General features: G+C 56.4%; 1 long non-coding RNA gene across 1 annotated transcript; it reads left to right on the top strand.

The window, feature by feature from the left end:
* Positions 1-15,068: 15,068 nt before the first annotated feature.
* Positions 15,069-47,784, top strand: LOC121820226 (uncharacterized). The gene is made up of 2 exons (XR_006060712.2): positions 15,069-15,413; positions 30,877-47,784. It is a non-coding gene; the product is annotated as an uncharacterized LOC121820226 (long non-coding RNA).
* The last annotated feature ends 22,612 nt before the right edge of the window (positions 47,785-70,396 follow it).

The raw sequence follows: 70,396 nt of genomic DNA, 5'->3' as shown, positions 1-70,396 counted from the left end.
GTGGTCATTGGAAAGAAGAGAAACTTTAGATCAATGGAAGAAGGAGAGTGAGAAGCAAGCAGCCTCCATAGTGTTACGTACATTTTCATCAAAACTGGGGTTGTCCACTTTTGCAGCCAATTTTTTTAAAGAATTGTGGCAAGAAACCAGCATAATGTGAACTCCCAATAATGTCCAAGTTGTGCCACCCTACACCCTGCAAAACAATGAGCTTTCAAGTTAGCGTAAGCACATCTTATGTCATTAACTCTTTTCTAAAGTAGGATTTTACAAAGTCTACAGAGTATTCTTTTATACAGATGTTTTAAAATTTTTATCTAAGCCCCTTTTGTTGGTTATTGATGTCCTGTTTATTAATATCACTAAATAAATCGTAAAGAATGCCCTGGTATAAACATTGTTGTGAACACTTAACTGTTTCTTTGAGATACACTTTAGGAAGCGGGATTAATGGTTTAAAGCAGGGTTGCGTTATTTTATTGTCCTCCAAAACGTGAGCATGAGCATTCTTCCTAGAAGCGTTTGACAATGTGTATGTCCTACCTTCTTGCTAATAATAAATATAGATACTTTAAATTTTTCCAAATTTGATACACATTCATTTCTATTTATAATTCTTACTTACTTTCAAGTAGGACTATGAGAATGTGTGTCCATCATTCACTCCTATTTCCCACTGTGAGCTGCTGTATCAGAACACGCCTGAGACTCTGAATCCCCATGGCAACACGGCTACTCAGAAGTGTGGCCTGTCGTGCTCGGAGGTGGGTGTGGAAGTCGCGGGGCGTGGGCTCTGCCTGGTTGTGCCTCAGAGAAGCCTGTACTCCTCCCACGGGGTCTGGTACTTCGTCCCCGGACTCCGAGGGTGCCCATGCATCCAGAGTGGCCATTCCTGTTCTCTTCTCTTGCTGGGAGAACCTGAGAATCTGGTGGGGAATTTTCAGGGAGGAGGGCTGGGGCCACCAGCTCCTTCTTCCTCCCTAGTCCTGGGGCCAGAATCTCTGGGACGGACAATTCCTCACTCTGAGGCTCGGGGTCTGGTGGCACCAGGGTTCTGGGTCTACTTGTGTTGGGATCGACAGCATGGGGGGTGAAGACGTCCGTGGTCTGAGAGGACCAGATGCTACTGACTGACGCTGGCAATGTCCCCAAGGAACCCAGAGGCCACAGGGTCTCCAGGCTCGAGTTTCCCTGCTGCTGTGAACTCTCAAAACCGGGGTCAAAATAGCAGGAGCTTGCAAGCTTCTCTGGGGAGATGACCAGTTTCTTTCCACACTTGTCAAAGTGATCATGTCTCTCAGAAAATTAAAGTCTTTGGCCTAAAGGGGAGAACAGTCCAAGAAGGCAGAGATGGTCCAGGCCCTTGGCCAGGCCAGGCACGAGGCTGGCTGGCTGCTGCTGCTGGCTTGGAATTCCCTTCAGGCAGAGTTGGCTATCACACAGAGGTTCTGTTTCTTTATCCCACCCACTTTAGTTGGACATTTCTGTTCTAGGTCTCTTTTGTTGTTATAAGTATATTTATTATGACGGAGTTATCTTTATAACACCTGGAATTTTGTGCTTTTCCTGTAGGGAGTTCCTTCCGACCTTGCATATCAGTGTCCCCCAGGGGCTCCTGGACGCCTCCCGCACCAGCTGCTCCTGCTGCTTCAGAGGCCGAGGCTGCTGCAGGCGCTGGGCCGGTTGGGGGGCGCGGGGCTCAGTCAGCTCTGACCTCTGTCTTTCCCATTCCTGCTTTAGAGGCCGAGGCTGCTGCAGGCGCTGGGCCGGTTCGGGGTGGGGGGCTCAGTCAGCTCCGACCTCTGTCTTTCCCGCTCCCGCTGCCCTGCTGTTTCCTGGAGGACACTGCCCGGGGCCTCTTCCGAGGGACTTGCATCACCCATTTACAAAGAATTTTCTCTCTGTTCTCTTTGATGGTTCAAACATCCTGATGGAGTGCAGACACCTTGGAGCGGGCGGGCCGGCAGAGGGAGGCATATGGGAGCTCATCCTGCAGCCGCAGGGGCAGAGCTGAGGCCTCCCCCTCTCCTGGAGCAGGGCTCTCACGCTGGGAAGGCCAGACTGTGGCCAGGAGCCTGGTCTGAGGATGGCAGTGGTGGTGGGAAGGACCCTGAGAGGAAGACCCAGCCTAGGCCAGAAGTGCAGAGCGGCCTCCTGCGATCTCCCTCAGGCCGAGGTCTGTCTGAGCAGCTCCAATCCCGTCTGCAGTCAGGGCCTTGCCCGCCCCTCAGCTGTTGCTGCAGGACGAGATCCTTTCCTGGCAGCTCCAGCCCTTCTCTGGGAGGGAGGCCCCGGGCTGCCTGTCGGGTGGCTCTGAGCAGTCCCTGACCGAGAAACCCAAGACCCAGCACACGCGGTGCAGCATGAACTCACCCAGGCCTGGCCCCTGTGCTGATCCTCTGCCCCGGGTGAGGTCTTGAGCCTGAGAACGTGCAGCGGGGTCCCCATCAGCACCCCCTGGAGGTCCAGCCCATCGGAAGCGGCGAGACCCCTCCTGCGGCTCTCACTGAGCTGAGGCGGCAGCTGTCCCCCAGGCTCCGGCCACTCTGCTCAGGCTCGCAGACGCCGCTCTCAGCAGGACTGGAGTCCCCGCGGCCCTTTCCGCCTTAGACAGGCTCTGCTGTCAGCGGCCCACACCTGGCGGAGCCGTGAGCGGGGTCCCCCCACACTTCTCTCACTGGGCTGAACTAGGTTCACTCACCGTGTCCCTTCAGTCACTGCACGTCCCCTTCGGTCACCGCGCATCCCCTTCGGTCACTGACGACGCTGGACGTTGGGGGAGGGGCACAACACACACTGGTTTCAGCCGTCATCTCCTCTCCAGGTTAGCGAGAAGGGAAAGATTCAAATTATTTAATTCAATTGATTAATTTAATTGCTTAAACTCCCGAACATGTACTGTACACTTCATTTAATTTTGGCAGGACCGACGCTCCGTGTTAAGAGCCGGTCTCCACTTGGTGAGGGCGGGGGTAGATTTCCGGGCGGGCCTTTGAGGCTCTGGACTCGGTCGCGCCTCACGATGCTCAGTAAGCGCGCTCGGGACGACGTTTGAGAGCCAGGCTTGGTCTGTCCGGCTGCTTGCTGGGTAGGGTGCGGAGCGGCTCCGGCGCACACTGGGGGCCCAGGGCTCCGGACAGCAGGTGGGAGCTGCTCCAGCCGTCCTCCTGCAGCCCCGTCGTCTTTGGGGAGCCGCCCCCGCTCCTGCTTCTGCCGCCCGCAGAGCCTGCCTGTGTCTCCCTGGGGTGCTGGGAGCTGGGAAGGTCTCCACCGGCAGCGCCAAGGCCCTGCCTGGGGCGCGCCGGCGCTTTGGTTTTGTGGTGAGGCGGTTCTTCCAGCAAGTCTGGCTGGTGGTGTGGACAGGGTGAGGGTCAGAGGAGGGGCGGGGGTGAGCGCTGAGCCCTGGCCTGCGTGGACGGCAGGAGCGGAGCCTGGATTCCGGCTGGGAGCCTCCCTCCAGCTGGTCCCGGGCTCCTCAGTGCTCTTGGTCTCCTGTCCACACAGACACGCCCCTCCTTGGGGGCAGGGGTCGTGTGCAGATGCCTGGTGGGCTCGGGGTTGCTTTTCCACGTGAGGGTCCCCGAGAAGCTGCGGCAGTGGCAACGTGTCTGTTTGTCCAAGGCCCTTAACCGACAGAAGCGACGGCCGTGCAGTGATTACCTATGTAAATAGTCAGATTCAGTCCTTGGCATCCAGTAGGAAGCTTCTTTGTTTTACTTTCCCTGTTGAGGGACCAATTAATCCGGACCCGGCCGCAGGTCCAGCTGTCGCAGGCCTCGCTGAAAGGGCCCTGTGAATGGGAGATTAGCCAGCAGCATCAGAGAGCACACCGCCGGGAGCAGGCCCTTTCTTCCTGCCCCCTGATTGTGGCTTCACACCTTTCTGTAAAGCAGCTTCAGAGCCTTCACCTATTTGAGGAATTTTTCAATTAACATTTCTTTTCCTCCAGAGAGACCAGAGCCTTTGGTTCTCCACAAAAGGGCGGCTTTGGGTCTCCTGCAACTAATGTGCTCCGTGAGGCTGCAGCCCATTATCTGGCGATGGTTTAGGTCAGCAACCCTCCCCTAATCAATAGCTGATCAGGCACAGCAGGGAGGAGTTTCTGCCTTCAATTCGCTCCTCTTCAAACTAAAACGGTCTCCTTTGAATAAAAAAAATGCCTTGTTGAATTTTAAACCCATCTAATTGGCAGTGTTTAAAAAAAAAAGGAAAGAAAATATATATATGGAAAAGACAACAAAAATGTGTGCTGAAGCTTCTCCTTTTGGCAGAATCTTATTTTTCTTCAAAATATACTTATTTTTGGTCACATTTTTTTCTTGAAAGTTTTATTAATTGTTTGAATATTTTAATAGGGTTGTCATCTCTTCAGATAAAATCCCATTATCTGACATCTTTTCTAGACTTTAAATCTTCTATCAGAGTCCAGTAAAAACGAAGATTTAATAACACAAGTATCTAACTGGATGAATGAAGTTCAGTGGTGAAGTCAACTAATTTCACTGACATTTTCATGTTTGGTTCTAAGGATCCTTTTGGCCAGCCGTGTGATCTTTAAAACCACAGTTGGCGGTGGCAGACAGTGAAGCGAGAGGACAACCTGGAGGTGAACGACCCGGCCAGCAGGGGTCGGGCGGCCGGGGCCCGGGGACGCCATAGCAGACGCGGCCTGGGAGGCTTGTGGGGCCGGATTGGAGCACCCCGCGGGGGGACAGCGAGCTTGAATTTTAATACAGTGTGTAGGGGATCTGCGCACCCCACGTGGGGACAGTGAGCTTGAATTTTAATACAGTATGTAGTGAATCCGCACACCCCACGTGGGGACCGTGAGCTTGAATTTTAATACAGTATGTAGGGGATCCGAGCACCCTACGTGGGAACAGTGAGCTCCACGTGGGGACAGTAAGCTTGAATTTTAATATAGTATGTAGGGGATCCGCGCACCCCACGTGGGGACAGTGAGCTTGAATTTTAATACAGTATGTAGGGGATCCGAGCACCCCACGTGGGGACAGTGAGCTCCACGTGGGGACAGTAAGCTTGAATTTTAATATAGTATGTAGGGGATCCGCGCACCCACGTGGGGACAGTGAGCTTGAATTTTAATACAGTGTGTATAGGATCTGCGCACCCCACGTGGGGACAGTGAGCTTGAATTTTAATACAGTATGTAAGGAATCCGCGCACCCCACGTGGGGACAGTGAGCTCCACGTGGGGACAGTGAGCTTGAATTTTAATACAGTTTGGTTTTTTTTTTCACTCATGGCTTGGTCTTTCTTCTCCAGAGGCCGACTTTATTCAGAATAATCTAATGGACAATAAGCTCCCTGCTCTCAGCACTTCGACCAGCCTTAGTGGCTCTCCTGTGAGAGGTGCCTCCTGCGTCTGGACTGGCTGTGCTGTGTGTCTGCGGCTTGTTGGAGGGCCTGTGTGCTCAGCCGCCTTGGCGGTCACCTGCTGGGCCGTGTGACTGCTCTGCACAGCCCTCTGACTTCCCTGTGCCATTTCTGCGTGCTCGCTGCTATGACACTTACTTGCTTTTGTAAAGCTGCTGTTTCATCAGGACACAATAAAAATGAGGGCAAAGGATATTCCTTTTGACAAAAGAAAATGCACAGAAAACCCAAAGTGGCTGAAATAAAGGACTTTAATTCACAGACTTGGTGGTGCTTCCGGAGCCTGACAGACGCCTGGGAACCTTCCGGCTGCATCGCGCGTGCCCCACGTGGCACTAGGCCCTCTTTCCTGTCGGGAAACAGGCTCGGAGAAGAAATGGGGGCCGAGCGCCCAGCCGGCCTGCCACTCCAGACATCAGACTGGTGAACGCGTTTCCCTGGGGCCCGGGATCCAACTCGGAACCCACAGATGGTGTTTTGAGAGAAACCAGGGGCTTTCACGCTGGTCTAAAGCCTGCACCCCATGTAGCTGCTCCCCACGCTGCCCGGCGAGTCCCGGATAGGAAGCCCACACAGGAGCCGAAGGCCAGCTGGGAAGAGGGGGTCAGGGCCTCTGGACTGAGAAGACGCCAGAGGTGTCTGGAAACAAGAGCTGGCTCACACACACGGGGTGTCAGAAGAGCACGTTTCGGTCAGAACTCTAGAGAAGCAGTGAGTTAGCGAGAAGGCACAGCCGCTTTGTTGGACGCAGGCTGTGCCTGCGTGACGCTGACACAGCACCGGCCGTGGGGCCTCCAGCCGCCCGCGACGGCGCAGAAGCCAGGGCCTGCCTGGGTGAGGGTGCTCCTTGGGGTGGAGGGCCAGCACCTGACCGACTGTTTTCTTCTCAGACCTTTCTTTTGGGACAGTGGCTTCGTCCTGAGGACCTGAAGAATGCCCCTCCCTTGAACTAACCAGTTCACGATGCCTGCGGGTTCCTCCTGGCTGTGGAGGTGCCTCGGCTGACCGACTGGGCCAGCATGGCCTCCAGCCTCAACACGCCCTTGTTGGGCATCAGGGAAGCCCCTGTGGCCGCAGCTCCACAAGCCTTTCTGTTGAGGTGGGACCCCACGGCCTGATCTCCGTTCCAGGGCTGCCAAGGACCTGCTGAGGGGCCAGGCGACCTCAGTGTCCGAGCCTTGTGACAAGCTGGTGGCCGGCCCCCCTCCCGGGGGAAGTGGTTCCGAGCTGTCCTCAGAGTCCTCAGGACCAGCCTGTGTCCAGGGCGCAGGGACGCTATGTGGGGGGCAGCCCCTGGGCCTCCCGGCCTTTGGGCTCGGGAGAGCCTGTGCCTCTGGCTGAGCGCAGGGGGCTCTGGGGTCGGTGGTCAGCGGGAGCGGTCAGCCCAGCACGAGGCCACTGCAGAGGAGTCGGCGTGCTGCGTCTCGAGCCCTGAGGGGCGTCTCTGCATCGGGGGAGCCAGCTGAGTGGGCCCGAGTGCCCGGCGGGACGAGCTCAGGCAGGGCCCCAGGGCTGCTTTACGTCCAGCCCATCCTCCAGGAGGGCGCTCAGGGCTGGGCCCCGAGTGTGAGTCTCCGGAGTGCCTGAGCGCCCGCTCCTGCCTGTCGCACCTCAGGTGGGCGGGCAGCGGGGCTCGTGGCTGGCACCCCAGGTTCAGACGACAGGGGCGCGGCTGGCCTGCAGACCCCGGGGCCCAGGGGTTTGCTCAGGAGGTCTCTCAGATCAGGCAGTTGGCTCGGTCTGTGTCTCCCGCAGCCTCTGCTTTCTGACCCCCAGCAAGTGTGGGGCTGCGGAGCCCTTGGCCAGGCGCAGGAACGCTTTCCCTTCTTGGCTCATCTCGGGCTCTGGCTGTGGGAAAGCGCGCCTGCGGCAGGCGCGTGGAGCTGAGGAGCACCCACCACAGGCAAACGTGCAGCGTGATGACCCGCAGGGAAGCGGCGTGTGACTCGGGTGTGACGCGGCCACTGTCTGTCGCTCTGGTCTCCCCCATCTCACATTAGCTCCTTGAATATCAGGGCTTTATTTTAGAGACCATCAAAAGTAAAGTCCGGGTACCTGGGCTGATCGTCCATCTCGGCTCACGTGGCCCCTTGGCTGCGGCCTAAGGGGGGCCCTGTCTCCACACCCCGCCTGCAGGACTTTGTTATGGGGAGCTGGCTGACCTGCTGGGGATGAGCGTCTGTGGGGCTGCGGGGCCAGGTCTGAAGCCTGGAGCCAGCAGAACATCTCTGTGGTTAATCGGCTCCCCAGACGTGGTGACACAGGCCGAGGTCCAGAGAGAGATGGGACTGAGCTCAACAGGCCAGCTCTGCCTCCTCTGAACGGGAAGAGAGCAGCCTCAGAGTTACTCAGGGCATCTCGTAGCATCAGGAAAAAAAATAAAAAGGATTTAAATCAACAGGCGTAAGTATCCATTCCCCAGCACTGTAAGCTCCTATGTTCATAGGGAGCTTCTATTCCCAGATGCATGTGGCTGGACTTGCCTCTGGAAAGGCTCTGTGCAGCGGTGGCCCGTGCTGTGGCGGGCTCCTTTGCAGGGGCCTCTGCCCTCATGCGATGCTTGGACACATGCGTCCGTCACGCTCCACTCTTCTGTGAGGTCAAGGCTCTGCCAGGCGCTGGCTGAGGAGAAGCCTGAGTTTCTGCAAAGAGAACAGACTCACTATTCCCCCCCACCCACAACAACATCCAGGTGCTCCAGAGGTTCCCACTTCCCCAGCTTGGCTGTGTGCTGGCGTCTCTGCTCCTCAGAGATGCTCACGTTGTCACTCAGAACTCAAGGCTCCGCTGGAAAAAGGAGTCTGCAAACTGTGTGTCAACAGTTCATCCCAGACGCACCATCTGACTGCTGGCAAGAGTTTCGACTCCTCAGTCCATTTGCAGGCTGATCAGCAGTGGGGTGCCCAGGCTGGCCTGCCACTGCCCTGACCTAGGATTTCAACATCGAGGAGGGCTTGCCTGAGGCCAGTCTGTGGAAGCCTGTGCAGGACCACAAGGAGCCGTGAAGAAGCCGATTTAGAGAGCAGGCTTTTCAGAAGTGCTCCATCCACGTGCAGAGCGGCCGGCCCGCCCCTGTAGCCCTGAGGCCCACACGGCAGGTGCAGGGGCCCATCCCGAGCTGAGAGGATCTGGGCGCAGGAGGGCCTCTCCTCCCAGGACCCGCAGACGCACACGTGAGCTCATGTTCGCACAGCGCCCCGCACAAAGCAGGGCCTCCACACGCCCGCCCATTGTTCTTGCCGCCGCCGGGGACCACCAGCTGCAGGGCTCGAGTTACGGCCTTGTGTGGGGCTGCCTTTGCCTCAGATGTCACCTGACCCCTGAGATCACGTGCCTTACTGCTGGGCCCCGCGGCCCCTGTGCCTCGGTCAGCCGAGCCCACGGGTGGGGCCTCCCTCCCTGACCCTCTGCTGCCCAGGGAGGGAGGTGGGCCTCAGCACAGCTCAGCTGCCATCGCAGCAGCGCCCTGAGCCTCGACGGGTTTGCCGTGCTGTCTTGAGCTCTGAGAGCTTCTGGGACACACTTGGCCCAAGAGTGGGACCCACTTACTAAGGAGCTGCAGCTAGGTAATTGGCTCCTGAACAGAAATCGTCGGAAGGTGAGCAACAGAACTGGAACCTCTGTGTCCCATTTCAAACCTCCTCCCGTTGTGAGAGGACTGGTTGGTGCCGTGCACGGCGGGAGAGAGTGGCGGACTGTGAGACGTGGGGGCCTGGCGCCCACGTGTCTGCAGGGTGCAGAGGAGACTCAGGAGACGACGAACACGGGCTTGTCCTGCTTTGGTCGTCCAGTTCCCTCTGGACCAGAAGTCCTGAAAAGCCTTCTCTTGCAGGATTTCCAGTTTCTCCCTGCCTGTGGGAAATCTTCCTGATTTGAGATTATTCGTGAGATTTTGAAACCACGTCAGAACTGTCTGGCCAAGTCTGGCTCCCACGGCTCCGGTCACTTCTCCATCCGCAGCCAGGAGGAGGCGAGAAGCCCCAGATGAGCAAGCAGCCCGAAGAGAATGACGTGCTACACACACACACACACAGGTACACACACGCACACGGGTACACACACGCACACAGGTACACACACGCACACATCGACACACGCACACAGGTACACACATGCAGAGATAATACACACAGACACACACACACAGATAAGCACACACGCATGCACACACAGATACGCACATACAGATACACACACACGCATACAATTATACATGCACACACACAGATACACACATGCACATAGACATGCATGCACAGACACCCCCTCACATGCGATAAACATACACATAGGCGCACGCACAGATATGCACACGTATGTACACAATGCTCACACACACACGCGCGATACACACACAGACATGCACACACATACATAGACATGCACGACGTACACACACAGATACACACACGCGTATACAGACGTGCACTCACACACACACGTACAGATACATACACACACACGCACACATGCACACACACATGCGCACAGGAACATATACACATGCAAACAGACACATGCGCACACACACGCACACACACACATCCCCCAACACTTATAAAAAGGAGCAATTTCCAAAGCGTTCACCTAACGAGCAAACTCCCTCACCCCGACCAGCCTTCCTTTCAAGTGAGTCATCAGACGCCCAGGGAAGCACGTGGCCTCCTCAGGTCTCAGTGGTGGACGCGAAGGGCCTTCTTGCCGGAGCTCACTGCCCTCCTCTGCTCTTTGTGTTGTGGCATCATAGCTGTGGGGGCGGCACCGGATGAGAACCCAGGCACCAGGAGGAGGGAGTCGCTGCAGCCTCTGCCCTGCCTCAGCGCTCCTTGACTAGGCATTTTACTTACTTCCCCCCAGAAAAGCCTGGCAATCAGTGCGTGTGTGTTAAGAGCTCCGTTGTGCCCCTTGGGTGGAGGCATTTTCCCCACAGGGAGGGGTGGCCTCATGACATTTCTGTCTGTGCCGCATAGCTGGCTCACCATCAGATTCTGCGGCAAGGTGGTGGCGCCGAGGTGTGCAGGGAGGCAGCGCTCAAGGCCAACGTGCTCCTGGCAGGGGCCCTTGGGGACCGGGAGACAGCTCAGCCCCAAGCGCGAGGTCTCCTGGGCAGGGAAGAGGGTGGTCAGGAAAGGACAGGTGTGCTCCTGCGGGAGCCTGACCAGCTCAGGCCCTGTGGTTCCCTCAGCAGCTTAGCTCTTCCCACTCACACGTGTGGCGACGTTGGCCCTGAGCTCTTGGCCAATGCATGACTTCAGTGTGCTGGGAACAAATAAGAGAACACCCGGGAGAAGAGGGAGCCTCACGGTGGGCCCCCCGGGCTGAGCGTCAGGGCAGTGTTGCTGCGAGCCTGCCCCTCCCGCCCGTGGTCTGCCTGGCCGCCTCCTCAGATGTCTGTCCTCCTTCTCCCCTCTTGGCACAGGTTTCTGGCTCTGGGCCTCCCTGGGCAACGCTGTTCGGTGGCCCTGAACTCACCTGCCTGTCTGCATGCCTCTTGGGACGATTGACACTGCGCGTGAGGGCAGCGCACGTGTGCGCCTGTGTGCTCAAGGACGTGTTTCTACGCGCCTTTCCGTGTCCCCTCTGTCCAAGGCCAGGGCAGACGCAGGAATGAATCTGTGACCCACTCTCCCTGGGAGCTCTGCCCCAGGCCCGGCTCCTGACCTGAGCAGAAGCAGCTCACCCACCAGCCCCGTGGCCAGGCTCCCTTGTGTGGCCCCAGGCATGGCTGAGGTACCAGGAGCCCCCTCCAGGGACCAGGCTGGCATGGAAGCCACATGGCACCCTTGGCATCTCCCACCCCATGTGCTGCTGCCGGACTGTGGGTCCTGCCAGGGGCCTGGGGTGCAGGCCAGCCCCAGGAAGGGCTGAGAAGAGGCAGACCCTGTGCCACCTTGCAGGGCTCTCCCCCGCAGGAGAGTGGGCCAGACCCAGTGGCCACAGCCCTGGAGGAGAGCCTTGGGTAACAAAGAGGCAGTTAGCGGTGATGTTTATGCATGAGCAGGCGGCCTGGCCCGTGACCTGCTGCTCAGCTGTGAAAGCCCACATGATTCCCCTGCTTGTCACACCAGAGGAATCTGAGAAGGAAAACCTGTTGGATCCTGGGCTTTCTCTCCCTGGTGAATATAAGCCACACTGAATGTCAGCAAAAATGACAGCCCTTCCTGAGGAAGAGGGGGGAGCTGCAGAGCTTCTGCAGGGAAGCGTCTCGATTCTGGCCCTCCTGCCATCTCCTCACCAAACGTCCAGAGCACATCCCCAGCTCCTCCCACCACCCCATCACTAAAAGTTCCACTTGAATTTTCAGAAAAGGTTTTGGTGCAAAAATCTGCCTGACTTAAGACATGGGGGCCTTGATCTTAGATAGTCAGAGGGAGACCAGATCCTGGTTTTGGGGGGCCGAGGCTCCTCCTGGGACACTGGACTTTAGTGCTAAACCCAGGACCGTCCTGGAGTTGAGGACCGTTGGTGACTGCAGATCGGGACCTGTTCCTGTCACACCTGAGCCATGCGTGGGACCACCAGGCAGGAGGCAGCGAAGGGTCTGTGGCCGTGAGGCTGGGCCTGGGCTGAGGCCCTGTGGAGAGGGGCCCCTTACAAGCTGAGAGAGAATGAGGCCCGCTTTGGGCATATTCTTAAAGAGCGAACTGTACGCTGACCTATGAAAGCAGTGGAAGGCCGAGCGCTCGGCCCCGTGGTCAGCACTAAGACACAGGAATCAGGCCCCGGAAATCCCAGGGCTCAGGCGATGGACACGGCAACTTCATCTTCCATGACTGTACCAAACATGCCTCGGACTCATCAGCATTTTTATCTGCACTGACTAAAGACTTCAGACACGCTCTGTGTCGTGACGAGTTGTGGGAAGTGCGGGTGTCCCTTGGAGACGCTCTTTCAAGCCCTGGGCTGCTGCCCCACACGGAGGGCTGCCTGCAACGCCAGATGCCTGCGGGGTCAGGGCCGTGCGGGGCCCTGCGCAGGGCAGGTGTGAGCTTGCTCCGGGTTTGGAAGGAAGGCTCATGAGACCGAGTGGAATCTGATCTCCCCGATCCTGACTCACCCTGCCGGCATTAGGCGTCCACGGGAGCTGGCTGCTGCTCTGACAACACCCCGGGGGTGCTGGGTAGGGGTGGGGCGAGGTGGGGGGAAGCAAGAGATGGGGCCTGGTCGGGGGGCTTGAGGTGGCCCAGCTGCAACTGGGAAGGCCCGCAACGCGTGTTTCGTCACATGCTGGGCCTGCTGGTCCTAAAAATCCTGCATTTCTAATAGGGGTTTGATGAGAGCCACCCTGGGGTATTGATGATGCGGTGGGACCTGGGCCTGACTTTCTGGGAAATGGTGACTGGTTGGGTGAAATCGGACCTGGGACAGCTCTAGAGACCCACCTTCTATCTGTAAAAAAATTGGTAAGAGACTGTAAACAAAAACTGTTTATGAAGTCCATTCATTAAGGAGACGAAAGGATGGGTGCAAGACCCATTTAACCTCGGTGGCGCCTTCCGTGGGCGAGCGCAGCGTGCGGGGAGGGGAGGGCACGGTCGGCCCCCACCCCACCCGTCCTGGTTCCGGGGGCCTTGGCCTCCCACCAAGAGCGAGTGCCTCGTGAACCGGGCGAGCACGGCCGTGCGCCTGGAGGGCAGGTGTGGCCCGTGTCTGAGGGCCTGCTCACCATACCTCCCCTTTCCAGCTGCTGCTTCTTTCCGGATGTGTTGATTTTGGAGGCTGTAACTTTGCTTGGCTTGGTTGCTTCATGGAATCTTGAGCCCCTCCCAGCAGATAACATTCCTGTGGCCGCTGGCATTCCTCAGGCTCTGGGCTCAAACACCTGGAGGAGAAGAGTTCCAGACACCCAAAAAACCCCCCACCACCCGAATAACGTCTGTGTCTCTCCAAGCACCAGGGGCCACCTGCCCTCGGGAGCCTGATGTGCAGGAACCTTGTTGCCCCTTGTCTGACATCCAAAGAGGGCTGCCCTTGGCCTCCCGCGTGTGGGGTGTGCCGTCCAGGAACCCCCCTGCACTGAGTTGCCGCCTCCTCTGGGAGCAGACGCGACTTGTGTGAGCCCTGAGGGCTGAGGGCTCAGGCCGCGACAGGCCGGGTGAGAGGGTGAATTCCTGAGCTGTGTACCTTTGGGGGAACATCCTGCCTCCAGCGCGGCAGGAATTTGGGGCTGCAGGTGAGGCCAGGAATGCAGGGCAGAGGGCAGCAGGCAGGCTCTGAGGCAGGCTGGACCTGGCCCAGAGGCAGGGGCGGCTGGTGCCAACCCCCGCCCAGCACCCAGAGGGCAGGGTGGCCAGCATGGCGACCCGTCCTCGAGCCGGGTGGCTGTTGGGGCCCCGGGGCTTGGACACCCTTCCCGAGTGGGGGCAGCTGGCAGGCAGCATGGAGCTGGGGCCCGGAGGCTCTGCGCTGCCTGCAGACGCGGCCCTCCCAAGGCGTGGAGGGGGTGCCAGGTGCCGCAGCGTCAGCAAAGGCTCGTGGCTGAGACCATGCGCAGTGCTTTCCTCTCTTGAAGCCCACCTGACCCTCTTGCCCGGGTCCCTCCACGGGCTGTGGGGTCTAGGCTCTGCCCTGGCCTTGAGGAGCGCGTGGCAGGTGGGGAGCCTGACCCCGCAGAGTCTGCAGCCCTTCCCCCCGAGGCCTCGCCTGGAGATGCGGGCAGCAGCACCTGAGTGCCAGCCCGAGCCTGGGGCAGGCTGTGAGCCCGCCTGGGACGGGGCCTGCACCCGCTTTGTCCACTTTGTCCAGGTGGGTCACCCCCTGTGGGCACAGGGCGGGCTGAGATGGCGACGGTGTGACAAGTGTCCTCTGGCATTACCTGGTAAGGGCCACCTCTGTGAAGGGCAGGCAAGGACGCAGGCAGACAGCCGGGCCCTGGAGGACCCAGCACGGTGCCGTCAGGCACTGTCTCTGCCCCAGGACATCGCTCTGTTTCAGTCAGGGGTCCACAGTCAGGAGGGATTCCACAGGGAGGTCTGGCCAGGTGGGCTGCAGGCTGGTGGCTGGGCTGGGCAGGGGGACAGCGTGGCCCCAGAACGAAGCCCCCCAGGTTCCAGGCCTCCCGCACTGGCAGCACCAGCCCCTGGGGGTCCCGAACCCAGGGCCCAGAGCCCACGGCAGCCCCTCCCACGTGAGTCTGTGCTGAGGTGCAGACAGGGGAGGCTCCCAGAGCCTCTGCCCCTCTCCTGGGCCAAGGGCCCCTGCCTGCCAAGCTCAGAGCTAGAGGGGTGCAGAGCGTTTGGGGGATGTTTCAGAGGTACCCCAGGCATTGCTTCCACGCGCCCCCCCCCCGCCCCTGCTCTAACACATGTCCCGGCTGCTGGTCAGGGGCCTCTGTCCACAGGGCCTGGGCTGGGCGGCCCCATGAGCCCACACACTGAACCTGCCTGGCCGCTCCTGGGGAGAATGCCTACGAGTGAGGAGCAGGTTATTGCCCAGAGTATTACACGTGAGGGCTCTATTTCTGAAACAAATAACCGCAGCCTGGAGCGCCGCCCCGGCTCCTCCCGGCCTGGGGTCCTGGGGTTTCCGGATGCTGAACGGCCTGGCCGTCTCCTGCCTCCACGACGCTCCTTTGGTCTCCCTGGGCTCAGTCGTTCAACCTGCTGGGCTGGGCTGCTGCGTCACCCTAAATGGAGGCACAGCCTGTCCATACCTGCCAGCCCCTCCCTCTCACACCATGTCACCAGCCTCCCCCTTGGGAGGCCACGGAGGCCTCCGTGGTGACACTCCAGGGGCGCCTCAGCTGCTCCTCTTTCTTGAGCTTGTGCTGCGTCGAGGGCATCTCACCCACCCTGCTGCAGACCCAACCACCTAAAGCCAAGAGCAGCTTCCTCCCTCCGCAGAGCCAGCGCTCCCTGCACCCCAGGACTGCAGGCCTTTACCGGCAAGTGTTTGTTAAGCACCTGAGCCCTTGTGCTGCCGGCTGCTGCCTCAGCAAACCCAGACGCGGCCCCCCCGAAGGTCGCATCATTGGCAGCGGCAGACGTCTGTCAAACAACCACTCGAGAACATGCAGGGTAAGTGTGGGCAACGCCCCAGAAGAGAAGCTCATGGCACGGTGACTTGCCAGGGGGCCAGCGCATGCTTTCCCACGCAAGTGAGGCTGGCGCTAGGGAAGAGGAGGCCTGGCCAGGCAGGAGGGGCTGAGCACAGCCGGGCAGGGAGGACGCCCGCAGGGACTGAGGAGGTGGCGTGTGGACGGGCTGGGGTAGGAGCAGGGACGCGCATCCTGAGTGCCACGTGTGAGGTTTGGTCCTCACTCGGAGGGTGAAGGACAGGAAGGAGCGCTTTGCGGTGCCGGTGGGGGCAGCGAGGAGCTGGGACCGGACCGATGCTTGACCGTCTGGTACAGAGAGGATCCTGCGCAGGCGTGGCAGGGGTGGGCTGCCAGGCCGGGGCACTGGGCAGGGGCTCACCTCGGCCTTCAGCATGAGCGCTGATGCACCAAGCTCACCACTCCTTCAGCCAAGAGCCCTTGGTCAGGCCCTTCCCCAGCATGGAGCCGAGCCATCAGAGGTACCAAGCACAGGCCTCAGCAGCAGCAGCAGCGCTGATGACGCTGACCTGTTTGAGGCCGGATGTCCTGGCTAACACGGGCTGGGGACAGAGGTAAACTGTGACCTAGAGAGGTGGGGTCTATGTGCTGAGCCTTGTAAAGTAGCTTTCACACCGATTTTAAAATGGTAGCCCCGTCAGAAGCCCCACAGCCTGACACCGTCGTCTGGAGGGGGAGGCACCCCCGTCTGTGAGCCCTGTCCCCAGCACCTCATTGAGCGCCCTCCGCCCGGGCTGCGCTGCCTGTCTCCAGGACGCGCCGTCGGGTGTCCAGGGCTGGCCATCCCAGCAACCCGGGGGCCGCTGTTGCTCTGCTTCAGGAACCTCTAGTTTCGTGCCTGCAGAATGTGCTGTTTCCAGCTTGCTCTGTCTGAGAGGGAAGCGGAAAACCCATGCTGCCAGTCACCACCCCCGGCCGGAGCAGCAGCTGGCACGACACTGCCCGACACTCATCCTCGAGCTGCATGCCCGTTGGGGTCGCCGAACCCCGGCAGTCCCACCACAAAGCTCTGGAGCTGAAACAACAGGGCTGGGCTCACAGGTGTGTTAGAGGACGCTGCTCCGGGGCAAGAGGGCGCCGTGAGGAGGCACCCCGTGGGCCGCCTGCCCCGAGCCTCCCTCAGCCCAGGCGTCCCCCACACACACATACTCCCAAGGCAGCTCTGAGAGGCAGGGCCACGCAGCGTCTCACTTCGGGGAACGGGAATTCTGTGGGAGCCCGGCGGGACTGCACTGCTGCCCCAGTCCGTGCAGATAGCGCTCGCGGCATCTTCACAGTGACCCCACGCACAGGAGCTGCCAGCCCACCCGTCCCAAGGGGCAGCCAAGGTGCGACTGTCTGAGCAAATCTCTCAGGCACCCAGCTGGCCTGCAGCGGGCCAGGGACTGGAACCCAGACGGTCAACTCTAGAACCTGAGTGTGGTCCTCAGGGACGCAGAGGCCAAGCCAGCATCACACCATGAACTCCCTCCGTAAATCAGGCTGCAGGGTTTCGCCAGAGTGAGGATGTCCCAGTTAAAATCACTTTCTCTAGCCCTGAGCCTCCTGGTAGAGTGAAGATAATTATAAATCTGAAGCAAAGGGAACGCAGGGCGGGGACCGAGGCAGAGACTGGGAGGATGCAGCCCTGCTCCCCACACTGGGTGCCCCAGTCCCCTCAGTGGCCTCGGCGAGCAGATGGCACATTTTCCTGCTCAGGTGCCCATCTGCCCTTAGGCGCTAATGCAGACCGGCTGGGTGGTGAAACCCACAGTCAGGACGCTGCAGGTTTTGGCGTGGGGGCTGGCTCTCAGGCAGGGTTCCCCAGCTGACTGACTGGCATCTCCATGGGCACTTGGTCAAGACTCTCCCCCAGAGTCCAGGCTGTCCACACTCGCAACCCCGCTGGTGTGCCAGGGCCCAGCCTCCTCCCCACTGTCCCAGGGACCAGCCTTGCCTGCTCCTGGGGTTCGGAGGCTGTGAGCGGTGCTGGCCCCTAGTGCTGGCACCATTCTCAGTCTCAAAATTTCCCAAACATTAATAAAACCTCCTGTCTCTAGGGGAGAGATCGAATTTCAATGTTTCCACGTTCCTACCATGAACAAAAGCCTAAGGAGGCTCAGATGGGGGATGATGTGTGTCTCGGGTGGAGCTCAGATATGGGTTTATTTTGCTTTGTTTTCACGGTGGCCCAAGATTTTCTGGAAGAAGTGATCTGTTTGGTTCTGATGTGGTAACAGCCGGGCTCTTGTTATAGAAACAAGGACCAGACCTGCCGCCAGGGACCGATGTGTGGAGCAGACATCTCCTGGGGAAGGGCACACACCGGGAGAGCTGAGCCCGCCCGCCCCAGCAGGAGAACGGGAGACCAGTAGGGGGGACTGGAGAAGGAGGTCTGGGGAGGCTGCTGGGAGTCACCTCTGTCCCCTCTGCCTGAAAATATGTGGTCGAGAACGCTGGCCTCCTGACCCTGGAGGACACCAAGGGGGCGCTCGAAATAGGGTGCCTGAGCCCAGCCCCGATCCCTGAGTTCTCCCAGGACGGCTCCCCTAACCCTAACCCTAACCCAATCCCTGAATTCTCCCAGGACAGCTACCCTAACCCTAACCCTAACTCTAACCCTAACCCTGACCCTGACCCAATCCCTGAGTTCTCCCAGGACAGCTACCCTAACCCTAACCCTAACCCAATCCCTGAATTCTCCCAGGACAGCTACCCTAACCCTAACCCTAACTCAAACCCTAACCCTAACCCTAACCCTAACCCTAACCCTAACCCTAACCCTGACCCGATCCCTGAGTTCTCCCAGGACAGCTACTGGGCCCAAGAGGGACTTGCCAGCCGGTGCCCCTAGCAGAGGAGCTGGCCACACACAGTAACAGGACGCAGGCAGGGCCTTCTCCTGGTTGGTATTTAAAGCTCCCAGGTGCGTGTGCCTCGGAGGTCCCCACAGCGACGAGCATCTTCTTGGCTCCCGGGCCCTGCAGCCTCCCGAGCTGTGCTGTGCGCTGTGTGACGTGTGGTCCCCTCCACAGAGCAGGTCCCACGGGCCTTCTCCGCCGGGGCCCGCGGTCTCCTGAGCTGGGCAGCACCTTCCTGGGGCCTCGGTGCCCTGCAGGCAGCCTGTCCTCTGCTCCTGGCCCTGCGCCCAGTGAAGCTGCTTGGCTCGGGGCTCCCTCAGTCCCAGGGCAGGGAGAGGCAGTTCTCCTTCCGACCTGGGAGCAGGAGGGCGGGATGAGAAGCCCTACCATCCCCTCAGCTTATCTCCAAAATCAAGACCCCCGCAGCAGGGGCCGTTGGCCAGTCACGGGGGCCCAGGTGGGCGGTGTTGCAGCAGCCCTTCAACCGCTCCTGGCTCTGGCCCCGGCCACTCTCGCAGGGACCGCGGCAGGAACACTGTCCGCAGGGTAAGACCCATGCCTCCAGGCGGGACAGGAAGTCTGCAGTCAGCACAGGGGGAGGAAGAGGACCCACCCGGCACACTTGGGTCTCCAGGTGGAGAGAGTGCACGCACACGCCCCCAGTGCTCACACACCTGCTCACACACATGCTCACACACAGGGCTCACGCATAGATGCTCACATATGTGCTCGTACACCTGCTCACACACAGGTGCTCACACAGATGTACTCACACACACGCTCACACACCTGCTCATGCGCACGTGCTCACACACCCACTTACACACAGGCACTCACACACCTGCTCACACACAGGGCTCAAAGACCTACTCATGCACCTACTCACACACAGGGCTCACACACAGATTCTCACATACAGATGTTCACACACCTACTCACACACCTGCTCACATGCACCTGCTCACACACATGTGCTCACACACAGGTGCTCACATAGGGCTCACACACCTGCTCACATACAGAGCTCACATACAGATGCTCACACACAGGTGCTCACACACAGGTGCCCACACACCTGCTCAGACACCTGCTCACACGTGGAGACTTACATGTGTTTAGGGCTAATTCCTCTGCATCTTCACGTCTGATTTGGGGGACATCAGGCAGCATTTAGCAGTTGGGTTTTGATGGTGGTGAAATCTAACCACTGTGCCAGAAGTAAATCTTTAAAAATGAGAGTTAAGTAGTTCACTTTCTTGCTACTTGATTGGTGCTAAGGGTCAGTTTTAAACGCGAAGATTGTAGCCAAGGGTGTGGCCTATCATGGAGTGTCCTGTGTGTTGGTTACCCCTGAATCTGTAGTGCATGCGGACTGGGCTGCCTCCTGCCATTCCTGAGGGCGAGTCTGCCTGTGGTCCTCTCACACCCTGGACGGTCTCCTGCCTGTGGTCCTCTCACGCCCCTGGACGGTCTCCTGCCTGTGGTCCTCTCACGCCCCTGGACGGTCTCCTGCCTGTGGTCCTCTCACACCCTGGACGGTCTCCTGCCTGTGGTCCTCTCACGCCCCTGGACGGTCTCCTGCCTGTGGTCCTCTCACGCCCCTGGACGGTCTCCTGCCTGTGGTCCTCTCACACCCTGGACGGTCTCCTGCCTGTGGTCCTCTCACGCCCGTGGACGGTCTCCTGCCTGTGGTCCTCTCACGCCCCTGGACGGTCTCCTGCATGCTCCTGCCACCCCCACTTCGAGAACACCCCTTCCTGGTGGGGAGGGAGGGGGGAGCTGGCCTAGGGCCACCAGCTTAGAGCGACTGCACACTGGCCCACTGAACTCGCGTTTTGTGGAACAATGTGGATGCGTACAAGTTTCCCAAGAGGTGGTGTGAGAGGTTGGATCTCTGCACGCGTGTGTGGGCGTGTGTGCCTGCGTGTGTGAGGGGATAAGGAGACACTGGCTCCCAAAGCTATGTGCTCTGCGCTCACGACCGAGGCTGACTTTGTCCAGTGGGAGTTTCTAGACTGTCCGGGGCAGTAGCCACTGGCTGCGTGTGACACTGAGCACTTGAAATGTGGCTGGCGAGGATGAGAATTGATTTCTAAGATCTAATTTAATTTTAATGAATTCAAATGTAAGCACTCATATACAGTCAGTGGTGACCATCTTGGATGACACCAGTCTGCACAGCTGAGCCAAGTGGAAGCTAAAGTTGATTTTGTCTTGCCTCTAAGCAATGCCCTAAACTGGTGGAAAGAGTCATAGTTTAAACGATCTCCCCGATTTCTCTTTTTGGTTTAAATCTTGTTTGAAGGACGGTTTTGCCCTTGTTCTGTTTGAGGATGTCTGCCTGCAGGTGGGGCTCTTCTGAGTGGGGTTCTCCTGGCTTCAGGGGCCATGCGTCCAGGCTCTGCAGGGGGAGACCCCAGAAGGCTGTAACGCATTCTCGAGCAACGCTGGCGAAGGAAGCCACACACAGGCCCGGGGAGCTTTGGTGGGGCTGGGGCGAGAGACTAGAGACCAGCTGAGAGGAGAGGAAGGGTGCTCGGGGGTGACTCAGCCTCCCAGCACCAGCTGCCTTGGCTGTCGGCAGGTTGGAAGAGGGCAGGTTGAGGTGAGCGGGAGATGTGGCTAAAGATCAGGGTGGCAGAGTGGTCTGGGTGGATCCCAGAAAGGAGGAGGAGGAGGAGATTGCTGCCCTGGGCTTTACGAGGGCTCAGCGCAAACCCCAGCCTGTGGGCCACTCCCCGGGGGCTTCCAGAGGGCAACAGCAAGGCTTGTACTGCCTGCAGAGCAGCGCCCTTGGGGGTGGCGTGGCTCCTTGTGAATCGGGTCTCGGGGTGTTCCATCTTTTGTCAGTAGCATCGCCATCTGTCTTGGAGACCACTTTTGCTGGGCATGATGTTGGCATCCAGTGCGCCAGGGAGCCCATTCCAAAGCCCTTGAAAGGACACTCCCAGCTGTTGGACGTGCATTCAGCGGCATTCAGCGACGCACTGGTTCTGTGTGGCCATGTGCCTGCAGCTCCACAGCAGACTGAGCGAGTCCTGGGTTCTAGCCTGCTGCCGCGGGACTTTCTCTGAGCTCCAGACGGTCCCCTGGGAGCTAGCCTCTGCATGCCAGGAAGATGGAGCGGCTACTGCTGAGGCAGCAAAACCTGACTGAGGCTCTCTCCAAGTCTGCAGAAACACAGCTGGGTGCTGAGCACTGCGCGCAGCCCGTGTGACTTGGGCCCTGGGAAGTGTGAGGGTTGTGAGTGCGAGGATCCTGTCGAGTGTTCAGAGCAGCCATGTCAGATGGCACCTTTGGAATTAATCTTCATGGGGCGGCAGGCAGAGCCCCCGAGGCTCACGGCTCACGTGCTGCGGGTCGGGGAACTTACAGGAAAAGGCAACGTGCCTTCTTTAGCTCCCTTTTACTTATCACATTTTCCAGTTGAAAACACAGGGATGATAAGCAGCTTGGAAACTTCTGATAAAGATAGATTTTTGAATGCATTTTAATTTATTCATAATGACTATAGGGTCATTTAGTTTTTGAGTTCATCTTGGTCTAATTTTGACAATCTACATTGCTAAAATTACTGTGAATTCTATAGAGGTTTTAAAACTTTTTAACACTCGGTTGTTCATAGAGTTCTTTTGTAATTTGAAAAGTGTCCTTTATATTGTAATCACCCTCCCTTTTTCATTCTAAAGATGTGATCTGTGTCTTCTTTATCTCCGCCGAGTCTTCTAGGGTCTCATCTGTGCTTCTACAAAGAAAAGCTTCAGGCTTGTCTTTCCGATCACTCATTCCAGCCAGTTTCTTCATGTTCCTCAGCATTCCCTTTCGTCTGCTTTCCTCGGGTTTTCTCTATTCTCTCTCTTCCTGAATCAAAACAGTCTGTCTTTCTGATGAACTTATTCATAGAAAATTATTCAATATTTCTCTCCTTTTCTTCCACATAGCAAGTTGTCATTGTCACCGGCGGCTTCCCTTGTGGCTCAGTGGTAAAGAACTTGCCTGCCAGTGCAGGAGACACAGAGATTCGGGTTTGATTCCTGGGTTGGGAACATCCCCTGGAGAAGGAAATGGCAACACAATCCAGCATCCTTGCCTGGGAAATCCCGTGGACAAAGGAGCCTGGTGGGTTAAGAGTCAGATATGACTTAGTTGCCAAAAAAGCAACAATAACAACAAATTATCACTGGTATCTCCTTCTAAATTGTTATTATTGCCTATGTATTTATGTCTTTTTTTGGAAGCAAGAAAACCTATTTTATAAGATACTTTTTGAAAACTTGAATAAGTGACTAGAAATGAATCCCCTGCATTTCGCAGTTCCTTCCGTCCTGCGCATTCCAAGCGCGGCCACCACGTGGCTGAAGAACGCCGTTAACTTCTGTTTAGTGAGGACCATGGTTGCTCAGCTCCTTGTCTTTGAAGGTGTAAGATGTCTTTATTTGGCCCTGATTCTTAAGGGATAGTTATAAACCTCTCAGTTGACAGATATTTCCGCAATCATTTTTAGATGTTACTCCTTTCCCTGTTCACATTTATTACGGCTGATGGGAAGTCTGAACTAAAGAGCCTCTTGATGAGGGTGAAGGAGAGTGAATAAGCCAGCTTAAAACTCAATATTAAAGACTAAGATCATAGCTACCGGTTCCATCACTTCACGACGAATAGAAGGTAAAAAGAGGAAGCAGTGACAGGTTCTCTTCTTGGACTCAAAAGCCACTGTGGACGGTGCCTGCAGCCACGAAGTTAGAGAGCGATCGCTTCCTGGTAAGAAAGCTATGACAACCTGGTCAGTATGTTAAAAAGCAACGACATCACTTTGCTGACAAAGGTCCACATAGTCAAGGCTATGGTCTTTCCAGTGTCATGTACGGATGTGAGAGCTGGACAATAAAGAAGGAAGAGCACCAAAGAATTGATGCTTTTGAACTGTGGTGTTGGAGAAGACTCTTGAGGGTCCCTTGGAGTGCAAGGAGATCAAGCCAGTCAATCTTAAAGAAAATCATAAATGTTTGATCTGCTTGCAGACTCAAGAGTCTTCTCCAACACCACAGTTCAAAAGCATCGATTCTTTGGTGCTCAGCTTTCTTTACAGTCTAACTCTCACATCCATACATGACTACTGAAAAAACCATAGCCTTGACTAGACAGACCTTTGTTGGCAAAGTAATGTTTCTGCTTTTTAATATGCTGTCTATGTTTGTCATAGCTTTTCTTCCAAGGAGCAAGCGTCTTTTAATTTCATGGCTGCAGTCACCATCCGCAGTGGTTTTGGAGACCAAGAAAATAAAGTCTCTCACTGTTTCCATTGTTTCCCCATCTAATTGCCATGAAGTGATGGGACTGGCTGCCATGATCTTAGTTTTTTAAATGCCGAGTTTCAAACCAGGTTTTTCATTCTCCTCTTTCACTTTCATCAAGAGGCTGTTTAGTTCCTCTTTGCGTTCTGCCATAAGGGTGGTGTCATCTGCATATCTGAGGTGATTGCTATTTCTCCTGGCAATCTTGATTCCAGCTTGTGCTTCATCCAGCCCAGCGTTTCTCATGATGTACTCTGCATAGAAGTTAAATAAGCAGAGTAACAATATACAGCCTTGAGGTACTGCTTTCCCAATTTGGAACCAGTCCATTGTTTCAAGTCTGGCTCTAAATATCTGCATACAGGTCAAGAAGGCAGGCGGGTGGTCTGGCGTTTCCCTCTCTTGAAGAGCTTTCCACAGTCTGCTGTGGCCCGGGCAGGCGCTGAAGCAGCGGTGGGCGTTTCCTGGAGTGCTCTTGCTGCCCCTGCAGCCCAGTGAGCGCTGGAGGCACCGCTGGGCCACAGAAGCCTTGTTGGTGTGCACAGGTTTTGTCTGAGCCCCCTGAGTGTCTCTGGTGGTTATGAGGTTTGATTCTAAACGCAGTTACATCCCTCCCATTGTGTTGGGACTTCACCTTTGCCCTTGGACATGGGGTATCTTTTATTGGTGGGATCCAACATTCTCCTGCTGTTGGCTGTTCAGCAGCCAGTTGAGATTTTAGTGTTCTCACAGGAGAAGGACATTAAAAAAAACCTGACTGCGTATACACGGAAAGACAGAAAGTGCCCACGCATGCCTGGGGAAAAGTTCAGAAAACATGAAAGGAAGCACATTAAGTTTATGCCTCAGGCGGGTTCTTATCAAAGAGAGCTCATGATAGTCAGAGAAGCAAAAACAACAAAAATAGCGACAAAATCCAGCAAATTTGGGAGAGGGGACAATCTGATTCCAGAGCTTCCACACTATCAAGCCCAAGTCTCCAGTTTTCAACAGAAAACCAAAAGGCATACAAAGAAAAAGCATGGCTCATTCAAAGAAAAAAGAAATTCAATAGAAACTGTCCCCGATAAAGACCTAATGGCAGACATATTAGACAAGCAACTGTTGTCAAGAAAAAACTGTTAAATATGTTCAAAGAGCTAAAAAAAATTTGTGGATAAAGTCAAGAAAACAGTATGTTACAAAATCGAATGATCAATAAAGAGAAAATCTAAAGAGAACTGCTAAAGAAATTCTGGACTAGAAAGTTCGATAACTGAAATGAAAAATTCACCAGAGGGATTCAAAGGCAGACCTGGGCAGGGGGGAGGGAGGGTAGGCAATCTGGAGAGACAATGGGAATTACTGAGTCTGAGGAACCGGAAGGAAAAAGAGATTGAAGAGAAGCCAAAACCTCTAAGGGACTTGTGGGAGAAAGAGAGGGCCAAAGAGAGATTTGGAGAAATGGCGACAGATCTTTCCAGTTGTTGGGAGACACGAATAACATCAAGAAGCTCAATGAGCTTCAAGTAAGATGGACTCAGGAGACCCGCAGCGAGACACGCTGCAGCCAGTCAAAGGGCCAAGACAGAGTCTGGGACACAGCCGGAGAGAAGTGTCGCCACACACGAGGGGTCCCCAGTTAGACATTCTCGTCATGTTTCTCGCCACAGCTTTCAAGACCAGAGCAGGTGCGTTCAGAATGCTGGAAGGGAAAGCCACGCTGGCCGGGGAGTCCAGGGTCCAGCAGAACCATTCTTCAAAAATGAGTGAGGGACGGCGGCATTCTCAGATGAGCAGAAGCCTATGGAGGGTGTTGCCACTGGACCCGCCGTGTGGGAAATGCTCAAGGGAGTCCTTCAGAGTGACACAAAGGGTACAGACCAGACCTCAAAGCCATACAGAGAAATGATGACCTTAATAGAGGTGTATGCTGTGCTGTGCTCAGTCACGCGGCCGTGTCTGACTCTGTGTGATCCCATGGACGGCAGCCTGCCAGGCCCCTCTGTCCATGGGGATTCTCCAGGCAAGAATGCTGGAGTGGGTTGCCATGCCCTCCTCCAGAGGATCTTCCCAACCCAGGGATTGAATCCAGGTTTCCCGCATTGCAGGCAGATTCTTTACCAGCTGAGCCAGCAGGGAAGCCCAATAATACTGTAGTCAGTAGCCTATCCCTTCTCCAGGGGATCTTCCCAACCCAGGAACTGAATTGGGGCCTTCTGCATTGAAGGCAGTTTCTTTACCAACTGAGGCACCAGGGGAAGCCCTAATAAAGATATATACATATGTGTGTGTGTGTGTGTGCAATTATAAAAGGTAATATTGAAACAGCGGCCTATAACTGCACTTTTTTTGTTTTCTACCTGATGTAAAAGACTAACACTGAAGACTAAAGAAAAGCAGCCCTTAGTGTGGGAGCTCCCATCACTAGAGCTTCCATCTGTAACTCCAAATCTCATTTTTTTACATAATTTAAGAGTCTAATGCCTTTAGAAGAAGAATTGCTTTATGTTTGGGGGCACACAATGTATAGAGATCTAACTTTGCGACACCAACAGCAAAGACGGGTGAGATGGAGCTGAAAGGAGCAGTTCGTATGTTAGTGGAGTTAAGCTGATCCAAATTCAGATTAGAGCACCACAGCTTCAGGTTCTTAAACGAGTCCTTGTGGTGGCCATGAAGAAAGGAAATCAGAAAGGATTTTAAATGTTTATTACAAAAGACAAACTAAACACAAAAGACAGGAATACAGGAAACAAGGGACAAAAAGCCATAAGGCGCGCAGAAAAGATGAGACAGCGACAGAACTGAGTCCCTCCTTACCAGCGATTACCGTGGACATAGATGGGTTAGAGAAATGAAAACGGAGAGGCACAGACTGGCAGGATAGGTGAACACGTGTGGTCTACTGTTTGCTGTCTGCAACAGACTCACTTGAACACCAAAGACACAGACAAGTTGGATGTAAAGGATGGGGAGAGACATTCCACACAAATAGTAACAAAAATAGAGCAGGGGTGACTTCACTAGCCTCAGACGAAACAGACTTAAACAAAGAGACAAAGATGGACATTAGATATTAATTAAATGTTCACTACGGCAGAAGATATAACAGCTACAAACATTTATGTGCCTAATGACAAGCAATAAAAATATATGAAGAAAAAATGACAGAATTGAAGGAGAAATAGTTCCACAACAATAACTGGAAGTTTCACTGCCCCACTAACAATAATGGATAGAACCACCAGACAGAAGGAAAGTAAGGAAACAGGGAATTTAACTAACACGATAAATCACCTAACAGACATACATGGAAACTCCACCCAACAAACAGCGCAGATGCGTTCCGAGTGCACAGGGACATTTTCCAGGATAGACTGTGTGTGAGACGACAGTTTAAGTCTTAACAGAGTTAGGAAGAGAGATATCATACAAAGTGTATTCTCAGACCACAATAGAATAAAATTAAAAATCAATAACAAAGGGAAAACTGAAAAAGTCACAAAAGCAAACAACACATTTTTAAACATCCAGTGGGTCCAAAGATAAAATAAAAAGAGAAATAGAAAGTACTTAGAGACAAACGAGAACAAAAACTGGACAGACTTACGGGATGCAATGAAAGCAGCGCTCACGAATGAAAGGAAGACAGGCCTCAAACAGACAGCCTGGATTTACAGACTAAGCAACTGAGGAGAGCAAGCAAAGTCCAAAGCTATCAGAGGGTGAGAAATAATAAAGATTAGAGCAGAGGTTAGGAAAACAATAAAGAAGATCAAGGAAACTAAATTTGGTTTTTCAAAAAGACAAAATTGACAAACTTTAAGGTGGATGGACTAAGAAAAAAAGAGAAAAGACTCAAATGATTAAAATAAAAAAGAGAGTGGGGACATTACTAATGATTCCATAGAAATAAGAATTGTAAGAAAGTACTAGGAATAGTCATATACCAACAAATTAATAACCTAGATGAAATGGACAAATTCCAAGAAGCGCAAAAAACTGCCAAAACTAAGTCACAAAGAAATAGAAAATCTGAATATACCTGTAACCAGTAAAGAAATTAAATCACTAATAAAATATCTTCCAACAAAGGAAAAATCTGAACTTGACTGCTTCACTGGTGAATTCTGAATATTTAAAGAACTACTTTCACTCCTTCTTAAACTTTTCAAAAATATTGAAGAGGTTGGGACACTTCCTAACTCATTCAATGAGGCCTGCTGGCACCAAAGCCAGACAAAGACACCACAGCAAGAGAAAAGTACAGACCAGTATCCCTATAACTATTGGTGCGAACATTCTCAGCAGGACCCTAACAGGCAGAAGTGTGTAGCATGTGATAAGCGACGTGTGGGCCCCCCCGGTGGCTCAGCAGGCAAAGAGTCTGCAAGCAGTGTGGGAGACCTGGGCTCCACCTCTGGGTTGCAAAGATGCCCTGGAGAAGAGAACGGCTACCCACTCCAGGATTCTGGTCTGGAGAATTCCATGGACTACACAGTCCATGGGGTCGCAAAGAGTCAGACACAGCTGAGCGGCTTTCACTTTCACTCTAAGGAACACACACCACGATCAAGCGGGTTATATTTTCAGAATGCAATAATGGCTCAGCTTTATTTTCGGGGGCTCCAAAATCACTGCAGACGGTGATTGCAGCCATGAAATTAAAAGACACTTACTCCTTGGAAGGAAAGTTATGACCAACCTAGACAGCTTTGTCAACAAAGGCCTGTCTAGTGAAGGCTATGATTTTTCCAGTAGTCATGTATGGATGTGAGAGTTGAACCATAAAGAAAGCTGAGCGCCGAAGACTTGATGCTTTTGAACTGTGGTGTTGGAGAAGACTCTTGAGAGTCCCTTGGACTGCAAAGAGATCCAGCCAGTCCATTCTGAAGGAGATCAGCCCTGGGTGTTCTTTGGAAGGAATGATCCTGAAGCTGAAACTCCAACACTTTGGCCACCTCATGCGAAGAGTTGACTCATTGGAAAAGACTCTGATGCTGGGAGGGATTGAAGGCAGGAGGAGAAGGGGACGACAGAGGATGAGATGCTTGGATGGCATCACTGACTCAATGGACATGAGTTTGGGTAAACTCCAGGAGCTGGTGTTGGACACAGAGGCCTGGCGTGCTGAGGCTCATGGGGTCGCAAAGAGTCGGACACGACTGAGCGACTGAACTGAATGGTTCAACATACAAAAATCGGCCAGTGTTCACTATTCCAGATGAATGAAGGTAAAAAACTGCTTTATCCAACACATTTGATGTAGAAAAAGCATTTGACAGAACTCACCACCCACTGTTGCTGCTGCTGCTAAGTCGCTTCAGTCGTGTCCGACTCTGTGCGACCCAATGGATGGCAGCCCACCAGGCTCCCCCGTCCTTGGGATTCTCCAGGCAAGAACACTGGAGTGGGTTGCCATTTCCTTCTCCACAGCGCCCACTAGGAACAGATAAAAGTACCTCAATATAACAAAAGCCATGTATGAAAACCCCACAGTGAACACCGTCCATCGTGAAAATCTGAAAAATTTCTTCTAACACCAGGAACAAATCCAGGGCGCCTGCTTTTGTACTGGAAGTTCTAGCCAGAGCAATCAGGCAAGAAAAAGAGATGAAAGGATTCCGTACTGGAAAGCAAGAAGTACAATGATCTGTTGGTGGCTGATATGCTTTTACCTGCAAAAACCCTAAAGATTACGCAAAAGACTATTACAACTAATAGGAAGACTCAGCAAAGTTGCGAGATACAAAGTCAGTCCATGGACCGTTCACGTTTCTATACACAAGCAACAAACAACCTGTAAAGGAAACGGCAACAGCCCCGTTTACAGGAGCGTCCAAAGAATAGACTGCTTAGGAAGCGACCAAGGAGGTGAGAGACTTGTACAGTGAAAATTACAGACCCTGGTAAGTGAAGCGAAGTCGACTGCAGCCCACCAGGCTCCCCCTCCATGGGGTTCTCCAGCAAGAGTACTGGAGTGGGTTGCCATTTCCTTCTCCAGGGGATCTTCCCGACCCAGGGATCGAACCCGGGTCTCCCGCATTCCAGGCAGATGCTTTACCTTCTGAGCCCCCAGTGAAGAAGCCATGAATCAAGCATTTCCTGCTCATGGACGGGAAGACTTAAGACTGTTCAAAGGTCAGTGCTATCTACAGCGATCCACGGATCCAGTGCAACACCCATCAAGATTTCAATAGCATTTTCTAAAACATTAGATGAGCCCATTCTAAAAGTCATGTAGCATCTCAGGGGACCCCAAATAACCAAAACACATTAAAAAAATGCAAGTGGAGACTCATACTTCTTGATTTCAAAACTTACTACAGCGCTATAGTACTTAAAATAGCATGATGTTCCCACAAGAACAGACCTATAGCTCAGTGGAACAGAATAAAAAGCTCAGAAACAAACCTCCGCACATACGGTCAAGTGAATTTTGACAAGCGTGTCAGGACCATTCAATAGCGAACAAGCAAAGTGTATCAGCTTTGCTCTGGTTTCACTGCCTGTGTCCTTCCTTTCCTGCTGGTGTTCACAAATTCGCTTCCATCGTTTCCATGCTGTTTAGGGATATTATTATTTCCATGCTGTTTAGGGATATTAGATTATATTTTATTACTATTTTTAGGGTCATTATTTTAGGAGAGGTCTACTTCTCTCAGTTTTCCTTAATCTGAGAATGTCTTGGTTTCTGCTTTATTTTTAATGGACATTTCTGACTTATATAGGATTCTGAACTGACAGTTATTTCCTTTTAACATGTAAAATATCGGGCCCCTTCCTTCCAGCCTCCATGGTGTTAGGTGAGAAGTACACCCTTGTCCCAACTATCTTCCCCTAGAGGAGAATGTCAGCTTTTCTCCGGCGGTTATCAGGATCTTTCTTTTTCTCCTGTGTCTTCAGCTCTCAGAAGTCAGACCATGAGGGGTCTGCTGTGGGCTCCAATTCTGCCCCGTCTGGTTGCTCATCTTCAGCATCTGCGGTTTGTCTGTTGCTTGCTCACTCAGTCGTGTCTGACCCTTTGTGACCCCACGGACTCAGCCCACCAGGCTCCTCTGTCCGTGGGATTTCCCAGGCAAGAATACTGGAGTGCTGCTTTCTTCTCTGGGGATCTTCCTGACTCAGGAATCGAACCTGTGTCTCCTGCATTGAAGGCAGTTTTTGTTTTTTTAAACCACTGAGCCACCTGGGCCTCCCCTGTAGGTTGATGTCTGTTGCCAAATTTCAGAGGTTTTCAGCTCTTGTTCCTTTGATTGGTATTTCTTTTCCTCCCTCCTCTTCTCATTCCTGGTTTTTCTCCCTTCAGAACACCGGCTTTCCAGTGGAGAGACATCTCGCTCTGTGCTGTCTGTGAGGACACCACAGAGAGATTCCTGGCCGTCACGGGGAGGAAGCAGATTTATGAATCCAGGTTAGAGTGACCAAACCATCGGCTAACAAGTCGTGTGCAGTTCACGCAAGAGCTGAAGCACAGGTGTACGCACATCAGACACGGACACGGAAGAGCCCACGTGTGGTCCTGTTAAGACTGTCTCTCCTCCCCAGGCCCCAGACTCACCCAGGTCAGCTGGCTCTGTGGTGTCCGCCTCCCCTGTCCCCATATGCTGATTCGTGGTCCATGATGACCGCTGATGTCATCATTTTAAAATTTGGGACACCGCAGTCCCCACAGGTGCTGAGCTCAGGTCAAGCACACACGCCAGCCTGCAGCTCCCTGACTGTCCCACAGCCAACCTGTGCGCACACGTGGGCCGGTGCACAGAGAGACTCCCGGGAACTCCCACGCTGGGCCTCCCCATGCCAGGGTCAGAAGGCCTCTGGTGAGAAAATGTCTGAGGTCACTGTCATCAAACAGAGCTCCCTCTTTCTTCACGGCTCATGGTTTGTGGGCGACTCCCCAAACCCCCAAGGTCAGAGCACCCCGAGGCTTGCTCCTTAATTTCTTCGCGGCTTTAGGTGTGGCCTGCAGACCTTTCATAAGCCGTGTTTGGGACAAGCGGCAACACCAGTGTGGAGGCCATTCCCACAGGGTAGGCATGGGAGGCTCAGGTCAGCTGAAGCAGGATGGTCTCGTGCAGATTTGCAGCCTTGTTGAGAAGACACTTTCCATGCGAGAGGGACTTTTTAAACAGTTGATTCTTAACTGGAGGGTGTTTGTTTTACAGTATTGTGCCGGCTTCTTCTGTGTGATAGCCTGAGTCAGCCACAAGGATGCATGTGCCCCTCCCTCTTGAACTAACCCCGTCGCCCCCGCCCTCTGCAGACTGCCACGGGTGCTGGGCGGGGCTCCCTGTGTAATACGGAGCTTCCCGGTGGCGGCCTGTTCCGCACGCGGTGCGGCTTCCACGCCGCAGTACCCTCTCCTACCCCTGCTGTGTCCAAGGCCTGCTCTCTGCGTCTCTGTCTCTATCCCTGCTGTGCAAATAGGGTCATCAGTGCCACTTTTCCAGACTCCATGTGTATGTGTTAACATACGAAACATGTTTTCTCCTTCTGACTTAATTCACTCTGTGAAACAGACTCGAGGCTCATCCACCCACTAGAACTGACTCAGCTGTGCCCCCATGGTGTATGCGTCCCTCAGCTGCTTTCTCCAGGCGTTCCTCAGTGGACGTCCAGGTTGCTTCCGCGTCCTGGCTGTTGTGAACAGTGTTGCAACGAGCACTGGGGGCACACGTGTCTCTCTAGCTCGCGGTTTCTCGGGCGCGTGCCCAGCGGTGGGACTGCTGGGCCATGAGCTGGTTCCCCTCCTGGTCTCACTCCATGCGGGTCGCCACGGGCTTCCTGGGTGGCCAGGGTGTAAAGAGTCTGCTTACAGTGCATGAGGCGCAGAAGAAGTGGGTTCGGTCCCTGGGTCGGGAAGATCTCCTGGAGGAGGGCATGGCAACCCACTCAAGCATTCTTGCCGGGAAAACTCGTGGACAGAAGAGTCTGGTGGCTACAGCTCATAGCACTGCGAAGAGCTGGGCCTGCCTGAAGTGACTGAGCGTGCTGTTCTCCACAGTGGCTGTATCAGCTTACATGCCCCCCCAGCAGCGAAAGCGGCTCCCTTTTCTCCACACTCTCTCCAGCATGCACTCGCTGCAGATGACGGCTCTGACCCGTATGAGGTGACGCCTCACCAGTTTTGACTTTGCGTTTCTCTAGTGATGATGAGGTAGAGCATCTTTCCGTGGGTGTGTCTTCTCTGGAGAAACGTCTAAGTATTTCCCCCACGCTTCGATTGGGTGGTTTTCTGGTATTGAGCTACATGAGCTGCTTACATAACTTGAAGATTTTTCCTATGATGGTTTTTCATTTGCAATTATTGTCTCCAATTCTGAGGGTTGTCTTTTTATGTTTATAGTTTCCTTTACTGTGCAAAAGTTTTTAAGTTTATTTAGGTCCCATTTATTTATTTTTGTTTTTATTTCCATTACTCTAGAGTCAAAGCTGATGCTGCTGTAACTTATGTCAGGGTGTTTTACCTACGTTTTCCTCCAAGACTTTCATAGTTTCTGGCCTTACATTTAGGTCTTTAATCCACTCTGAGTTTATCTTCATGTATGTTGTTAGGAAGACTTCTAATTTCATCCTCTTACATGTATTTGTCCAGTTTTCCCAGCACCACTTATTGAAGAGGCTGTCTTTTCTCTACCCAAAGCAATCTACAGATTCAATGCAATCTCTATCAAATTACCAACGGCATTTTTCACATAATGGAAACACAAAAGGCACCAAACAGCCAAAACAACCTTGAGAAAGGAAAAGGGAGCTGGAGAAATCACCCTTCCTGAATCCAAACTGCACTGCAAAGCCATAGCCCTGAATCCAAACTGCACTGCAAAGCCATAGCCCTGAATCCAAACTGCACTGCAAAGCCATAGCCCTGAATCCAAACTGCACTGCAAAGCCATAGCCCTGAATCCAAACTGCACTGCAAAGCCATAGCCCTGAATCCAAACTGCACTGCAAAGCCATAGCCCTGAATCCGAACTGCACTGCAAAGCCATAGCCCTGAATCCAAACTGCACTGCAAAGCCATAGCCACCAAGACAGTACGGTGCTGGTGAGAAAGTCCCAGAAATGTAGACCGATGGGGCAAAATAGAAAGCCCAGAGATAAGCCCATACACCTACGGATTCCTTATCTTTGACAAAGAAGGCAAGAATATACAAAGAAGGGGCTTTTAAGAAGCTCATGAAGTAGCAGTTTTCTTCTCTTTCGCCTGAAAGAAAACAGCAAGTTTGTAACTTTAAGGGGGAGGGGGGAGGTGGAGTCTGAAGAAATAGAAAGTGAAATGATAGAGAATTCACAAGTAAGGAATTATTTTCCTTCACGCCAGGCAGAATTTGGCAAAAGGCCCCGAACTGGAGAATTCTGCATGAGATTCCACTGAAACTGCACAAAGCCTATGAAACATGTTAGTTGGTTGATTTTTTTCTTTCTCTCTTGTTTTCTGATAAAAAACATGGGGCTCTCATTCTTGTGCTGGGGTACACTAGGGCATTTGTGTACTGGAGGGGTCTTCAGAGGATGTGGTCAGCTTTATGGAATAGGAGGGACCCCCAGGTTGTGTGCACACATAAGTGGGGAGAGGGGGTACCGAGGATGGAGAGTCAGGACTTAGTCCTGTCCTCACAGTCCAGCGAGCATGAATCTGCAGAGTTAAACCTGTGGTTCTCATATTAAAATGGGAGAAGATAAAGTGATTGCCTTTTAAATCTTAGTAGATTTCAGATACAGTTTCTCTTCTTAGTCTGTATTTCCACCCACAGTCAACTTTGGAACTTTGCCTTCAGGGACAAAGACATTTTTGTGGGCTGTCTGCTTCTTCAGAGCGTGTTCCACAGCAGCCACACACGTCTCTCTGGGCCTGGAGTTGGTGGTGGGGGTGACATGCTTCTAGCTGCTCCAAGGTCACCCTGGTCAGCCCCCACCCTGGATCCCATGGGTGGATCTCCCCCCACCCCCCGTCATGTCGTTGTCCTGGTCATGGACCCTGAATCCTGATGCCCCCACCACGCCCCCATCCAGAAGTGAGTGTGCTTCCTGTTCACCTGTGGGCTCCTTGCCTCCTCACCTGTGGGCTCCTTGCCGCCTCACCTGTGGGCTCCTTGCCTCCTCACCTGTGGGCTCCTTGCCGCCTCACCTGTGGGCTCCTTGCCTCCTCACCTGTGGGCTCCTTGCCTCCTCACGGAGATTGAGTCCTGGAGGCCGCAGGCTCCACTGCTGCTTCTGGAACCTGTGCACACACAATGCCTGTGCAAATCCCTGGGAATTCATTGGAAAGTAAACCCAAGCCTTCGCTCACAAGGCCGGGAGATCAGCCAGGGGTCCTGACTGGCTCTCAGGGCTGGGCTGGGTGTGGGGCAGCCAGGCTGGGGTGGAGTCAGGCTTCCAGCTCTTCTCTCCTGGGGTGCTGGTCTCACTGTCACCTGGTGGGTCCAGGGGTCTTGGCTGGCTGGGCGGAGCTCAGATGGCCTGCCTCCTTTGTGAGCGTGGCTGTCTGCCGGAGTGGGGCAGGCGGTATGCCTGACTCTGGCCCGGCTCCCAGAGCAAGGTGGTTTTGTCTTTCTTCAGCATTAACGCAGAAGAGATTTTCCAGTAGGCCAGGGGGCTTAACGATAAGGCTGGGCCTTTCACACTTGGGCACGTGGTTGGGTTCAGTCCAAGGTCCTGGTGAATTACATTGCGGCTGCAGTCTGGGCAGTGGCCTCTCTGGGCCTCCCTCTGGCTCGTGAGTCCTCCTCCTCACAAAGTCCTCAAGACCCTGCATGGTCTACGCAGCCCCGCACTCCCTTTCCCACCTGGGGATTTCAGCGCTCCCCGTCCCCAGGTGGTGGTGTAGCCGTGGTGGAGGAGGGAGCCCTCAGCAGGCCAGCATGCCCTGCTCCTGGCCGTGGAGGAGCCAGGAGCTCACACAGGGCAGAAGGGGCTCTCTGTCCTGTTGGCTCCACTTGGCCTGTGGGGCCTGTGGCCACAGGTGCGGCTCAGAAGCCATCCTCCCCTGGGGGTGGCTGGGGAGGGGTGAAGCCCGGCAGTCCGTGCAGGGCTCACAGGCCTGGCCCGAGTACGGCTGCGGCGCTGCTGTCTGTTTTCAGAGCAGCTGGGTCGGCACATCTGAGCAGCCACCACCAAGCCTCCAGCGAGGATTCCGGGAGGGGGTACTTGCCCTGCTTCACTGGAGGAGAGGGGAGACAGAGGACAGAGACTGTGTGCAGGCTCTTCCAGGCATGACTTGGGAGGCATGGGGGACTGGGGGCATTGGGGCTTCCGGCGGCCCTGGGACCACAGCTGGAAACTCAGCCTCATCATCAACCCCAAAGTCTCCTCCTGACGAGAGTCTAGGGCCAAGCCCAGTCATGCTGGACTGTGAAGGAAGGAGGGTTAGGGCCTCAGAAAGGAGGCGGGAGGGGCTCCTGGGAACATGAAAGCCAGCCCAGAAGATAGGGGGGAGGCAGGGAGATGGAGGCAGAGCCCATCCCGGCAGTAGGCCTTGGAAACTGGAGGGGCTGAGGTCGGTGAGGGTCCCTGCGGGGCCGGGAGCTGCCGGCACCGGGTGACAACAGCTGGTCAGGGACCTTGGGGGCAAAGCCAGGGGCATGAGCTGCTGCCCACGCACCCTGTCAGCCTCTCTCTGTTCCTCTAACCTCCAGCCGCTCCGAGAATAAGTAACCAGGTGTCCAGAGAACGGCTGTCCACCAGCAATCTGCCCAGCGCAGCTCCCAGGGAGGCCCACCCCGACTGTGCCTTACTGAACAGGTGGTGCTGCCCACAGGAGCCAAGGCGGCATGTCATTCCTGCGTCGCTCCTGGGGGGTGAGAGCTGCTGAGGCCCTTCCTGGCTGAGCAGCCCTTGAGGACATGGGGGAGGTCGTGGCTTCGGGGTGGTGTTGAGACTGTCCCCCTGGAGGGGACTCGGAGTTAGGGCCGCTGTGTGTTGGTCCTAACGTCAGACCCTGGGTCCCCTGAAGACACTCAGCTCTGTCCTCACTGACCCGACGCTGCCACGTGCAATGGAGAAAAATCACACAGACCCTGAGTTCAGGTGCCTCCAGGAGAAGAGACGAAAGGAAGGCACGTGGGACGCGGGGTCTGGAGGGTTGAGGGGCAGGGAGTGTGTCCTGGCCGGGGAGGTGCCCAGAACAAGGACTTGCCTCTTGGGGAGGCTCTCCTGCTGGGGACACCCAGACAGTGGAGGCCCAACATCAGGAGACTGTCCTCAAATGTTCCCACAGAAAGGGTGGGGCACGGCACCCCCCAGGATGCCCTCTGCTAGCTTTTAGAGTAGGCTGCCCCTCGCCGGAGTTTGTTATAACCAGAGGGCGGCACCCCCTTAGACGCGGTGACAACATCCTGCCCTTCATGGGGGTGCTCATCCTGCTCGTATGCCCCACTGGGGTCCACCTGGGCCCCCATCTTGGAGTTCAGGCCAGGTCGTGGTCTGAGTGTCCTGCAGGGACACTGCTGACCTTGCTGTGACGGTGGCTTCAGTACCTGGTGTGGCCCACGTCCACAGCCAGTGTGGCTGCTCATGGGTCCTGGGTTCCAACCCACACCGAGTCAGGGCTGGTCCTCAGGCTCCAGACCTGATGCTTCCCCAAGCTCTTCTGGTCTCTCTGGGGTCTCAGGCTGTTGCTCCCATTTTCCCGGAAACTGATGGCTGACCCGAGAGGCTTTGGGCTGGGGGAGGTCAGTTGGTGGCCCAGGCTCCCGGGACCACTGCTGAGGGAGGCGGTGGGAGCCCCGAGCTGTGACCCGATGGAACCCCCGCAGGCCGTGAGCACATGGACCGAGTGCTTGTGGGACTGACTGTGGTCTCTGTGTGGAGTCCCCGAGAGAGGCGGCAGCGTACACTCGGCCTGGAGGAGGAAGAGGAATCAGCAAAGGCTTCCAGGGGAGGTGCTCTGATGGCTGGCTGGGGTCTGTTCTTTTTGCTTCTTTTAAATTTCTTTTTTGTTTAAAGTCTTTATTGAATTTGTTTCTTATTGCTTCTGTTTATGTTTTGGCTTTTTGTCTGGGAGGCACGTGGGATGTTAGTTCCCTGACCAGGAATCGAACCCACACCCCCTGAATTGGAAGGCGAAGTCTTAGCTCCAGGGAAGTCCCATGGCTCTGTTTTAAGGGAGGTGACGTACTCATTTCCCTTGATTGGCTGCAAGCGAGTGATGGTAGTCACCTTCCCTAAATTTCTGAAACCACCAGAAACGTTGCTGAGATCCCCCATGATAACTGGAGGAAAAGGCATCAGCTGCTTAACTTTGTTGGTTCACACAGGAAGACAAAGACCTGGAGAGCAGGGGCGAGTGGGCCGCTGTCCTGACTGCAGCGAGCCCAGCTGCAGAACACGCAGGGAGTGAGGACAATTGCCCTCCTGTCTGCCACATGCTCTAGCTACGGGCGCATCCCTGCCCGCAGACAAAGATCGAGACAGTGGAGAAATCCACCAGAGTCGGGACAGACCCCCGTATGCAGTGCGAAGCCAGCGGCCCCTCGGCGGCTCTGGCAGGCGGTTGCTGCCGCTGTGGCCTGCTGTCTGGCGCGGATCATTCCTCTCTGTGCTTACTGCAGACAAACCCTGCCGCACTTCCTCATGTAAATGAGCCTGGTCCCACAATGGGGCCCGCTGCTCTGCTGGGAAGTGCTGTCACTCTGGACGTGTCCTCGCCTTTCTTCCCGGCCGTCTGGAAGATCAAGTGGGAGATGGAAATGAGGGGGGCGTTCCTGGGCTGTCGAAGTGGGTGTGTGCCTGTCTGTTTGACAGAGCCACCCCTAGGGGCGAGTTCTCATGTACTTACAACTGGAGGGTGGCGGGAGGCGCTGCGCCATCTCAAGGTCTGTCCCGTCCTCGGTCAGTGCTGGCACACAGGGCTGAGAGCAGGAAGGGGGCATGCTACAGTGCCCGCAGGGTGCCCGGGCTGCTCGGCTCACTTGTGTAAGCGTGCTGCAGACATCCGCTGGGGCTGGGACTGCTGCGTAAATTACTAACATTTTGGATTTTAATCACATCTTTTATCTGATCATCCATGCATCATATAATTCGTTTTTGTCACATTTTCTGAGATGAATATCATCATTGCCATCATCACTTTCACCACCACCGTCACCACCATCACCACCATCATCACCACCGTCACCTTCATCACCATCATCAGCACCATCCTGTCATTATCACCATCATCCTATCATCACCGTCACCACCTCCATCAGTACTATCAGCACCATCACCACCACAATCATCACTGTCACCATCACCACCACCATCACCGTCGCCACCGTCATCACCTTCATCACCACCATCACCTTCATCACCACCATCATCACCTTCATCACCTTCATCACCATCACCACCACCGTCGCCACCATCATCACCACCATCACCGTCGCCACCGTCGCCGCCGTCACCTAAAGACGTCTATGAGAAGCTGAGAACACAGTGTCCTTTGGCCCGAAGGATGTGAGGAGAGCTGCGCAGGTGCAGCTGCCCGCTGTGGCCGAGCACTGCTAGAGGGCGGTGAGACTCAGGCGGCTCATACGCGTTTAGGACACGAGGAGAGACACGGTGAAATCAGATGAAGCATGGACAGAGTGACTCTGAGGGGAAAAGCTTGTTTTGAGGAGAAAAGAATACAAAATCCTAAGTGTGAAACTCGCTGAAGCTCTGCAGAGAGCACAGTGGGGCCATCAGCGCCTGGTGTCAGGGAGCCTGCCCTCTCCGCACGGTCACTCCGTCCCTCCCCTCGACCCTGAGTGGCCACAGATCAGCGGTTCCTGATTTTGAACTCGACACGACTGGAGTCAGACAACGTGCGTGTCTGGCTTCTTCCCCTCTGTGTCTGTAAGAGTCATGCTTGCCGGCACCTGCTGCTGCAGGTCCTTTCTGCCCAAGACGCACCCCGGATTATCCCTTTGCTGATGATGAACATCTGTGTGGTTCCCAGTTTGGGCTATTAAACCAGCACTCCCACGTCATGCTGTTTGATGGGCATATACCTCAGGGCGGAGTTGCTGGATTACCAGATAGACACCCACTAAAGGTTTTATTTTCCTGGATGATACCAGGAGGTTCCACAGGATTGTGCTAATTATCCTCTCCCATTGGTGAATGAGCGTTAGCCTCCCTACAGCCTCACCCACACTTGATATCTGAGTGACTTTTTAAAGACAGGGCAACAATAATGTGCAGACAGTTACAATAATGTCGAAAGGAGTGTCTTGGAGAAATAGCGGTGGCAGAGTCTGGACCATGAGCACAGTGGACGGCCCTTGAACAGTGTGCCGTCTGGCTGTGTGGTGGGTATGGGCGCCATCACAGAGTCATCCAGCCTGTGCTGTGTGTCCCTTTCAGTGAATATTTGGCTGACCCCTCCGTAAGGGGCGAGGAGGAGGAGCAGTGCCCTTGGGTGAGGCACGCGCTGTGGTAACGGTGGCAGAGCTGAGCGAACCAGTCCGGAAAGGAAATGGGGGTCCAAGGACACTGAGAAGCTGGACGTGGATTCTGCCGTGGGCCAGGGGGCACCCACGGAGACCCCAGGAGGCTGGGCTTCTGTGCGGTTGGCGGCCAGGCGTCTGGCGCTGGCCTTGGGGTCGGCGGCTGCGGAGAGTTGCAGGACGTCGAGAGGACGCGTGAGGACAACTGGAGCCCCCAGCGCCTTTGCTCTGCCCGCCTCCGCCTCTGACCCCACGACCTCGGGGCCACGCAGCTGCTCCACTTCTGCCTTCCAGCCCCGGCAAGTTCCTCTCTGCCAGCCCTCCGCTGACCCGGGGTAAACTGCCGAAGTCTGCTCAGTGTGGATCCGGCATCCACACAGGCCTCTTGGAATGTGTTTCTCTTCTGAGCCAGGAGTGTTCAACCATAAACATGTTGACCCTCTGTCCCAGGGATGGCACAGTGGCGGGTGAGGGGGTCCGGCGCCTGGCGCTCCACCCAGGTGGTCGTCCTCTCTGCTGCTCTGCAGCCAGAGTCCCCTCTGACAGCCTGGGACCTGAGTGTCGAGGTGTCTCCTTCATCACTATGGAAACTGCTCACGACAGAGACTGAGAGATGGGGGAAGGATGAAGTGGCAGACGCGATGGAGGTAAACTCGCGCGCCAGCGAGGAGGGAATGACCGTGCTCACCACCCCCGGCTTCTGCAGCTGGACGCAGGCTCCTGCCGGCAGGACGCCGTTCACTCCGGCTCCCAGCCAGCGCCTGGCAGCCTGCGGTCCCCTGGGCTGAGACCATGTTTGGGTGCCAGCTGCTTATACGGGGCAACACCTGTGGAAGGAGAGAAGCGGAGCACGACAGGGACGTGCCACCTGCAGCGTGGGCCCAAGGCCACCTGGGTCGGTGCCCTGGGAAGGCTGCGCTTTGTGGGGCTGAACTGGCCCAGCTGCCATCCCCCCTCGCTCACTAAGCGTGACTGCCCAGGATGGGCATGGCCTCAGGGGGGCATGAACGCCACCCAGAGGCTCTTCTTGGGTCCAGGCAAGAGAGCTTCTCTGGCGGGGCTTCTCCCCAGGCAGAGCAGCCTGGACACCAAAGCTGCGTCTCTCACTGCCTCAGGCATGCAGTGACGGGGGATCCCTGAGGAGCTGCAGGCTTGAGAGGGGCCCATACCCCTGCTCCTGCACCTTCCTGGGCTTGTGGGGTCTGGCGGGCCTAGGGAGATGCCGCCCAGAATCCCCCCTTCCAGGTGTGCTGTGAGCACATGGGAGCCCTTGAGCCGCCTGTGAACGCCTGGGAGGGTGTGTGGGCTCCTGAGCAGGCGGCCACCCAGCTCTGCCCCCACTTCATTCTCCACCAGACACACCCAGGAAGGTGCCCCGCACCCCACACCCATCTCAGCACCAGGAACCGCGCGAGGGTGGGACCTGGCCTCCCTGACCTGTGCCCTGACATTTGTCGATGACTTTTTGCTGTTGATTTCCAGGGTCAGTGGTGGAGGTCAGACGACACAGTGTCTGTAATGCGGGCTGCACGGGGTGTGTCCAGACAGCCTCTGTGACCGCGTGCGCTTCAGGGCCTGTGCAGGGTTCTTGCCGTCTGCGTCCTGGGGTGTGGTGTTCTCTCTCTCTATGTGTAGGTGTCAGTTTTTAGATCAAGCTGATCAACCAAGCGGTTCAAACTTCAGACATCTTCTGGTACTTCCCTGACTCATCTCTCAGTTCCCAGGAGGTCTGTGGACCACCCCCACCCCCCAGCGATGTGATCGTGAGGCTCTCCGGTTTTACTGTGCGTTTTCCGCTGTGGCCTCCAACACGCTCCCAATCATGTCTTTTGGGTGTCTCTTCCTTCAATCCCTCAGAAGTATTTCTTTTTTACACTTTTAATACTTTTTACCTGAAATTGAATTTTGCCTCGTTAATAGTGCTCACAGATTCCATTTTGGTACTATTTGCCCATTCCTTTTTTTAAATTTTTCACTTTTGTTTGAGCTTAATGTGTTATAATGAATGCATATATTGCCTTTTTCTTGTTAACATTGAGGAATGTTTCTTAATTGATTGGTTGGTCCAGTGTACAATTTTTATGATTTCAGAAATATTTGCACTCAATTCAGCCATATTATTATACTTTCTACTATGTTTTTTATTTACTTTTTTCTTTGTCTTTTTTTTCTCTCCTTTTTGTATATTGATCTAGTTGCCTTTTTAACTTTATTCTTCTTTATTCTTATTCTTTAAGTCATAGTATTTATATTCTTTTAGTTTTTACCTTTATATTAATATTATTCATACAAATACATGTATTTTTCTAAAATTTCTAAAGTAATAAGTATTTAAATTCCCCGCAGATAGAAAATAAGAAAATTAGCATAATCATAATCCCCTCCACTCCCATCAGTCTGTTACTGCCCTGTCCACCATCTGGGATTTTTGTTTCTAAAACTTTGTAAAAATCATCTTATTTTATGTAAAAATCATCTTATTTTATACTAAATGTGTTTTTTTAAGTTTTTAAAGGTAATACACTTAGGCAATGATGCATTTTATTAATTTATTTATTACTATAACTTTATATTTCATTATATCTCATTATATCTCTTCATATCTCATTGCTTCGGTTGGACTAAGTTTCCTTTTTATTGGAGTGTGTTCTCTAGAGTTGGTGAAAAAGGGCAGGTGGGCAGTGGGCTTCTGATTCCTAGTGAGCCTAAACCTTCACCGGGCAGCAAGATTGGCTAGATTTACAGTCTGGGATTCCAAGCTCTCTTCCTTTAGCACTCTAAAAACATCACCCCACCTTTCTTCATGCATCCAGTGATGAGAAGAGTCTGATTTTACACGATTTTTGCTTCTTGTAGAAAATAGGACTTTTCCCCTATTTCCTATAGGATTTAGGATTTCTATAGATTTGGGGATTTCTCTTATGTTTCACGTTATGACGCTTCTCTCCAGAGTGTCGAGGGGTCGGCGTGTGTGCTGCTAAGTCACTTCGGTTGTGTCTGATTATCTGTGACCCCATAGACGTAGCCCGCCAGGCTCCTCTGTCCATGGGTTTCTCCAGGCAAGAATACTGGAGCGGGTAGCCTTTCCCTTTTCCAGGGGATCTTCCCAACCCAGGGATTGGACCCAGGTCTCTTGCATTGCAGGCAGATTCTTTTTCATCTGAGCCACCAGGGAAGCCCAAGAATCCTGGAGCGGGTTGCCTGTGCCTCCTCCAGGGCATCTTCCCGATCCAGGGAACGAACTCACTTCTTTTGCATCTACTTGCGTCTGTAGGTGAGCTGTTTACCACTAGTGCCTAAGGGAGGCCTGTTTATGCCACTCAGCATTTGGCAGGCACTGAGGGCTACTTTATTGTCAGGAAGTCCCAAGAATCACTTCTCTATATAATGATTTCTCAGTGATTTCTCCATTCTCTCCTTTGAGAGCCTGAGTGAGCATTCATCTCATCTCCCTCTCGCATCTTTTACCTGGTACACTATCTAGATCTCAGACATTCGGGGAAAATCCCTCAGCCTCTTTTTATGGCTCATTTTCCACAGTTTTGTTGTGTCCACTTTAAAATTCAACGCATAACTTGAACCTTGACATTTTGACAGCTACAGCCTCAATTTTCGGAGTTCCCGCTTTGTTCCGTTTCCTAGCTGCCTCCTTGGGCGCCCGCCTCCTGCGGTGCTGAGGCCCTCCTCAGGTGGAGGCCCCGCAGGGCTGCTTCCCCGGGCCCGGCCTGCGCAGGGGGCTGTGGGGCCCTCTCCCTCCGGTTTGGTTCGGAGGTCAGCAGCGGGGAGGGCGTGGACAGGCCGTGCTGCTGAGAGGGGCCTGCCCCTGCTTCTCCACTCTCGCCCCCCCACTTCTGCCCCCTCCCTGTCTGCCCGGCTGAGGGCCCTGGGGGAGGTGGCAGCTCCCCCAGCTGGTGCTTTCCCAGGCGTCAGCCCTCCGGCCCTCGCCTCTGAGACCAGAGTCCCCCTGGGCCCAGGACCAGCCATGAAGGCCGCCACCCTCTTCTCCCGTCTCTGGGGTGTCCTCACGGGCAGAGTCTGGGAATCCCCACTCCGGTTCCTCCCCTCACGTTTGCTGTTCCCCTATCCTTTCAGGGTTTGGTACACGAGTGAGGAGAGACTCAGCATATACTTGACTTGCAATCTTAATGTTGAAAGCATTTCTACTCATTTAAAATATAATTAATAAGTTATAATCCTAAATAGCAACATGTCCTCTTTTAAAAATGGCTTTGCTATAAGGCTCATTCTGCCTATTCTGGAGGGATTATTTCTTAGAGGCACTGATAGAGACACAAATCGCATGTTTACAGATGTCCTCGGAAGACAACAAATTCACACATTTCTGTCATATAAATGGACTGTGAAAATCTCTCCTTGAAGTTGTGTGTGGTCTCCCTTTGGAGGAAAAGAAAGGTCTGCTGAGGAGTGACTCATGGCGGCGGAAGAACCATGAGGAACGCGGCCTGGGTTCCGTCTCCTGACCTCCTGCTCTGACTGCACATTGCACATTCTAATAGCGATTGCGGCAATTGCTTTGCTTAGTGGGTTTAGCGAAAAGTTAATGAGACAGGCACGGGCGACTGGAGCACGTGGCCGGCCTCTGACCTGGTGCTGTGAGTGGGTGAGGGCACCCGCCAGGGCTCACAGCTCCAGCGCGCCGCCGCCTCTGCCGGCTTTAGTCTCGGGAAGCCAGTGGCGGCGGCCGTCGCGCGCCGTGACTCACCGTGCGCGCGTGCGCCGTGCGCCTGCCGCGCGCGCTCACCGTGCTGGCGGCGGGGTCACAGGGAGAGCCGGGGCCTGGCCCCGCCCCTGCCCCGCGAGGACGGCGGAGCTGCCCGAGCCCCCCCACCCCGCCCCCGCGGCGGGAGCCTGACCGCGAGGCCTGGCGGTGGGGACTGCTTCTTAAAGGAGGTGCTCTCCTCAGGGTGTGAGGAGAACGGCCCGCCAGCCGCTCGGGCCCGCCTCCCAGCCACTCCCGACGGGGTCCTTTGGGCTGGGCATCCCTGCTCCCAGCTTCTGGGTGTCTGCCTGGGTGGGCTTCTTGCTGGCCAGTGACACACTGGGCATTCAGTGGCCGGGCCACCGCCGAGGGCCTGTCCTACGTGCCGGTCTCCGCCGAACACAGGCCCTTTCTCAGGAAGGTGTGCTTGGCAGAGAAGAAGCCGCAGGGCCCAGAGAGCCCTGGGGACCGGCTGCTGACCACACAGCGTCCACAGCCCTGGGTCCAGGCCCTGCCGGGGCTTGGCACCTGGACAGGCGCTTGCTGGTGAGGAAGCAGCGATCACGTCAGGGTCAGCCCCGAATTGTGCTCGAGAGAAGCAGCTGCGGGCGTGTCCTGGGGCTGCTCGGCCTGACCCCCCCAGGGCAGCCTGGGCCAGGGGCAGTGTGTCCAGCATGGGGACGGTACAGAGAGCCTCAGATCTGAGAGGACGATAAGAACCCGAAGCTGCTGATGAGGTGCTGATAGGGAACACAGCCAGCAGTGGTCAGGGCCCCCAAGGAGCAGCCAAATCTGCGAGGAGTCGGGGAGGAGCAGCCGGCACTGCAGCAGCTCCCCAGGGGGCTCCTGGCAAGGTCCGCTGCCAGGTGAGTGCCATGAGGCTCAGGCAGTCAGCTTACCAGGCCACCTGGGCACGGTGCCCAGTGTTTGGTAGAACACTGTCTATTTGCCGTGAAGGTGCTTTCAGGTGAGACTAACTTTCATCATCAGTCGACTCTGAGTCGAGCAGATGGTCATCCATGTGTGGGTGGGTCGCATCTGAGCAGTTGAAGACGTAGCAGAAAAAGAGTTTCTGCAGAAAAGGAGCGCTTCTCTCTCAGGACACCCCGCCTGTGCTTCCAGGCTGCTGGGCTGCCCCGCAACCTTCGCAGGCATCAGCCCCCACAGCCGCTGAGTCGGTTCTTCACATCTCTCTCTGACACACACACCCACGTCCCGAGGGTTTCTCTGGAGAACCTTGGCTGATACGCTGATTCCGTGCCAAGGGCTCCGTCTCTGGGCCCCGTGCCGCTGTCCCTGTGCTTGCCTGGGGCTGGGCCCTCCATGCAGACAGGCATGGCCGACTCCAGCTCCGTCTGCGGCTCCTGATATCTGCAGGCGCATGTGGCCAGTGCAGGGCCTCTGGGAGGCCGGCGGCCGGGAGCACTGGCCAAGACAACGTGGCCAGGCTGACCAAGGGTCCTGGTGTGGTAGAGGGACCGCATGGGGGCGCCGCCCTGCCCCTGGCCCGGCCCCTGACCAAAGGCAACTCTCGGGAGTGGATGAAACATGAGCATGACGGTGGCTCCAGAGGGGCTGCTAGCCCCCGACTCTGTCTCTGCAGGCGAGGGTCTAGGTGACATGCTTTTGGCCTCATCAAATCCACTGTGATCTCTGCTCCCCCTCAGCTCCACGGCCCTTAGGAGATGAGCTCGGAAGGCACCCAGGGGGAGGGCCTGCCTGGACAGGCTGTGGATGCAGGGGGTCTGTGTCCTCTTCACCTAGACGTGGGCTCCAGCTGTTTCACCTTTGGTCCAAATGGCAGCGTCTCTGGCAATGAAGCAAGACTGCCTTTCCCTTGAATCTCGAAAAATCTCACTTCTCACACGAAGTGCACGCTTCAAGCAGCAAACACTTGGCCGCCCCAATGTGGAGAGTCCACTGTCGGTCCTGACGAGGGTGGGCAGGAGGCCTGAGGAGACGGCTGTGGAACACCGCCCCCCCGCGCCCGCCCCATGTTGTCACGATGGATTACCTTAACTCCAAGTTTATCCCTATCGTGGGCAAAAGCCTTGCACTTCCTTCATTTTTAAGCTCTGTAATTAGGCGCACACAGCTCCTTTGATCAGCATAATAGCTGTTTACAGCCGGGGCAAGGCCCAGCACCACCCCCTCCTCCCAGGGGCCCCCAGGCTGTGCCCGCTGCCTGACTGGGGAGAAGAAAGCCATTTTATTAAAGCCTCGTACATGCAGTCGCAGCTCCCCTTGGGAGGCCCTGTGGGGACCCGCGGCCTCCCTGCACCACCACCACAGACCATCGCCTGCGTTCTTGTCCCTCCGGGTGTACAGGGCAGGCCCGCTCTGGGTGGCGGGACACAGACTGCCTGGAGAGCCCTCAGCAGCCCCCATCTCGTGGCCAGAAGCTCCGAACTCTTGACAAGCAGGTTCCTGTGCAGTTAGCCCTACAGCCTCTGGACAACGAGGCCTGGTTCTCGTGGCCTGTGGCCACCTGAAGCTGCCTCTGTCATGGAACTGACCAGTCGTGGGGCACCGGGCTCACCGGGAGATGCCTTGGTCTTGGCCAGATGGACCCGGCTGTGGGCAGTGCCTCAGAGCCAGCAGGACCGGATCCCGCTCGAGGACAGACGTGCTGTGGAGTGATCGGCAGCCTGTCCGGAGCCCCGGCTTCTGTGAGAAGCGCTTCTCCCTCACGAGGGGCACTGGCATCCGGCAGGTCTGCCCAGGACTGGCCATCCTGTCAGCGAAGCTCTGTGGCCTCGGTGCCAGGGTGGGGGGCTGTCGGCAGAGAGTTTAAAAGCAGTTCAACCAGAGAGGTCGTGGTTATCACCACAGACCGGCGGTTCTAAATTCACAAGCCTGTGCTCAGGACTAGCGGTGACTGAAGTCACTCCAGCACCACTCGAGGGCGGCCCCTGGGAGCTAAGGAGCAAATCCCTGCGAGCTGCCCGGCCCTCTTTGGTGAAGAGACGTTCGTAAAATCAAGAAGTGTTAATCTGTGACTACTTTCCTTTCTTAGGGATATAATACCTGTCTTACTGTTTATCAGGTTTTAATTTTAATTTTTAAAGTTTCACTACATGAAGTTTCATGACAGATTTCTCTCTCCCAGCTGCTGTTATTGTCTCCCGGTTGTTGCTGAGAGTGCTCTTGCTGTGTGGACAGGAGGCTGGAGTGACTCACGGAGGGGAGTGTGTGGGTCCTGTCCCAGAGGCCGGGATGCTGAGATGGGGGGGGGGGCTCCTCCAGCCTGAGAGGCCACGCGCCATCCTGTGAGTGGCGTCCAGAGGCTCACAGCTGGGGTCTGGGTGGCACTGCACTGAGCGGGCAGCGGGCGGCCTCCTGCGTCCCTGCGAACCGCCTGTCCCGACCCTGTGGATGGCAGCTTCCCGGCCCCTGGTCCTGAGGAGCCCGAGGTCTGTGCGCTCGGCCCCGTCTGGACCAGCGCGCGCTGGGGTGATGACTTCCACGTGCGATTACCGCCCCCGCAGAGGACGTGCCGGTCTGGGAGGAGCTGCTCCTCCTGCGGCCTGGGCTCTGGAGGCAGAGGCCAGTCACTGCCACGCGGGCTCCTGGGGGCAAAGCCCCTTTAGGTGAGGATGTGTGCTCAGAGCTGGGCCACCCAACCGCGCGAGCTGGGTTTGGGGAGAGTGGGTGAGTTAGTCAGCAAGGCCGGTGGGCCAGCGGCCGTGTTCTGAGTGCAAACACAGTGGATATTTATACTTGAATGTAAAGAGGAGGAAGAAGGAGGCTTCTCCAGAGGGAAGGAGCGTGGCCAGTCTCCTTCAGCACAGACGCCTGATGGGGCCGTCGGCACCCCTCGCACTCCAGGACCATCACGGGCACCGCTTGGGTCAGGCCTGGAGCTTGCCACACACTCACAGCCCCCACCTGGGGCCTCGTCTGTCCCAGGTGGACTCCCTGCCTCTGCCTGAGGCATCTTCCTTTCTTACCGGGCTCACTCCAGGGGCATCTCTCTCAGCCCCGTGGCCCTCCACGCCGTCCAGGCTGACAGCCACCAGGTCTGCCAGCCCAGGCTACCCAGCCCAGGCCTCCACCGTCAGCCCACCCAGTGTCTGCACAGCGCTCAGATGGCCCAGGTCCAGGCCTCAGCGTCTGCCTCTCCTGTGTCCTGCAGTCTTCCTCGAGGCCCTGGTCGGTCCTGCCTGAGCTGAGGGCTGGGTAACCTTGGTGCTTCTTGTCTGCCGCACAAACGTCCAGCTGTCAGCAAAGAACAGGGCCCTCTTCTGAGCATCCTCCAGCCCCAGCCAGGACTGGCCAGACAGGGTCACCTGACCACACGCACCTGGGTCCCTGCGAGGCCTCCTGCTCTCTCTGCTTCTACGCCCTCCCTGACCCCCGGCCCCCAGCGCTCACAGAGCAGCTGCTGGGCCTCCTCCACCACGAAACGCCGTGTGGTCCCTGAACCCAGCCCTCGGCCCTCCGCCTCCTCTGGCTCCCTGCTCTCATCCCTGGGCCTTGGCAGAGCTAGTCCCTGAACACGTTCAGACCCCCTCAAACACCTCCGGTCAGAGAGGCCCCCTTCCCACCTCACTGTCTCTGTCAGAAGTGTCACGGCGTGTTCATGGGCTGTGTCCCCAGCCCTGGGGGGCGGCTCTCCTGAGAGAGCCCACGGGCCCTTCCCCTCGTCCCTGGCCCCTGCCTTGGTTCTGAGACGTGCTCAGGGGCAGCGCAGGGCTCCAGTGGAGGAAAGTGGATGCCGGGGCTGCTCAGAGCAGGTGGAGGACCCTGCACTGCGGCCCAGCCCTGTCCACGTGCTCCTATTGGGCAGGGCCGAGGGCTGTGGATGCCCCGGGGCCCCTTCAGCTGCGCTCTGGGGGGGCCTCAGGGTGGTCGGGCACCAGGGTCAGCAGAGGGCTGGCCCCACTTCTGATCTGCAAGACGTGGCAGCTGCTCACCCCCATGTGCTGAGCAGTCACGGGACCCGTGAGGTTTCCAGCCCGTGCCTGCCAGCAGAAAGCCGGCAGTTGGAAACAAACCCAGAGTCTGTTATGGACTGAATCGTGTCCCTGCCATCCGCACGCTGAGGTCTTGACCGCAGCCCTTCAGAATAACACCTTATTTGGAAATGGTGTACCCACTGGAGGCGTATGGACCCTCACTCAGGGCCTACCGTCCTGGCTGAGAGGGGACTTTGGACACAGGGGGAGATGGGTGGAGGGCCCAGGGAGAAAACGGCCCTCTGGAGGCAGGGAGGTCATCCCTGGGGCCTTGGGGCAGGCCCTGGACATGGCGGTACCCAGCCTCCAGAAGTGTAAGCTGCACGCCTTCTCTGTGTCAGTCCCAGACTGTGATCGTGTGACACCGCCCGGAGACGCACAGGCAGTGCCGGCTCTGCTTGGCGTCTGGATGGACAAATGGCCGCGTGAACCAAGGGTGTCCTTCTGTTCACAGGGCTCTCAGGTCTTAACCGCTGCATTCCAGAGGCTCACTGAGCCTCAGGCTTCAGAGACCTTTGCAGAGATGCCGTTCCGAGAGTGCTGCCCCCGCACAGGAGACCGGGCAGCGTGGCCCTTGCAGCCGCAGGACGCCATCCGCACAGGGGCTCAGGGCTGAGCCTGGGAGCAGGCGGGTGCCGGGGGGCCCTCAGGGCCTCAGGCCTCGGCTGCACTAGAGGCCATCTGGGTGCGAGTCGCGTGGGAACTGAGGAGCTGGGCCTTCCCACGCTTGGTGTGGGGCAGCGTCTTCTCTTCCAGTGGAAACAGAAACTGGGAAGTGCCAGGAAGGGGGCGGAACCTGGGGGTGGGCGGAGATTTCTCGACCCAAGGTCTCTGAACTGCAGAAGCAGCTGGTTTTGATGCTGGTTCTCCCTTCTCTCTCTCTCTCTCTCTCGCACATTCGTTTCTGAAGCACATACGGCTGACTTCCTGGGCCCACCAAGGCTTGGGGGCTGGCGAGGAACCTCAGGGAGGCTGGTTGTCTGCTTCCACCTCCAGCTCGGGGTGGCTCGAGGGCCTGAGCCACCCGGCCGCCCTCTGGCCCTCCGCCTCCTCCGGCCCTGGCCCCACAGCTGCCATCTCTCGACGGTTCCCAGGAAGCAGCGGTGGTGAGGATGGAGACTGCATTACAGCTGCGACCCATCCGGCAGCATCGAGAAGCCCTTCAAGCACACGTGGTCTCCAGGACCCATCTGCTGCCCGTGCAGAGGCAGCTGAGGGCTGGGGGAGGGCGCAGCCCGGGAGGGCCTGGCCCCAAATTGCCGAATGTGGCACCCGCCCCCAGGCAAGCACGGCTCCCCCGGCCCCTGGCCTTCTCTCATCTCGGGTCGGGGAGGCTGGGCCGCTTTCCAGGGGGGATGCTCTCAGGCGATGAATATTTCATGAGGGGGCAAAACTGGTCAGAGAGAGATTAGGAGAGAAGAAAGAACTGACTGACCCCAAGAGTCAGCTGGTGTGCTTCCGACGCAGGAGGCGGGGGGCACGTCACTGCGCGCCTTGGAAACTGGGCTCGGGGGGCGCGATGCTGCGTGGGACCACCCCTGGGAGGGGAGACAGGGAAGCTGAAGGGTGTCGCAGCACCGCCGAGGCCGAGACCCGGGCGGAGCACGAGCCCTCGCTCGGCGCCTGCTCCCTGGACACAAGTGCGGCTGAGAAAGAGGAGAGAAGTGAGGTCTTCAGCATCCCCCTGCTCTCCTGCGACACTGGTCTGTGAAAGTGCGTCTCAGTTAGCCTGCAGCCTCTGGCACAATGCGACTGCTCTTTCACAGTGTTGCTACTTTCATTTTTCCCCTTGGGGAAATCATCAGAAAGTGATAAAGCACTTTGTTAGTTCTTAGAGGAGAATTGGGAAGCCTGGCAGTGCATGCTTACGGCAAAACCAGCAAGGAGGAGTCTTGTCAGGGCTGTGGGCAAAGCGGCTATTGGGGCACAGGAGGTGACTCTGCCCTGAGGAGGCTGGGCACCCCGATCCTGACCCGACAGGACCTGCATGTGGCCAGGCCTTTACCCCTTGGAGCACGTGGTCCATCCAGAGGGGCCTGAGGCTTTACATGCTCGTTTCATCACTAAATTCCCGTCAGCTGGTGTTTCCTAGGTCTCTGAAGTGAGGGGAAAGAGAGCCGCACCCAGGATAGGTGGGCGGGAGCCGCCCTCCCCAAGAGGAGGCTGGCAGGGCCGTCTCGGGGCCTAGACCACCTTCCTGTTACGATGGCCCAGGGAAGCCTGCGTGGAGGCAAACCTGCCCGTGCAGCTCCCCGGCAGACTGGGGTGCAGGCGTGGCGGCCGGACAGCGTGCTCCGTCCCGAAGGGTGTCAGCTCTGCCGTCGCCACAAAGGCAGCAAAGGCCCAAGTGAGGCCCGGACGCCCTCTGAGGGCCGCCTGGTCTCCCCTGAGCATGAGCCACGTGGCAGAGGGGTGAGTGCACCACGCCCCACGTGAGGACAGAGCCCAGACAGCGCAGGCTGCTCCGCACATGCTTAACTCCGAGCTCCGAGGCTGCAGTACCCGCGGCCACCGTGCGTGCAGGGGACAGTCAGAGACCCCCCAGGACCACCCTGGCTGGCTGCCCAGAGTCCTACGGGGGGTCCCCTGACCGTGATGACTGCCTCCCTGCAAACTGTCTTAGAGCCTGAGGACGGCTGTGCTTGGATGCTCTGAGTCTCCTCTCCTGGGTTAAGAGGCAGGGAAGTGCGGAAACCTCGCCGGATGTTGGAGTTTCTGGTGGGGGTCCTCAGGGAGGGTTTAGGTGACAGCCCCGCACCCAGGACCCAGGCAACAGCAGAAGAGCAGCTGCCGGGGACCGGTGCAGACCAGCCTCCCTCCTGCAGCACAGAGCTGGTGGGCACCTGGCCTCGGGGCCTCCTGGTGAGATGGCAGACGGAACAGTCTGACGGGTCCAGGTCTCCTAAAGGAGGGCGGAGACCCGGGAGGCGGGAGGCAGCCCTTCACCCCAGTCCTCTCCCTGCAGAGCGGCCTGGCGGGTCCCGGCAGGCAGGCACAGCAGCAGTGTCAGCCACAGCAAGGGTGCCGTGCTCCGGCTGGGCCAGGACTGGAGCGCACCGGGTTCCTCCTCCCGACGGTGACGTCTCCTCGGTGGTGAGGGTGCTGCCCTGAGGTGCAGAGGGGTCTGAGCCTCGGTCAGGGTGGGGGCTCCCCTCCCGTCCGTGACCCTGCCTTCCTTACCTGCGAGGTGTGTCCACACATCAGATTCCCACCCTTTCTGCTATGGAGCACACACTGGACAGCTGTGCCCTGGAGGCCTGAGTCATCAGGCGGGGCCAGGAATGGCCCTCAGCTCCTGAGAGGACGGGCCCCATGCAGACACCCGGTGGCGCTTTCCTGAGGCCCCCAGAACCAGGACACCAGTTGTATGGTCAGCGCGGACCAGCCTTGCAGATGCAGTGCCCTCTTGACCTTGGCCGTAGCAGCTCCGTGACAGCGGCCGGGGGCTCAGCCCTCAGTGGCAGGAGCTGCTGGGCCTGTTGTCTGCCTCTGGGTCCTCAGAGCGGGTGGCTTCCTATGGTCAGGGGGCTTGGGGAGGGTGGCACCCCCATGCCAGCTCCAGCGTTGGGCTGTCTGTCCCAGGCTCCGTTCACAGGAGCTCAGCTCACACCCCTCTGTGCTCAGGCTTCCAATGGGGACAGAAGAGGCCAGGGTGCAGCTGGGTGCCTTCAGGTGGGTGTGGGCTGTGCTGGGGGAATATGCGGGGGCCCGCTAGTTGCCTGGGGACCACCGAGCAGACACCCACCCCCCGCCCACAAGGCTGCCTGTTGGCGAGGCCTGCTGCAGCCGAGGCTGGCAGAAGTTCCTGCCCGGTTGTGCACGGGGAGAGATGACAAGGAGGGAGCCTGTTTCATGGGCCCTTCACTGAGGTTTCCAGAAGCTCTTCATGACCCCCAAGGGCAGCCGCGGAGCCCGAGCAGGAAGGTGGCCGTGAGTTCCTGCCCGTGAAGAGACGTGAGCCAGTCTCATCCCGATTGCTGGGACACCGACTCTGGTAACACAGCAGGGCGTCCGGCAGGCCTGAGGTGTCCTCTGTGACCGCTCCCAGTGTCCCATGAGCAGCAGGAACGAGGGGTCGAGTTTGCAAACCCCACTGTCTTGACCCCGTGGGGTTGCTGGTGCCAGGTGAGGGCCTTGGGATCTCCCCTGATGACTCCAACTCCTCTGGGGGCCGAGGGGCTGTCCTGAGGGCCGACCTCAGAGCAGACCATTCTGTGGAGTTGGCATGAGGCAGGTGGCTCTGGAAGGGACGGCTGGGGCCTACCCATCACAGCTTTGGTCCGCAGACCCCCCTTTGCGATTCTCGCCTGGACTCTGAGCCTCTTCCTGGAGAGGGACGGAATTAGAGGACTGTTGCCGCCGTGACAAATCGCCACAAATCTGCTCACAGCTCTCTAGGGCAGAATTCCGACGTGGGTCTCGCTGGGCTGAAACGAGGGGTCAGAGGGCCAGTTCTCTCTGGAGCCCCTGCGAGTCTGTGTTTGTTCCTGGGCCGTTCCCAGCCTCTGGGGCTCCGCGTTCCTGGGCCCGGGACCACGTGCCCCATCCTCAGCGCCAGCAGCCTCGGGGCCCTCTGGCTCTCTATGTCTCGGGTCAGCCAACTAGAAACCCAAGTTCTCGCTTTCCAGGGACCATGGCACACAGGCTCCAGAGCTTGGGACGTGGCTATCCTTTGAAAGCCAGGCGGCAAGTACGGAGCCAGGGGCACCACCTCCCAGCAGGAGGGAGAGACGTCCATCCGATCAAGCAGCTGATGTGTGCCTGGCAGCGCTGGACTCCCACCAGAAGGCTGGAGCACTGAACGGGGGGCTTTTCCTGGAATGGTGTCCATCTGGCCCCTACTCACGGAATGGTGTGCCTGTCACGCGTGTGCGTGAATCCGTCCAGGAGGGATGGAGGGGCAGTGCGCTGGTCCTTCCCCAGGGGAAGGACCTCTTCTCACACCTCTGCCTGAGTCAGGACTCGGAGCCCCATGCCTGCAGGTGACACCAATCTTCGCCTCCTTCTCAGGCCCACTCCTCACGGCTCCTTCCTCACCCACCTACGGCAGTTTTGAGCTGAGGAATACTGTTACCAAGATGAAAACACATGAAGGGAGAAGACGTCTAATACTGTCTTTCTGGTGGAGTGATCCAGGCTCAAGGGAGCTGGTGCCCTGGCGTCTGTGGGCTCAGTTCCGAGTCAGGAGGCCTTGCACGTGGATACGCAGGCAGCAGGCTCAGTTAGGGCCCGCAAAGCAGTGTGAAGACATCTTTGTGCCGACTTGATCTTTCTGTTGCCTGCAGACGCACATTTTATGACAGACCACACCAGAAATACGCATATCCCGAGGATGAGACGGCTGGATGGCATCACGGACTTGGTGAGCGTCTGAGTGAACTCCGGGAGGTGGTGATGGACAGGGAGGCCTGGCGCGCTGTGATTCATGGGGCCGCAAAGAGTCGGACACGACTGAGCGACTGAACTGAACTGAACTGTGTCTGTATGTCCACACGTACAAACTTACATGTGCAGCACTTACGGAATACTCAAAGCTCTGACACCTAGACAGTGTATTAGAAAGCAGAGATATCACTCTGCCAACAAGGTTCATACAGTCAAAGCTATGACACCTAGACAGTGCATTAGAAAGCAGAGATATCACTCTGCCAACAAGGTTCATACAGTCAAAGCTCTGACACCTAGACAGTGCATTAGAAAGCAGAGATATCACTCTGCCAACAAGGTTCATACAGTCAAAGCTCTGACACCTAGACAGTGCATTAGAAAGCAGAGATATCACTCTGCCAACAAGGTTCATACAGTCAAAGCTCTGACACCTAGACAGTGTATTAGAAAGCAGAGATATCACTCTGCCAACAAGGTTCATACAGTCAAAGCTCTGACACCTAGACAGTGCATTAAAAAGCAGAGATATCACTCTGCCAACAAGGTTCATACAGTCAAAGCTCTGACACCTAGACAGTGTATTAGAAAGCAGAGATATCACTCTGCCAACAAGGTTCATACAGTCAAAGCTATGACACCTAGACAGTGCATTAAAAAGCAGAGATATCACTCTGCCAACAAGGTTCATACAGTCAAAGCTCTGACACCTAGACAGCGTATTAGAAAGCACAGATATCACTCTGCCAACAAGGTTCATACAGTCAAAGCTATGACACCTAGACAGTGTATTAGAAAGCACAGATATCACTCTGCCAACAAGGTTCATACAGTCAAAGCTATGACACCTAGACAGTGTATTAGAAAGCACAGATATCACTCTGCCAACAAGGTTCATACAGTCAAAGCTATGACACCTAGACAGTGTATTAGAAAGCAGAGATATCACTCTGCCAACAAGGTTCATACAGTCAAAGCTCTGACACCTAGACAGTGCATTAAAAAGCAGAGATATCACTCTGCCAACAAGGTTCATACAGTCAAAGCTCTGACACCTAGACAGTGTATTAGAAAGCACAGATATCACTCTGCCAACAAGGTTCATACAGTCAAAGCTATGACACCTAGACAGTGTATTAGAAAGCACAGATATCACTCTGCCAACAAGGTTCATACAGTCAAAGCTCTGACACCTAGACAGCGTATTAGAAAGCAGAGATATCACTCTGCCAACAAGGTTCATACAGTCAAAGCTATGACACCTAGACAGTGTATTAGAAAGCACAGATATCACTCTGCCAACAAGGTTCATACAGTCAAAGCTATGACACCTAGACAGTGTATTAGAAAGCACAGATATCACTCTGCCAACAAGGTTCATACAGTCAAAGCTCTGACACCTAGACAGCGTATTAGAAAGCAGAGATATCACTCTGCCAACAAGGTTCATACAGTCAAAGCTATGACACCTAGACAGTGTATTAGAAAGCAGAGATATCACTCTGCCAACAAGGTTCATACAGTCAAAGCTCTGACACCTAGACAGCGTATTAGAAAGCAGAGATATCACTCTGCCAACAAGGTTCATACAGTCAAAGCTATGACACCTAGACAGTGCATTAGAAAGCAGAGATATCACTCTGCCAACAAGGTTCATACAGTCAAAGCTATGGTTTTGCCACTAGTCACGTGTGGATGCGAGACCTGGACCATGAAGAAGACAACACTGAAAAACTGATGCTTTCGAACTGTGGTGCTGGAGAAGACCCTTGAGATCCCTTGGACAGCAAGGAGATCAAACCAGTCAGTTCTGAATAAAATCAACACTGAATATTCATTGGAAGGACTGATGCTGAAGCTCAATCTCTAATACTTTGGCCATCTAATGTGAAGAGCCAACTCATTGGAAAAGATCCTGATGTTGGGAAAGATTGAAGGCAGGACGAAAAGGGGATCACAGAAGATGAGATGGTTGGATGGCATTACCAACTCAAAGGACGTGAATCTGAGCAAACTCTGGGGACAGTGAAGGACAGGGAAGCCTGGCATGCCAGTCTTGGGGGCACAGAGAGCTGGATATGACTTAGCAGCTGAGCAACAACAACAACAACATGGAAGTTAGAACTGTTAAGTCAATAAGAAACAGAGATGACGAAAGCGTAGTTTATCTGTCGGAGCAGAACTAGTTGAGAAGGAGACGGCTGAGCAGGCTTGTGGCCAGACCGCGCTTGCGAGAGTGCTGCAGCCTGAGGGGCCAGCCTGGGCTCGGAGTCACGAAGCTCGAACCCAGCTGGACTGTTGGCTGCTGGGGGGCCTCACGTGGGAACCTGCACCCTGGGCCTCAGCATTTGCGTCCGTGATGGGGGATGGTGGTGGCACCTCCACCCGCCTCCGGGAGGGGGGGCCTCCAGGCTTGTCCTGAAGCGTTAGTTGCTACGTCGTGTCTGGCTGTTTGCAACCCGTGGGCTGCAGCCTCCTCTGTGCATGGGGTTTTCCAGGCGAGAATGCTGGGGTGGACTGTCATTTCCTTCTCCGAGGATCTTCCTGACCCAGGGATTGCACCTGGGTCTCCTGCATTGCGGGAAGATTCCTTACCATCCGAGCCACCAGGGAAGCCCCAGGCTTGTCCTGAGCCATCTGGATTTAACGTCCTCATTGTGGTGTCTGGAATACAACACCACACGGCTTGCATGCACCTGAGTCTCAAACCACTGCCCCTCACAGCTGTCACTTACGTACACACGGCGTGCCCTGCTGTGCAGACGCTTGGTCTCTGTGGCCAGGGGTGCTCGGCCTGGGACCACTGAGGAACATTCGAAATTCGGGTGCCCAGGCTGACACCCTAGGCCGCCTGCACCGCAGCCCTGGCGTCTGGCTGGGCCCCAGCCTGTGCGAGGAGCTCAGCGTTGCTGCTCGGTTAGACGAATGAGCGGACAGGGTGACCGTGTGCTGCCCTCCACACGGGACTGGCTTCTTGGTCCTGCCAATCTGGTGACCAGCCTATCTTGGCCTTTCGTGGTTTCGCTTCTCTGGCAGCAGCAGGGGCTGCTGGCTGAGGCACGGTGGAGTGCAACGAGCTTGGCTCAGGACCCTCTGTCACCCTTTCCAAGATGATTCCCAGGGTCCTGCCTAGAGCTGCTCCCCATAGGGGTCCTCCCTCTGGGGACCTGCGGAATGTCTGGACCCGTGTCTCAGATCCCAGCTTCGTGGAGCGCTGTCTCCTGGCCTTGCCCTCTCCCAGCCCTTGAAGGGGCAGAGAAGTACTTGGTGTAACGCCTTTAACTGAGGTTCTGTTGGTACCGAAATGGAGCCTCTGACCTTAGCCCTGGTGTCCCGGGCGCGGGGTCTCCGACAGGCAGTGGGGCTGACAAAGAGGTGTGGACGGCGCCCTCACCCTACCTGGGCTGGTGGTGACTCAGCTGCGTGTGTCCACTGAAGACCGACGAGGACACGAAGATTTTGGAGCGTGGATGGTAGGCTCGTGGACATGAAAGATATTTCTGCAAATCTGTGTTCTGTGCACACGTGCGATGCTGCTCAGGGCACAGCACCCTGGTCTGACACCGCTTCTCCTGGGAGACTTCCTCCACGCTCAGGGGTCCGGCTGAGCTCGGCACCTGCACGTCGCCGCCTTGCTGTGTCCTCGGTCCTGAGAGTGTCCCCCTCATCCCTTGGGCTGCGCTCACACCACCCCGCTCCGGGCAAAGCTCTCGTTGACCCTGACCAGAACCCAGTGTGCCTGAGTGACCCCGGGCACACCGGGCACTGAACGCTGTCAGTTTGGGGAATTAATCTGTGGAAGAATGAGCTGGAGGCAGGGGTCAGGCAGTAGGGGGCAGTAGCTGGGCTCCCCACGGGGGGCTAATGAGACCCAACCGGCGACGCCGTGCCCCTCCGGGCCAGGCCGACAGCCGCCTGGTCCTGGGAGTCTGTCCTCTCCATGTGAGGGGACAGCACTAACCGGTGAGTCTCGCCTCTTCCACTCCAGTGGTGAGACTGGGAAGGCGACCAGCAGAACCCTCCCTGGCTTTGCTTTCTTTCCAGAAAATGCCTGCATAAAAACTGTGCCTGGAGGAGGCGGGAGGGAAGACACCAGGAAAGCAGGCTGAGCCCACAGAGCCTAGGCGGGGGGTCGGAGGGGTTGGCGGGGGGTAGACCATGAACGCTCCCACCTGCCCCTCAGCACAGACTCCTTCAGCACAGGCTGCCTCAGCACGGGCTCCGACATCGCAGACACCGTCATCACAGGACCCTGAGCACAGGCTCCCTCACGACAGACCCCATCGGGACGGGCTCCCTCAGCACAGGCTCCCTGACGCCCTCTTCTCTTTTTGTCTTCAATCAGCCTCTCTGGGACTGTTTTATGGCACTTATGTATTACTTACTGGGAAGCGTATTCATGGAGGCTCACCGAGAAGAGGAGGAGGTGATGATTTATAAAATGGAGGCTCACGATTCTGGACGACCAAGTGGAGGTGAGCAGCATAAGCATTGCTCCCGGTCTTGCCGTGGGTGAGACCAGTCACTGTTAGAAGGCCAAAGAGACAAGCGTGGACACACAGGTGCTCTGCAGTCGCACAGCTTTATACCTGCCTTCCGGTCACTCCTTCACTTTGACGAAGCACGGAAGTCACGGAGGTTCACGTCTCAACCAAGAAAGACAGTTCATGGGCGCCTCTGCAGAAAGGGGCTCAGGCCCGGCGCCTCAGGGCTGTGTGTGAACGTCATGCCTGCCTGCCTCCCTTTGATGCTCGCCTGTCTCCCAGGCTGCCTGAGACACAGGGCCTCGTGCGGCTAGACTGGCCGAGTGATTCTCGTTTTCCCCCCACTTTCTTGTGTCCAGATGGGGGTGATGTGATACCTGGGCTTCTGAGGGCTCCCTGGTGATGTCATCCTAAATTTACCTGAAGGTGGAAGTCCAAGAGGAAGGGAACCGATTCTCTGACTCCAGGGACCAATCTGGGATCACTTCTCGGCAGACGGGGGCAGCACCCGCTCGCAGCAGGCATCACCTGAATTCCTCACGCCCTGCTCTTTGATGGAACATCAGTGGGCGTCATGCTGGGCCAAGTTCCCATCTCGGAACCGTGTGCCCAGCCCGGTGTGGCTGGCCGTGGGGGCTGGGACGCTGCGCCCGCTGCAGCGGCGTCTCGCAGTGGCCTGCAGGCAGAATGCGCTCGTCACGGCCGCAGAACCGATGGAGGGTGTGCACCTGCTTCCGGGGAGCCTGGCGGCAATTACGGCGGCGGCCGCAGCAGCCCTGGCTCTGTGTCTGCGGGCCGCCAGCGGCGATGGATGTGGCCGCGTGCCTTCCATTCCAAGCAAGCGGGCGTCTGGAGAACACATGGCTCAGGCCCGATAATCAATCATCCGTTTAATCAATTAGGAGGCTGCACTAATGAAGCAGGCAGGGGCGGTGGGGCGTGGCGGTGGGGCAGTGCCACGGGCCTGGACGCTGGGCTTCCCAATTAAAGAGCAGGTGACGAGGCGGGCGGTGCAGCCGGCCCATCGGCGTGGAGGTCTGTCCAGAGCGTGGGCCCTGCGGTGGGATGTGCTGGACGGATCAGGGTAAGCGAGGAGACAGGCTTCATGGGCTCATGTCCTAGCTAGCATTCCGCCTCCCCCAGAAGGGTTTCTGGAGGCTAGTCCCAAACAGGCCTGCTGTTATTAGGGGCTCTCACTCAGGCAAAGCTTTGGAAAAGCAGTTTTGGAAAGCACTCGTATTCGCACTGTTCTTGTTGCTAGGACGTGGAGAGTGAGTTCAATTTTGAAAGCAGCCCTTGCCTTCCATCGTCAAAGCTGGCTCTCCCAGCGCATGTCTGCGCTGGGCAGTGTCGGAGGCGGTGCCACCTCTTGGCAGCATCACCTGTAGTGTAGCCAGGTGACCTCGAGTGAGCGCCTCGACCTTGCCCAGTCAAGTCCCACCTGCAGTCTCCACATTCTCAGAGATTGATGCATGCAGATGGGCGTGCGTTGCAAACGCTAAATCCAGTCACAAATGCAGGTTCTCGTTACCAACAGTTGGTCCATTTTACGTTTGAAAAAGTGTGAACACGCTTTCTGCAGACTCTGCGCTGCTTGTCTCATGAGCTCAGTCAGCAGGAAGCCCCTCCTCCCCAAGCGTCCGGTTTGCGTGGAGGCTTCGTGCTGCCCCTCCCGGGTCAGTGTGCCTGCTTCGTAGGGGCTCCGGGGAGAATCCGTCTCCACAGTGGGCCTGTCTCCAGCTTCTCTGACTGCTTCCCACAGCTTGTGGTCCCTCCCTCCACCTCTGAGGCCAGCATGTCAGACCAAGTCCTTCCCACACACCGCACTGGCCTCTTCGGCTGCCCCTCGCTCATTTTTAGGTGGAGCCTTACACCTGTGATCACAGCAGGGCCCCAGACAGTCCGAGACACTGTCCACCTCAGGGTCACTGGATCAGCGCCCTGGATCCCGCATTCCTGGTTCCTGGCATCAGAACCTGGACTTGAGGGGTATTCACCTGCAGCCCTGGAGGAGGGCTCGAGGCACAGCCCTTGGTGAGCCTTGGGATCCTGCACCTGGAGCTCCCGAACACCAGCTGCTTCTCCCAGTTGCTCAGTGGGGCTGGCGGGTGAGGAGGTGGGCTTCTGGGAGGACTGCCTGGGGACGCCACGCGAGCCTGCACAGGGTCCAGGTTTTTGGTCGCCCAACAATGCTGCTGGTGGAGCTTTGGTTTGGGTCTTGATGCAGAAGTTTCCTTCAGTGCCACACCAGAGCCGCTGATGGACCGGGGAAGCCTGTGGGAGTGGGACAGAGGTGAGGAGGCTGTCACCCAAGGGCGTGTGTGGACCACGGGGACCGACTCAGTACAGAGGACCTTTGCGGACGGAGGAGCCTCTGGACCCTGGAAAAGGCCCAGATTCTCCCCAGGAGCCTCCACAGGGCCAGTCCTGCCAACACCTTCATCTCCAGCCCAGGGAGCCCCTTCCTGGAACTCTGGACTCAGCAGTGCCGAGCTGCTCAGCGCAACGGCTTGTGCCAGGGCAAGAGGAAGTGCGACGGCTGTGGGGGGCAGGGCTCACACCTGGGCTTTCTTCCACGCATGTCCGGGACTCTGGGGCCCAGCACATCTGGGGATATCTTTTGCAGGAATCAGAGGTTGGGTGAATCTGAAGGGTCAGTGGGTGGGCTGCAGGGCTCCAGAGGCCGGGGTCCAGCTGGCCAGGTGGGCACTGGCAGACGGGGAGGGACAGAAACAAGGGTGGTTAGGGCTTGCAGTGGCCTAGAGAGAGACGATAACGGCCCTGACTCATTTCTAACTTGAAAAATTAAGTCCGATTATTGACCTGCTGGATTTTCCTCGTGTGAGCTGACTTGATTTCAATGTGAGCGGCCAGACCCCTCCTGAGAGCCGAGGTGGCGGGAATCGGGGCCTCCTCTCCGTCCACGTGGCAGCTTCTCCTGACTTTAGTTTTCGCTTTCACACCCTGCACCCCTCCTCTCCTGACACGGACGAAGGCTCCCTCGCCTTGTCCCAGATGTGGGGATATTGCGGTGCCCTTGGATCCAGAGAGTCCCCTCCTGTCACAGGCCCAGCGGGGCCTCCCGGCTTCACTCAGGTCTCTTCTGGTGGCTCAGGAGAGGGCCTGAAAAACCGAGGTTACCCCCTCCCTGCACCTCCCAGGGGTCACACGCCCTGGAGTCCAGCAGGGCTTGGCTGTGTGAGGGCGGCGTGCTGGTGGAGGGCTGAGCAGAGAAGACCTTGGGAAATTCTTTTTGTGCTTGCCCTCAGTCACGGCTAAGGGGCCAAGACCACACCAGGTGGGTGAGGCACCCACATCTAACCCAGCGGTTGACCACACACCGCACTGGACCTCGCCTCTGGGCAAGGTCACACGGCTCAGGACCTTGGAGGCGAACTCTCTGCTGCCTCCTGGAACAGGTCCTCTGCCTTTGGGGGCTTAGCCTCCCCCTGGTTTAGAACAACGGCTGTTAACCAGGACGGATGGACGGATGGACGGATGGATGGGCTTCTGGAGCAACATTGGTGGGAAGATTCTTCTTCTGAAACAAACACTCAGGTTCCCAGAAGATGGAAGGCAATTGGCCCTAGCTTCATCCTGGGTGTAAGTTGATTCCTCATTCTTTAAGATTCCATCTGAAGCCCATAGTTACTTCCCTGAATAGGCTTTTACACCCTGAATGGCCAGGCATCGTGTCCTCGGTCCTTTATCTTGATTAGAAATGGACCCCATATTTTAGTACGCTTGCCAGCCAGCCCCTCAGCTGCTGAGTCAGCCGTCTGAACACAGCACTTGTGGCCATAAGCCCTTCCATTCCGGAAATAGTTGCCCACGTAGCCGCCAAGCCCAGCCTCAGCAGGCCCTGTGTCCAGTTGCAGAACTGAGCATGCCCCTCCTCCCTGCTGGACCCACAGCTTGTCTCTGGAGGCAGAAGCCCAGCCGTGGGGTCTGGTTTGGGAAGGTCGGATGGATGAGGCATGCTGACCGCAGGAGCCCAGCCGACAGGAAGGACATCCCGTTTCCACGGCACCCCCGGGTTCAGGCGTCCTCACGCCCGTTTGCAGGAGCATGACGTCAGCCGGCCCTTGGGGCCAGCAGGCCTCCTCTGGAGGGGAGCTGGCGTCTTTGGAAGGGCCTGGCAGGACACGGACACAGGGCTCGGGGGACCCCGCCTGGTCCTCTGATGCAGGCTCCCAGCCTGGGTTCTCTGGGGGCACCTCTCCTGTCACCCCCCCGCCCCGCCCAGAGGGAGAGAGAGGCCGCTTCACGGCTCTCCTGTGCTGGGCTCCAGACGCGGCCTTGCATGAGTAAGTGAAGGCATCTGTGACAGAGAGACTGGCACGGACACCTGGCCGGTTCAGCTTCCTTAATTCCCAGGATTGGACGCGAACTGGAAGAGGTGTGGTGCCCCCACCAAGGTGTGCGGGGCCTTGCGGTCCACACTCGCAGGGGCTCGAGCCGGGCTCCCTGCCGGGCTGGGAGGAGGGCGGGCCTGGGGCTCCTCGGCTCTGAGTGCTGGGGAGAAGGCCTGCTCCCCTAGTGGAGAGATGCCCCGGGCTTGGAGGTCCCAGAGGACACAGGGGGAGCCTGGGGCTCTCGCGCTCTCGCAGGGACCCACCCTCTGTCTCGCGCGCTCAGCGCGGGCCGCGTTCCAGGACACACGCGGGGCACACAGCCCCAGCCCTTAGGAGGCTTGGGCAGCCTCGCCTCCTCTAAGGCCTGGCCTGCTTGCGAGGCCGCCGGGTCAGAGGAGGCAGAGCAAGTCTGACTGCACAGGACATACGACGGGGAGGGGAGCAAGCTGAGGCCAGACGGACGGACGGCAGTGCGTCCCTCACGGCCAGCGCCTTCAGGTGCCCGTACTCGGGCTTCTGGGGTGACAGGCGAGATCTGTGGTTGCTGTGTAGTAGCTAAGTTGTGCCCATCTCTTTGCGACCCTGTGGACCGTAGCCCACCAGGCTCCTCTGTCCATGGGATTCTCCGGGCAAGAGTGCAGAGCGGGCAGCCATTTCCTCCTCCAGGGGGTCTTCCCGACCCAGGGGCGGAACGGCGTCTTCTGCCAGGGGGGCCTCAAAGGGACAGGGGTGGGGGCTGATCGCGGCAGCCCGCTGGCCCAGGACAGCAGGTGCAGGAGAGAGAGGGAGCAGCCGGCCCCCGGACGTGGGGATGTGCACGGGCCCCTCCTCTGCTGCCCTGGAGCTAGGGAGGGCGTGAGCGCCCTCTGGCAGTGCGCCTGCCACACCTGTGTGTCACACCTGGGCAGTGTCCCTGGCCGCCTTCTTTCCGGTTTTGGTTGTAAGACCCCCACCCACGGAGAACCCTGGGGCAGGAAAGCGGGGCGCTGTCCTGAGGGCAGGCAATCCCAGGGGATCCAAGGTCACAGTGGAAGCCACCTGGAGGCCTGACTTTAGGGGCAGGAACACGAGCCTCTTTCGAAAATCTCTCAGCCCACGTCCCTCTGCCCTCCAGCTGCCAAGGACTCAGGTAAGATGGACGGAAGGGGTCTCTAGGCCTCCCGGGTCAGAGGCAGCTCCTGCTGGAGCCCTGAGCCTGGGCCGTGGCCAGGCGCCGCCTGTGTCCCGCTGAGGAGAGCTGCTGACTCATCCTGGGTAATTAGGGCTCGTCAGGGATCCTGCCCTCGGGCTGAGCCCCTCTTTCCCTAATGGTGCAGCAGGTCACAGAGAAACACAGCGAGAGCAAGTCACCCGTGCGGTCCGTGCCCAGTGCCCGCCGGGCCAGCCAGAGCGCAGTCCGCCAAGGTCAGAGCTCTCCAGGCAGGGCAGAGGAGGAGGTGGCAGGGGGGCCGGGCTCCAGGCTCAGGGGAGGGGCTGCAGACAGGCTCGGGGCAGTGTGCAGAAGTGACCTACCTCTCTGAGCGTGCCTGGTGTGCAGGTGGGTGGAAATCTGTGGGAATGGCTGCACCCTGGCTGGCGGGCCCCCGGAGCCCCACTCTGCCTTCTGACCTTTTCACCGGGGGCCTGTGAAGCCCCCCAGGGCTGGCTGAGGCCCCCCGGGCACCCTCAGACTACCGACCACATCGTCCAGAAGGACGGAGGAGCTGGCCACTCTGGACCTGCCAGGGGAGGTGCCAGGGGAGGTGCCAGGGGAGGTGCCAGGGGAGGTGCCAGGGGAGGTGCCAGGGGAGGTGCCAGGGGAGATGCCAGGGGAGGTGCCAGGGGAGATGCCAGGGGAGGTGCCAGGGGAGATGCCAGGGGTGCCAGGGGAGGTGCCAGGTGAGGTGCCAGGGGAGATGCCAGGGGAGGTGCCAGGGGAGGTGCCAGGGGAGGTGCCAGGGGAGGTGCCAGGGGTGCCAGGGGAGGTGCCAGGGGAGGTGCCAGGGGAGGTGCCAGGGGAGATGCCAGGGGTGCCAGGGGAGATGCCAGGGGTGCCAGGGGAGGTGCCAGGGGAGGTGCCAGGGGAGATGCCAGGGGAGGTGCCAGGGGAGGTGCCAGGGGAGGTGCCAGGGGAGATGCCAGGGGAGGTGCCAGGGGAGGTGCCAGGGGAGGTGCCAGGGGAGGTGACAGGGGAGGTGCCAGGGGAGGTGCCAGGGGAGGTGCCAGGGGAGATGCCAGGGGAGGTGCCAGGGGAGGTGCCAGGGGAGGTGCCAGGGGAGATGCCAGGGGAGATGCCAGGGGAGATGCCAGGGGCGCCCACTGAGTGGACGGGCTCTGCCCAAGCCCAGATGGCCTGCCAGCCTTGGAAGGAGAAGCGGCTTTGTGCAGAGGGGACCCCTTGGGCCTGAAGGTGTAAAGTACAGCTTTCAGGCAACACGCGGCTGCCTTGCTGCAGGCCCACACTCTTTCCACACCCATGCTCCAGCCAGGCCTCTTTCAGCCCATCTGCCCGAGGTCTGGCCAGAGGAACCGGCCGAACACATTCCCTCGGGCCTGCCGTAGCCCCAGAGGGCAGACACAGGCTGAACGTCGGCTCCCAGGGCCGCAGCGGTGCGGACTCAGTCCGCCTGGCGCGTTTCCTAAGGGAGGAGTCTTGGCCTGGAGGGGCTTCCTCTGCACCTAGCCTTGCCCAGTGCTCTAGACCAACCGAAGACCAACCGATCTTTTAAAGTTTTCGTGTAAATAATTCAGATAAGTGAGAAAAGTCCCCATTCTCACCTCAAAAATGAAGGGACCCGGATTTCTCTGGTGAGCAGAGTGAAGACGACCTCTGTTTCAGCTGAGCTGAGGGTCAGGGCTGGTGGGGGGGCGGCTGGCATGGGCAGGGCTGGTCCCTCGAGTGTGCTTTGCTGGCCCTTCCAGCCAGAGGTGCTGACGGAGCCTCAGGGTCACAGGGCCAGGAGGGGAGGCAGGCCCGCGTCCTTCTGACCCCGTGAAAAAGAGCCACAGAAACCAAGAGAGACGGAACCACGCGCATTCCTCTGCAGACGCCTGCCTGCACTCCTTCCCAGGTGTCTAAGCACCAGGCGTGGCCCAGGAATGGCCAGCTTTTCTGTGCCGCCTCTGGGCTGGGTGCCTTGGTCTCTGGGCCCGTCCTCAAGTGCGTGGGCTCCTAGCTCCCAAACTCAATCAGCAAAGGCCGACATAGCTCTCTCCTGGGCCCCCACGAGTCCTGCATCCTTCCACCTCTCAGGAGGCTGACAGGCTGTCCACGTCCACGGCGAGGCTGGATTGTTCATCCACTTCCCGCATCCATGGCCCTCTCTTCCTCAGGGGAATTTACCACTTATATATTTTTAAGAAAAATATACAAAAATATGGGATTCCTTTGTAGCTCAGCTGGTAAAGTACCCACCTGCGATGCTGGAGACACGGGTTCAATCCCTGGTTCGGGACAATCCCCTGGAGAAGGGAAAGGCTACTCATGGCCGCCCACAAGGCTCCCCCGTCCCTGGGATTCTTCAGGCAAGAACACTGGAGTGGATTGCCATTTCCTTCTCCAGGGCATGAAAGGAAAAGTGAAAGTGAAGTTGCTCAGTCATGTCCAACGCTTAGCAACCCCATGGACTGCAGGCCACCAGGCTCCCCTGCCCATGGTGTTCTGACCTGGAAAATTCCATGGATGTTCATGAGGTTGCAAAGAGTCAGACACAACTGATCAACTTTCACTTCACTTCATACAAATATTTGTCTTCTTTAAAAAAAAAAAAAACTAAAAAGCAAAGAAAACAAAAGCAAAAATAGACAAATGGGACCTAATTAGACTTAAAATCTTTGGTACAACAAAGAAAACCACTCACAAATGAAAAGACAACATGCTGAATGGGAAAAAATATTTTCATATGATACAGTCAAGTAGGAGTCATATGCAAATTATATAAATAGCTTATACAACAACTCAGTATCAAGAAACAAACAACCCTATTAAAAAACAGGCAGAAGACCTCAATAGACATTTTCCCAAAGAAGACATACAGATGGCCAACAGGTGTCAATCACAAAAGAGGAAAAAAAAAATCACACGAGATATCACCTCACACCTGTTGGGATGGTCATCATCAAAGGTCCAGACAACAGAAGCTGGCGATGATGTGGAGAGAAGCTGCTGCTGCTGCTGAGTCGCTTCAGTCGTGTCCGACTCTGTGCGACCCCAGAGACGGCAGCCCACCAGGCTCCCCCGTCCCTGGGATTCTCCAGGCAAGAACAGTGAAGTGGGTTGCCATTTCCTTCTCCAATTCATGAAAGCAAAAAGTGAAAAGTGAAAGTGAAGTCGCTCAGTCATGCCCAACTCTTAGCAACCCCATGGACTGCAGCCCACCAGGCTCCCCCGCCCATGGGATTTTCCAGGTGAGAGTACTGGAGTGGGTTGCCATTGCCTTCTCCTATGGAGAGAAGGGAACCCATCTAAACTGTTCAGTTCAGTTCAGTCATTCAGCCGTGTCGGACTCTCTGTGACCCCATGGATTGTAGTATACCAGGCCTCCCTGTCCATCACCAACTCCTGGAGCTTGTTCAAACTCATGTCCATTGAGTTGGTGATGCCATCCAACCATCTCATCTTCTGTCGTCCCCTTCTCCTCCTGCCCTCAACCTTTCCCAGCATCAGGGTCTTTTCAAATGAGTCAGCTCTTTGTATCACGTGGCCAAAGTATGGGAGTTTCAGCTTCAACACCAGTCCTTCCAACGAACACCCAGAACTGATCTCCTTTAGAATTGACTGGTTGGATCTCCTTGCAGTGCAAGGGACTCTCAGGAGTCTTCTCCAGCACCACAGTTCAAAAGCATCAGTTCTTCGATGCTCAGCCTTCTCTGTGGTCCGACTCTCACATCCATACACAATGACTGGGAAGACCATAGCCTTGACTAGATGGACCTTTGTCAGCAAAGTCATGTCTCTGCTTTTTGATGTGCTGTCTCAGTTGGTCGTAGCTTTTGTTCCAAGAGGCAAGTGTCTTCTAATTTCGTGGCTTTACTCACCATCTGAAGTGATTTTTAATCCCAAGAAAATCAAGTCTGTCACTGTTTCCCCATCTATTTGCCATAAAGTGATGGGACCAGATGCCATAATCTTAGGTTTTTAAATGTTAAGTTTTAAGCCAGCTTTTAAACTATACCTCAATTAAAAAAAAGAATCCAGGCATTTCTAATTTCACGATTCAAGCGTGATCAGAAATGGTCAAGTGGCCGGTAGGAGGTGCTTTTGGCAAGCTGTCCATTCCTGACTCCGGGGCTGGGCCCGCCGAGGGGGGCTGGTGCCACCTGGGTGCTTCCGTCCATCCGTCTCCCTTTTCACCTGCCTGTGCTTTGCTTACAGCATTTCCGAACGTGGCAGCAGAGTCCAACGATCAGCACCCCAGGAAAGGCCGTCCGCTTCTGCGAGGTGCCCTCGGGGTCCAGCAGGCCCCCACCTCCACTCGAGCCCCTGTCCTCCAGCTTCACCTGGCTCCGCAGCGAATCCCAGGGGTGGGGGTGTCGTTGAACCCCTCCTCTCGGCAGGAGGACTGTGCTGCCACCGTACCACCCACTGACCCTGGTCAAGCTGAGCCGGCTGGCTTCACTGCACACCAGGGATTGTGCAGATGATGTCACGGAACATTCTGGAATCTGGGTGTATTTATTGCAGCTCTTCCTTCTCATCCAACAGCTGCTGGCCTGGCCCTCCCTCTCACAGAAGCCCAGGGAAGGCCTCCTGCAGCTGAGCAGCTGGACACAATCCCACTGTGTCTCAGCTGCACCCTGATACTCAGAGGAAGATGCTAACGTTTAAAGAACACCCAGACATTCCGACTTATACTGAGGCACTTGGGAATATCTGGGCAGGAAGTTTTAAGAAGCTTGGTCTCAATTGGGTATGAATTTGCAGGACAGAGTCCAACCTGGCGGGGGCTGGAGTGGTGGACCTGGGCTCTGCGCCGGATCCCAGCAGCCCCCACCGAGGTGTCCCTCGCTTGACCAGGGCCCTCTCCCTGTCCCAGGAGAGTGGCCTTGACGCACACTCCCTGAGTTAAACCCAGATGCCTCTCGAGCCCACACCTGACCCATCCAGTCTGCACCTGTCAGGGAGCCATCTTCCTGCTGGGAGCTTGGGAGTCTGGAGCCAACCTTCACGCTAAACCTGCAGGGGCCCCCAGCCTCTGCTGCTGCCCAGACAGACCCCCTCCCTGCTGGGCCCAGGCTGCAGGGACCCTCCAGCCTTGGCAGGGTGTTGAGGGGCTGTGGTTCTCAGAGAGCTGCCCTTTCCATAGTTCTTTTCCTAAGCAACACACCTGACTTTTAGGATCTTCTCATGAGCCCCGCTGTCTGTTTTGCTCTTGAAGAGCAGCACACCCGCCCCACAGCCTGAGCTGGCCCGCGTGGGCACGGTCCCGGGAGCCACCTCTGCTGCTGTGACACGGCTGCAGCTTGGGGATGGAGGCAGGCTCCCCAAGGCTTCAGTGGGCGAGCAGAGAAGCCCCCCGTCACATCATGAGCCT

The sequence above is a fragment of the Ovis aries genome, chromosome 8 (genome assembly GCF_016772045.2).
Source record: "Ovis aries strain OAR_USU_Benz2616 breed Rambouillet chromosome 8, ARS-UI_Ramb_v3.0, whole genome shotgun sequence".
In the NCBI taxonomy this organism is placed as follows: domain Eukaryota; kingdom Metazoa; phylum Chordata; class Mammalia; order Artiodactyla; family Bovidae; genus Ovis; species Ovis aries.
This window is presented reverse-complemented; position numbering and strand designations above follow the sequence as displayed.